Genomic DNA, 72089 nt, shown 5'->3' on the forward strand with positions numbered 1-72089 from the left:
TAGGGGCTTGGGTACTGTGGTATCAGCAGACCTTCCTAGATCCTAGAGACTGAGATTAGCTATGTGGACAGTCAGCTACACCTATGCAAGGAAACCCCAACAAAACCCTGAACACCGAGGCTTTGGTGAGCGCCCCTGGTTGGCAGTGCTCCATGGTATGTCATCACTCATCGAAGCTGTCTTGGCTCTGTGGGAAGAGGACGAGAAAAGCTCTCATTTGGAGCTCTCCTGGACCACATCCCATAAAGCTCTTCCCTTGGCTGATTCCAATCTGTATCCTTTCTCTGTAATAAACCATAAGTGTGAGTTTTACAGCCTTTAGTGAGTTCTGTGTGGCCTTCTAGAGAATTATCAAATATGATAGTGTTTTGGGAAATTCCCCAAATTTATAATTAATGTCAGAAGTAAGGATTGTCTTGTGGACTGTCCCCTCTAACTTTAGGTTAATTTCTAACAGTGAATATGATGGATGCTGTTCTGCATGGGGCTGGCGGTTCAGTGGAGACACTGACCACTGGGGCCACATTTCCCGGACTGGGTCCAGATGACGGCCATGGAGACAATGTTCTGAGATCAGATAAACAGGCAAAATTGCTACATTCTCCTTCTCTCACTTGTAGAATCACACTGAGATTTTCAGCCAAAGCCTCAGGGAAAACATGTGGTAGAGAAGATTATTTATTTTTGTAGAGAATTCTCAACTATTTAATGTCTTTCTTTTTCTTATCTAACTTTGTGTATCTAACACCTAATAACTTACTGGGGAACAATGTGTTTTACGGTTACAGGAGAGGTCGCCAGCACCGTGTACAGGAGAGGTCGCCAGCACCGTGTACAGGAGAGGTCGCCAGCACCGTGTACAGGAGAGGTCGCCAGCACCGTGTACAGGAGAGGTCGCCAGCACCGTGTACTGGAGAGGTCGCCAGCACCGTGTACAGAAGAGGTCGCCAGCACCGTGTACAGGAGAGGTCGCCAGCACCGTGTACAGGAGAGGTCGCCAGCACCGTGTACTGGAACATGCACCGTGTGCTGGGGGCTTTATAGCCATTGTTGTGTCTCTCTAGAGCCCTGCAAGCAGGTATTATCTCTCTATGAAAATGAGGAAGCAGATCCCGCAAAAGGAAGTATGTTGCAGAGCTGCAGCTGCTGAAAAAAAGGCCGTGTGAGAATGTAAGCTCAGGTCTGTCTGCCTCCGAAATTGTTCCTTTTATAGAGAGAGGAATGTTCAGGGCATCCAAGAAACTCGTGTGTGTGTGAGTGTGAGTGTGTGTGTGAGTGTGTGTGTATGTGTGTGTGAGTATTTGTGTGAATCTGAGTGTGTGTATGTGTGTGTGAGTGTGGGTGTGAATCTGTGTGTGTGAGGATGTATGTGTGTTTGTGTGAGAATGTGTGTGTGAATCTGTGTGTGTGAATCTGTGTGTGAGAATGTATGTGTGTGTAAATCTGTGTGTGAGAATGTACGTGTGTGTTTGTGTGTGTGTGAATCTGTGTGTGTGAGAATGTGTGTGTTTGTGTGTGAGAGAATGTATGTTTGTGTGTGTGAGAATGTATCTGTGTTTGTGAGTGTGTGTGTGAGAATGTATGTTTGTGTGTGAGAAAATGTATGTGTTTGTGAGAATGTGTGTGAGAATGTATGTGTGTTTGTGTGTGTGAGAGAATGTATGTGTGTGTGTGAGAATGAATGTGTGTTTGTGTGTGTGAGAGAATGTATGTTTGTGTGTGTGAGAATGTATGTGTGTGTTTGTGTGTGTGAATGTATGTTTGTGTGTATGAGAATGTGTGTGAGAATGTGTGTGAGTGTGTGTGTGAATGTATGTGTGTTTGCGTGTGTGAGAGAATGTGTGTGAGAATGTATGTGTGTGTGAGAATGTGTGTTTGTGTGTGTGTGAGAATGTATGTTTGTGTGTGTGAGAGAATGTATGTTTGTGTGTGTGAGAATGTATGTGTGTGTGTTTGTGTGTGTGAATGTATGTGTTTGTGTATGAGAATGTGTGTGAGAATGTATGTGTGTGAGTGTGTGTGTGAATGTATGTGTGTTTGCGTGTGTGAGAGAATGTGTGTGAGAATGTATGTGTGTGTGAGAATGTGTGTGTGTGAGAGAATGTATGTGTGTGTGTGTGTGTGTGAGACTGTGTGTGTGTTTGTGTGTATGTGTGTGCATTTCTCTAGGCAGAGGACCTGTAGCTTTCATTAGATTCTCAGAGAGGTCTATGACTCCAACAATGTTACGGAACATGGATTTATGTAGACATCTTAAGGAACCCTTCCAAGTATTTTGTAAGGTGGAAAGCTAAAGCCCTCAGGATCTGGTGCACCCTTCTTTACACATCAAAACCTAAGTGAATATTTGCAGGGGGCAGGTGACAGGGCACAACTTTTCCTATTAATAGGATTCTTCCTTTTCAATGACACGAATACACATCAAACACCTGTACTCTCACCTTAGATGAGCTCCTAAACAGAGCATAACTTTTTCTTCCCTGTATGCCCCAAAGCATGTGGCAGAAAGAGAAAATGGTCACCCCCAGGGCTAAGTGGCATGAAGCAGGCAGTGAGCTCCTGAGGATGGAGGTCAGTGATTGGAGTGGACGGATCAGCACGAGCTCAGGAAGGAGCTTGGGGAGCAATGCAGGTAGCATCTGCTCACGTGAGAAGGTGAAACAGCTTTGAGAATGGCTGAATTTTCCACATACTCACTTCACACAGAGCTTCTGGTAACTCAATTATTTGTAACCAGAGGAGCCCACTCCGGTGGTGAGACCCACTGGGCCCTGCACACCCACCGTCATCACCATATGTGCCAACCCCTTGTGGTGGACACAGCACTGTGCCAACTGCTTCCTGCTCATTTTTCCCTAAGTTCTTCTCTTGATCACCTAATAAAGAATATTTTACAGACGAAGAGCTGAATCTTAGAGAGGTTAAGTCACTTGCTCCAGGTCACCCAGAGAGTAAGCGGTGGCTCTAGGATGGGAACTAGGCTGCCTTCGACCTGCTGATTAACAATTTGAAGGCCCTGGGCCCCAGGAGGGTCAGCGTCCACCCCAGTCTCCCTGGAGTTCGGTTCTAATTTTTGTTTTCCCATCTGCTGGCTCCAGCAGCTTGGACCAGATGGTGACGTCACCTCCCACGCAGGTTCATTTTCTTCTCGGGAAGGGGTGCTAAGAAGCCAGTTTTCACAAATCACAGAAGCAAAGCAGAGGGGACACCTGGCGCTCTGGGGGATGGGGTTGGAGGTTCCCAGAAAGGTGCGGCGGGGAGAGCGCCACGGACTGGCAGTGTGCCCTTGGCAAAACACAGCATTCCAAAAAAGGAAAACAGAACAGATCAGTTTAGAGGCCTCTAGAATCATGGGGCTAATTGGGATTGTGACAGGATTAGGAGTAGGAACCCAAGCTCACAAAGCTTTCATCCAGCCCTCTCTTTACTCTACATGGATGCTGTCTGGGGTCACCAAGACACAGAAAACCCTGATTCACTTCGCACCTGTCTAGGACGAAACTGGCCCCACCTGCAAGGGCCAGCCTGCATGCTTCCCGCTGTGCAGACCCGGCAGCTGAGGGCTAAGTCAACACCTTCCTCCCGCCTGCATGTCTCATGCCGTCCAAGTCCACCTTCTGGGACTCTCGGGCTGGGAATCCAAGAGTCTGGGATACACTTACTTGGAAAATGGCTGTATTTTTATGATTGGTTTGAGCCTTATAAAATTGCCATTGTGCGGGTCAAAATGGTTGCATTTTGTAGTAAAAATTTCACTCGAATTCATAAGAATCTTCATTCTGGTAGGAGTGCCTTGAGACATGAGCTGGCCGATGGAGAGCGAGAAGGCAGCATGGGTCAGTGGCTTGCTGGTCTCAGCAGGGTTGAGGAATGGTGGCTTGAGGCCCTGGGGCCAGCAGGCAGGCAGCAGGGAAAGGGGTCGGAGCCTCGGAAGCGGCTGCTCAGATTCAGAGCGGGACAGGAGATCCAGGGCTGGCTTGAGAGCTGGTGGCGGCGGGGATGCTGACAACGCGTGCACCGGAACACTCTCAGCGCTCGCTTCTTAGGGAAGAGACCTTGCGGATCTCAGAACAGGCCTGAAGCAATACCATTAATGCTCTCATTTTCCTGAGCCCGAGGAAGCAGGTTTGTGGAGGTTAAGAAACTTGTCTACGCCTCACAGCAGGTTGGTGGCCAAATCTAGACTTTAAATCAGGTCCATCTGCCTCGAAAACGCATGCTCTTTCCTCTGTGCTGTGCTGGGTGGAGAGTGATGTGAATGTCAGTACAAAGATACACGGATTTTATGTGAAACTGTTGTCTAGATGTTATTTAACCTGTCTACATTCTGCATGTCCTTCAGCATCCGGCTCTGCTCCCCTCAGTAGGGATCCCCTGATGGTTAAGTGTGAATTTCTGTGCCCACCTGAACAGGAATTTCTGGTTGTCAACCTCAATGTCTCTATTGGGCCCCGAATACACTGGCATCTTCCCCCTCACATTTCCAGCGAGGCTCGGGATGGGGCTGAGCTACTGCTGAGCATTGTGTTTGGTTAAGAAGTCGGTGGAGGGAAAACCGGGAGCCAAGCTTGAGGGAGAGGACGGAGCCCCATCGGGAGAGCAGGGAGTGTTGCCCAGGTCTCTGGGGATCAGTAGAGGAAGGCAGGAAGGGGGAAGCAACCACCTCAGCACAGTCGGGGGTCCCAGGAGGAGTGGAGTCCATCTGTGCTGTGGCTGGGCTCACGTGTCTGCACAGGAGAGAGGCACTGACCGTGAGAAAGGCTCCGAGATCTTTGCGGGACAACTGTGGGCTCAGGGATGCAACCTCCTCTCTAACTCCCAGCCTCAGGCAGGGGAGGAGACAGAGTGGGTTTGGCTCATTCTATGTGGCAAATAAGAAAAACGTGGTGCAGGAAGCGGCAGTGTGAACTGGCGTACCCCTCTGTAAAGGCGAGTGTCGAACTGTGTTTTGGTTGTGGGCGTCCTCCTGGTTTCCGCAGTTACTCTGGGACATCCCTGAAGGACGCCTGTGCCAAGTAAAACTCATCTGCTCACCAGTGTTCTTGTGTGACGGTGCCCAGACTGCCAGGTAGGCATTTCTGAGAACCACAGAGTCTGGCTTTCCTGTTCCCAGGTATAATTTCCCACACGTCACTTGTCCCTCCCAGGACCCTCTGTCCTCCCTTACAAGCCCAAGGGCTGGACTTGACCATGCCACCCTCTCCCACCTGCTGCAGCCCACGTCACTCCTGTGCCACCGCTGTGCAGGTCCACCCAGGCTCAACCGGGCCTATCTGCAGACAGGTTCCTGCGCTCCTTCCCTGGAGACCTTCCCTTCTGTCTGATGCCTTCCTCTGTTTTGTCGTGAAGTCTTGTTTGAACCGTCACGCCGCTGGTACCACCACAGCACAGCTCAACAGTGAATGACAGCCGAGGAGTTGTGCAAAACCAAAAACCACTTTCTTTCTGACCCTTTACGGGAGGGCAGGCTTGCTAATGCTGCTCAGGGCTCCCCCAGCCTCCACGTTTGTGTGGCATCCACTTCTGATCCTCCAACCCTCTTAAGAGCTGGACAAAGCCCACACTGCAGAACATGCTGGCAAAACGCACTTGCATCTCACAGCAAAAGCGACAGCAAAAATGTAAACGATTTCTTTCGTTGTCCTTCTTCCTTCTCACGATGACCTGGAGATCCAATTAGTGAGTTCCTCCTGGGAATCTATTTCTACCAGATTCCATTTTTACACATCTCATAATTTTACAACTCCTTCCAAACTCTACAGAACATGGCCAGAATTTCAGGAAAGCAGCCTTTGCCGGCTGAGTTATTTGTGTGTGAGTTCTAGGTCGGGGCCAGGTGGGACCCGGCTGCCCGGTCAGCTGGCTGACTTCTTCCCTACACTCAAATGTTGCTTTTAAAGCTCCACCTCATTTATGTATTGTTTTTCTCAAGAATGCATTGCTTAATTTTTCTCTTTTCAAAAGAGTGGCTATGGTGACTTGACCACTGACCTGTTGTTTTGTTATCTCAGCATTTAGAAAAAATTTACAGAGATATCTAATGCTGTCACCTGCGATGGTGGCTTTCCTCTTTGGGACACTTGGTGAAGTCACCACTTGGGGCACGCCATGGATCTCCTCTTACCTGGTCAATTCATGTGGCAGCCGGGGCTGCGCCGTCTCCTCTCCTTGGGATTTACTCACCTTTTCCTGGGAGCGACTTGCCATTTCTCGTGCCGTTTATTTCCTGCTTAAACAAATGGAAAGAAATAGGTATCTATGTCTTATGAATTGGCGTATATGCAATGAAGAGAGTATGCATATAAATAGGTGTGCTTTACCCCTAAAATCAAAACAAAGTGAGTGTGTCCTGTCACACACACCCTGCAGTAGCACCCCATTCCCTTACTCCACACCTCCTGTCACACACACCCTGCAGTTACACCCCATTCCCTTACTCCCCGCCTCCTGTCACACACACCCTGCAGTAACACCCCATTCCCTTACTTCCCGCCTCCTGTCACACACACCCTGCAGTAACACCCCATTCCCTTACGCCGTGCCTCCTGTCACACACACCCTGCAGTAACACCCCATTCCCTTCCTCTGTACCTCCTGTCACACACAGCCTGCAGTAACACCCCATTCCCTTACTTCCCGCCTCCTGTCACACACAGCCTGCAGTAACACCCCATTCCCTTACTCCACACCTCCTGTCACACACACCCTGCAGTAACACCCCATTCCCTTACTCCGCCCCTCCTGTCACACACACCCTGCAGTAACACCCCATTCCCTTACTCCGCGCCTCCTGTCACACACACCCTGCAGTAACACCCCATTCCCTTACTCCGCCCCTCCTGTCACACACACCCTGCAGTAACACCCCATTCCCTTACTCCACGCCTCCTGTCACACACACCCTGCAGTAACACCCCATTCCCTTACTCCCCGCCTCCTGTCACACACACCCTGCAGTAACACCCCATTCCCTTACTCCGCCCCTCCTGTCACACACACCCTGCAGTAACACCCCATTCCCTTACTCCACGCCTCCTGTCACACACACCCTGCAGTAACACCCCATTCCCTTACTCCACACCTCCTGTCACACACACCCTGCAGTAACACCCCATTCCCTTACTCCGCCCCTCCTGTCACACACACCCTGCAGTAACACCCCATTCCCTTACTCCGCGCCTCCTGTCACACACACCCTGCAGTAACACCCCATTCCCTTACTCCACACCTCCTGTCACACACACCCTGCAGTAACACCCCATTCCCTTACTCCGCCCCTCCTGTCACACACACCCTGCAGTAACACCCCATTCCCTTACTCCGCGCCTCCTGTCACACACACCCTGCAGTAACACCCCATTCCCTTACTCCGCCCCTCCTGTCACACACACCCTGCAGTAACACCCCATTCCCTTACTCCCCACCTCCTGTCACACACACCCTGCAGTAACACCCCATTCCCTTACTCCACACCTCCTGTCACACACACCCTGCAGTAACACCCCATTCCCTTACTCCCCGCCTCCTGTCACACACACCCTGCAGTAACACCCCATTCCCTTACTCCGCCCCTCCTGTCACACACACCCTGCAGTAACACCCCATTCCCTTACTCCCCACCTCTTGTCACACACACCCTGCAGTAACACCCCATTCCCTTACTTCCTGCCACCTGTCACATACAGCCTGCAGTAACACCCCATTCCCTTACTCCATGCCTCCTGTCACACACACCCTGCAGTAACACCCCATTCCCTTACTCCACACCTCCTGTCACACACAGCCTGCAGTAACACCCCATTCCCTTACTCCCCGCCTCCTGTCACATACAGCCTGCAGTAACACCCCATTCCCTTACTCCCCACCTCCTGTCACACACACCCTGCAGTAACACCCCATTCCCTTACTTCCTGCCACCTGTCACATACAGCCTGCAGTAACACCCCATTCCCTTACTCCATGCCTCCTGTCACACACACCCTGCAGTAACACCCCATTCCCTTACTCCACGCCTCCTGTCACACACAGCCTGCAGTAACACCCCATTCCCTTACTCCCCGCCTCCTGTCACATACAGCCTGCAGTAACACCCCATTCCCTTACTCCCCACCTCCTGTCACACACACCCTGCAGTAACACCCCATTCCCTTACTCCGCCCCTCCTGTCACACACACCCTGCAGTAGCACCCCATTCCCTTACTCCACGCCTCCTGTCACACACACCCTGCAGTAACACCCCATTCCCTTACTCCACGCCTCCTGTCACACACACCCTGCAGTAGCACCCCATTCCCTTACTCCACGCCTCCTGTCACACACACCCTGCAGTAGCACCCCATTCCCTTACTCCACGCCTCCTGTCACACACACCCTGCAGTAGCACCCCATTCCCTTACTCCACGCCTCCTGTCACACACACCCTGCAGTAGCACCCCATTCCCTTACTCCACGCCTCCTGTCACACACACCCTGCAGTAGCACCCCATTCCCTTACTCCACGCCTCCTGTCACACACACCCTGCAGTAGCACCCCATTCCCTTACTCCCCGCCTCCTGTCACACACACCCTGCAGTAACACCCCATTCCCTTACTCCCCACCTCCTGTCACACACACCCTGCAGTAGCACCCCATTCTCTTACTCCCTCCACTTTGACTTTACTTTTCGGTCATCTAAGTCACTGATGTTTGCGTTTTTTTGTTGTCTTGTTTGTGTCTGACCCCCCAGGACCAGACAGAAGACCCCCCAGGGCAAGGAGCCCGATCAACGTGCCCCTGCATCCCGACACCATGGATGGGGACTGGTACCACAGTGGGTTCAGTGCCTCTTAAGTCAGTCAGTGAGTAGGAAATCTGGGTAGTGACCCAGAGAAGTCCCGACCTGTTCTGGGGTTCATATGGAGAGGCGCCAGCCCCTGACTTCCAGAGGTGCTAGAGCTGGGCAGGGAGGAGAAGGTGGAGGACCCGTGGAGAGGCCCCATGTGGGTTCCTCGTGTCCCCCCATGCAGTCTGGTGTCCTGGCTGCCTGGGTGCCAGACCAGGCCCCACAGGCAGAGCACACAGAGTGCCCTGAGACAGCCTTGAGAGGGACCGACATTCGAGGCAAAGCGTCAGGTTGGCAAGGGCCTGCTCCACCCACACACAAATCCTCTCTTTGTCTGAGCAGATCAGGGTGTCAGAGGAGCCCATCAGCCTAACTCTGTGTTTGCAGCTGGACATCAGGGAAATGTACACGAACTCCCAGCCCCTGCGGGCGTGTGGGCAATGTGTGTAGTGAAACGGGGCACCGCTTGTTCCTGTTTCCTGGGCCCTGCCCCCGCTGCCTTTGAGCTGGAGCAGCCCCAGGCCCTGGCAGATCCCCGGGACCCCGGCCTGGATGCTGCTGGTGTCTGTGTTACCTGGTTCAGGTGGCCCTGCCCAGGTCTCTGGAGCTGGCACCTGGAAACCCGCCTCTCCTGTCGCCTCGCGGACTCAGCCTTCACCTCCTCTGTGACATGCCTCTGGGTATTTAGTGGGCACCTCTGGCTGTGATCAGTCACCTTCATTATCGAGGGCTTCTACCTGTGCCGGCGACAGGGCCTCAGGATGTGCAGTGCAGAAAGAACAGGGAAATAAGAGGCATCTCTTGGGGGAGGGTGAGTCCAGACAAGGCTTGGAACATCCATCACCTGCTCTGTGTCACCATGCAAGGCCCCTGGAAATGGGCACAGTCACCGTGCATTAGATTATAACCTGCAGGGATTTAGGGGCAGTTCAGAGAGATGCACCACAGATGACACTTGGTCTAATCAATTCTTTTAGTTTATGTTATTTCAAATTGGGCTCTGGTTCCAAATCTTGGTGTGACCCAAGGGCAGGAATAACAGCTCTCCGCCCCTTCACAGCAGCAGGGCCCGCCGTCGACACATAATTGCTGGCCTTTTCCCCATTATTTCCGATAATAAATTGAGGGCCCGTGGCTCTCCAGCCTAGACAGTCTGACGATGTCAGGGGCGCCTGGGAATTGATGACTTAATTTTCTCAGAAACTGCAACATCGTCTGTCACTGCCCAAGAAGATGAAAATCACAGCTCTCTACCCAGCAGGGCAGTCACTTCTGATTTGGGGCAGGCTGGTGAGGAGGTCAGTCCAGATCAGCGTGAGTGCAGGAGGAGACCAGACAGCGGTTCAGGCCACTGGGAGCCGTCTGACGTCCTGGTTAAAATTCTCCTCATAGGGATGTAATGGAAACATCTGCAGTAGCCACCTCGAGGGGATTGGGGAGTATTGCTGGGCCAGCTGGTACAGAGAATGATGGCTATTTAATGTCCATTTTGCTCACTGGAGTATGCTCTTCAAGAGGGCAGGGACCATGGAAGGCTTGGGAAGAGGAAAACAGGCACAGGACAGGCAGCAGCACGGGGGTGAGAGTCCTCTCTGGGGTCCTCCTAGCCTCGGAAGCAGGAAGAGGAAGTCCCAGCTGAGATGTGGGCTGGGGACAGGACTGGGGCTGAGTCCAGGTGAGCTGCTGGGTGGGCTTCCAGTGGCTGCAAGGATCTGACTCCTTCCTCGGGGGCAGGGGACCACCGTCCTTCGTGAGCCAGGATGCTGTGGGAAGATGGGCTGGCTTCGGACAGGGTGAAGGGGTGAGTGCAGCTCAGGATGCCCTGGGAGTCTACGAGGGACATGAGGTGGCTCTGGACATCCCGGGAGCCAACGGGGGGACAACGCGAGACCGCTCTCCATGGCTGGGTTGACCTTTCATCTATATCAATGACATCCAGATGCAAGTCTCCTACAAGGTTGGATTGTGTGTCTATTGAAGCATCTTCCTTCTGACTCATGGGTTCAAATGCTTTAGGTTACAGCTGATACAAAATGAACTCAGGCTAACATATGGCTCACACCCCTGGGAGGCCCACGCAGGGCTGCATCAGCAGGTGAGGACATGTGGGCTGATCCATGACCCTCCCGTGTCAGCTTCATCCCTGGCAGACGTGCTCCACAGGGCATTCGGACGCTGGGACTCGGGCAAGGAGCGGGTCTGGGGCTGAAGAATGGCCTGGAGTAGAAATCGAAACGATTTAGAAGAGAAGCAGCACTTGTCTACGGCGTTGAGCTACACAGCTTATTAATTATCTTCATTTGAGTTAATTTTAAGAAAGGGATGTTATGGGAATACCCATAGGCCACTGTCGAAGAAAAAATAAAGACGGCGCCCAGAAGCTTAACACCGAGTAACAAAATCTCCTGTCCCCAGGAGCCTGGCGCCACAGTCTGGGGAGCTCTCCAGGGCAGGGTTCAGGGAGTGAATCTGGGTGGGCTTTTAGAAACGCAGTGCCCGTGCAGCAGTGCTTCGTCCTCTGCTGGGAGAGCACCCTCTCTGCCAGTGCGCTGGGCTGGGGCCTGGGCTGCTCCGCTTCTGCAGCACTGGCAGGTTAGGCTGTAGGTGCCTGTGACGGTCAGGCCTGCGCTGGAGCCACCGGCAGTGGTACAGGGCGGGGTGGGGTTCAGAAGGAGGAGTGTGGCAGGGTGGGGTTCAGGGGCAGGGGCAGTGTGGGGTTCAGAAGGAGGTGCGGGGCGAGGCCTCTGCAGAGGGGTCTACCGTTTCACCAGTCTTTCCTGTCTCGGAAGGCACTGGCAGTTTTCATGCCATGCAAGGCACAGGCGTAAGAGCCGTCCACATCCACGTCTGAAAGACAGGGCTGGTAGGCCTAGCCCTCACCCTCTAGGAAAGGCCTGAAAAAATCGGCCCTGCTCAAACGTGCAGAGCACGACACCCTGTGCGGGATGCAGGCAGCGCGGCCAGAATGCGGCTATGCGTGCCCTGCAGGCTCTCGGCCCTCGGTGCCTGGCATTCCTCCCTTATTTCTCCTTCTTCCTTATTTCCTGGTGTTAAAGGCAGTAAAAATCTCAAGTCCCAGACAAGACAGTTTTCTGTTTGACACCCTAGGTCAGTTTCACTACAATGACAGCATAAGACATCAAGGCAGAGCCATTCAGAATTTTCCATCCCTGCCAAAGCACTCCTCCCCTTTTTTAGAGAGAGACAGGATCTTGTCATGTCATCCAGGCTGTGGGCACACCACACAGTGCCCAACCTCCAAGGCCTTTATAGCAGCAAAAGTAATCAGATGCCTCAGGCCCCTTTCAGTGGGAAATTGGCGCTGGCTGTTTGGGCGGTTGGCAGCTAGTCATTCTCTCCTGAAACAGGATTAGGTTTCCTTACAACCCCCTCGCAGGGCGTGTGGCAGGGGTGTGGCTCGCTTTTTCGGTGCCCTGAAGCTCAAACCCCTAAAGGTAGATGCAGACCGCAGGTCGTGTGGAGCATGGGAGACCCCACGGCAGCATCTAGGGTTGAGTGTTCACAGCTCCCGAAGCCCCAGTGGGTGTGTGTTACACGGTTCTCTTTCAGCTTAGCCGTCTGCAGGTGGCAGGTGCTCATCAGCTCACTAGACCCTCTGCCTTATCACAAGGACAGAGGGCTTTCTGTATCCCAGGTTCTTGCCCTAGTGCACTGGAAAAATCAGATCACACGTGGGCTTGGAGAATGAGGGAAAGGTTTTATTGAGTGGAGGTAGCTCTCAACAGATGGGTGGGGAGCCATAAGGGAGATGGAGTGGGAAGGTGGTCTTCCCCTGGAGTCAGGCTACTCAGAGCCCAGGCTCGCCTCCGTCTGGCTCGCGCTGAATTTCCCTCAGTGTCCACACTGTCCACCATTGATGGCCTGTCGGCGTGTGTGTGTTTTCTTCTGCTGGTGTTTTTCTCTAGAAATCCAGCCGCTGTGTATGTGCCCGATAGGGTCTCAGGGCTTTTACAGGCACAGGATGGGGTGTGGCAGGCCAGGGTAGTCTTGAAAATGCAACACTGGGGTGTGAAAACAGGAGTGCCTGTCTTCACCTAGGTCCATGGGCACAGGCCTGAGGGTGGAACCCTCAGCAGGGACCCTGCCTTCCTCTACCCAGCACTTCCCCGCCCCCCTCCCATATTACCAGGCCTGAGGATGGAAGCCTCAGCAGGGACCCTGCCTTCCACTACCCAGCACTTCCCTGCACCCCTCCCATATTACCAGGCCTGAGGGTGGAACCCTTAGCAGGGACCCTGCCTTCCTCTACCCAGCACTTCCCTGTCCCCCTCCCATATTACCAGGCCTGAGGGTGGAACCCTCAGCAGGGACCCTGCCTTCCTCTACCCAGCACTTCCCTGCCCTCCTCCCATATTACCAGGCCTGAGGGTGGAAGCCTCAGCAGGGACCCTGCCTTCCTCTACCCAGCACTTCCCTGTCCCCCTCCCATATTACCAGGCCTGAGGGTGTAACCCTCAGCAGGGACCCTGCCTTCCTCTACCTAGCACTTCCCTGCCCTCCTCCCATATTACCAGGCCTGAGGGTGGAAGCCTCAGCAGGGACCCTGCCTTCCTCTACCCAGCACTTCCCTGCCCCCCTCCCATATTACCAGGCCTGAGGGTGTAACCCTTAGCAGGGACCCTGCCTTCCTCTATCCAGCACTTCCCTGTCCTCCTCCCATATTACCAGGCTTGAGGGTGGAAGCCTCAGCAGGGACCCTGCCTTCCTCTACCCAGCACTTCCCTGTCCTCCTCCCATATTACCAGGCTTGAGGGTGGAAGCCTCAGCAGGGACCCTGCCTTCCTCTACCCAGCACTTCCCTGCACCCCTCCCATATTACCAGGCCTGAGGGTGGAACCTGTTTGGAAAACTCTGCCCCTCCCGCGAAAGCTCTCTCTCTCTCTTTCCCTCCCCCACAAAGAGGCTCCCTTATCTCTCACTTTACATACTGGCCCTAGCCCTCTCGCCGCCCAGCTTCCCGCCCAGCAGTTCAAACTGACCAACAGTTGCCCACCACCTCGGCTTTTGGCTTCCCCACTCCCCAGTCCTTCAGCCCCCTATAAAACAATCCTGCCCCTCTGAGCAGCGCGGCCATTCTCCTCTTCCTCCCGGCTGGTCCGCCTGGAAGCTCTTTCCTCTCAATAAAGCCTGAACTTAAGGAATTTCCTCTAGCCTGCGGTCCGGTTTCTTTCCCAATGAGCCCAGTCTTCCCGCAGAGGGTAGGTCGGACAAATGGTGCCGGAAACCCGGGACAGGAGGGACTGTTGGCCCAGCCACGGCCCCCCTCCCCGACCTACCCAACACTGGCCCTGCCACCTTCACGCTCCGATTAAGGTAAGCCAAGTTTTTCTTGCTTTGACTTCCCCCGCTTCCCGTCTCCTCTTCCTACGGCATGGTGCAGTTGCTCCCTCTCCGGCGCTCCGCACGGACTCCTTGCCTAGTCTCGGCCGAGCCAAGGTAGTCTTCTGTTCCGGCTCCAGGAGCCTTCTGAGGGACAGCCGCCAGACGGGGGACGCCCCTCTGACCGCTTCCCTTTCCGTACTTAATTGTACTCCGGGGAATTTGCAACGAACGGGGACACCTTTTCGTTGCATCTGCCCATCCGCGCCAGAGGGTCTGTAGCTGCGCCTGCCATGGGAAATTCGGAGTCCAAAATACCTCTGAGCACCCCCCTCGCGTGCTTGCTGTGAAATTTTACCAAATTGGGATATTCCCAAACCCTCAGAAAGAAAAAGCTTATTTTCCTGTCCCAGGTGGCTTGGTCCCAATACAAACTCGGTAACCAGTGACATTGGCCCCCGACTGGCACTTTTGATTTCAACACCCTTCGAGATCTCGACGATTTTTGTTGCCGCGCGGGCAAGGACAATGAAATTCCTTACGTCCAGGCTTTTTGGGACCTCCGTACCCACCCCGACCTATGTTCTTCCTGCTCCACCTACCAAATCCTCCTAGCTCGAATCCCTCGTAAATCTTCCTCCACTACCTCTCCCCCTCCCTACTCTTCACCAGAGGATCTGCCTGAACATCTGTCCTCTCCTGCCAATCTCAGCAACCAGTCGCCATCAGCGGCACGCCCTTCCCCCACTCCCTCTGCACCTCCTACCTCAGAGGCCATGCCTCGCTCTCCCTCTACTCCCTCCGAGCCCCCTCCCTCAGAGGCCGCACTTCCTCTTGCCTCTCCAGTGGCGGCCCACACCCGCTCCCACCAGCCAGCTATCCTGGCCCCACTCCGAGAAGTGGCAGGCGCAGAAGGTTTAATCAGGGTCCATGTTCCTTTCTCACTCCAAGACCTGTCCCAAATTGAGAAACGTTTAGGATCCTTCTCAGCCAACCCGTCCACCTATATTAAAGAATTCCAATACCGCACTCAAACATAGGAAGCCCTAGTCCAGTACACTCGACTAGATCCAGCCTCCCAAAACGGGGCCACTGTATTAGCCTCCCATTTTATCTCCCAATCAGCACCCGACATAAGAAAGAAACTAAAGAAAGCAGAAGAGGGGCCAGAGACTCCCATCCAAGACCTGGTAAAAATGGCCTTTAAAGTATTCAATGCCAGGGAAGATGCGGCTGAGGCTGCCCGCCAAACTCGCATGAAGCAGAAGGCTGCCCTCCAGACCCAAGCCCTAGTGGCGGCTCTAAGGCCGGCAGGGAACCAGAAGCCCAAGGCCAAAACCCATGCCCCTCCAGGGGCATGTTTCAAATGTGGAAAGGAAGGACACTGGTCCCGAGCCTGTCCACAACCACAGCCAACAACTAAGCCTTGCCCTATCTGTCGGCTCCCGGGACACTGGAAGTCAGACTGCCCCAGCTTCCCCAGGGTGCCGGTTCCTCAAAACAGACACACTGGCGTTACGCAGCCGGCAGTCACCCTCAGTAGGGAGGAGCCTGCTTGCCAGGAGCCGACCTCCGAGGGAACTCCATTCCCCAGTCTATTAGGGCTGCTAGACGACTAGCGGGGCCCTGGCTTACCGACTCCGGTTACCCTTGCCGAGCCTAGGGTCACAAGACACGGTGGCTACCTACTCCGCACTTCCTTCTCATTCTGGCCGTCTCACCCCTTCCCAGGTCTCGGTCATGGGAATCGATGGGACCCCGAGTATCCCCTACCAAACCCCACCACTCATGTGCTCATATAACTCCACTCCATTCACCCACTCCTTTTTAGTAATCCCCACCTGCCCAGTTCCCCTTCTGGGGCGAGACATCCTTTCAAAGCTGAAGGCTGTCATAACCTTCCCCATCGCCAGCCCACACAGCCTTTTTCTCCTAGCCCTCAATACTCTGCCTCGGAACTCCAGGCCCTCCAGTCTACCCCCAGGGTACGGTTCAAGGATGACTGGGCCTTCAAGCATAACCTCCTCATCCTCCCTGAAAAGCAAAGGTACCAGATAATCCAAGACATCCATAATTCACTCCACATTGGGCCTAAAGCCTTATACCGATTCCTCAACCCACTTTTTCACCCTCACCATCTCCTCAGTACCATACAGGAAGTCCAGTCCTCATGTACTGTCTGCGCAAAAACTAATTCCCAGGGTTCCTGTCATCCCCGGCGCCAGCTTCATCAGCTATGCGGGTTCCTACCTGGCCAAGACTGGCAAATTGATTTCACCCATATGCCAAAGCACAAACAGTACCGGTATCTGCTAACTATTGTTGACACTTTTTCAGGCTGGATTGAAGCTTACCCCACAGCCTCTGAGTCTGCCGGGACAGTAGTCACTCATCTCATTCAAGACATCATCCCACGCTTTGGACTCCCAGCCACCATACAGTCAGACAACGGCCCAGCCTTTATCTCCAAAGTCACTAATGCTGTTTCTACCTCTCTAGGAATTCAGTGGAAGCTACACACCGCCTACCATCCTCAGTCCTCTGGTAAGGTGGAACGGGCCAATGGCCTAATAAAGGAGCATCTGACTAAGCTCATGCTTGAGCTCCACCAATCCTGGGTAACCTTGCTTCCTATTGCCCTCACCAGGTTGAGAGCAAGCCCCCGGGGCCCATCACAGCTTAGCCCGTTTGAGCTGCTGTATGGTCGCCCCTTCCTACTTTCAACTCCCCCACCACCAGAGACCACTCCTCTAGACAGCTACCTCCCCTACTTTACTCTCCTTCGCAGCCTTCTTCAAGAACACGCCAATGCTTCTCTTCCCCAGCCCACCCAGCCATCTGAAAATACACAGCTCCAGTTCCTACAGCGGCGCTTTCAAGAACTGACTCGAGTCACCATCCACCAGATGCTGCTCCAATCCTACCCTGAACGAGTGCTAGAAGCAGACCTCTCCCTGAACATCCAGGCTCCTTAAGAAAAGAGACCTCTTCAGAACCCCCCCCGTCGACCCTTGTCAGCAGGAAGTAGCCAGAGAGACAACTGACGCCCCTGACCCCCTCTTTTTCTTTTCTTTAAGGAGTTGGGAATGTTTGGAAAACTCTGCCCCTACTGCGAAAGCTCTCTCTCTCTCTCTCTTTCCCTCCCCCACAAAGAGGCTCCCTTATCTCTCACTTTACATACCGGCCCTAGCCCTCCCGCCGCCCAGCTTCCCGCCCAGCAGTTCAAACTGACCAACAGTTGCCCACCACCTCGGCTTTTGGCTTCCCCACTCCCCAGCCCTTCAGCCCCCTATAAAACAACCCTGCCCCTCTAAGCAGCGCAGCCATTCTCCTCTTCCTCCCGGCTGGTCCGCCCGGAGGCTCTTTCCTCTCAATAAAGCCTGAACTTAAGGAATTTCCTCTAGCCTGCGGTCCGGTTTCTTTCCCAATGAGCCCAGTCTTCCCGCAGAGGGTAGGTCGGACAGAACCCTCAGCAGGGACCCTGCCTTCCTCTACCCAGCACTTCCCTGCCCCCCTCCCATATTACCAGGCCTGAGGGTGAAACCCTCAGCAGGGACCCTGCCTTCCTCTACCCAGCACTTCCCTGTTCCCCTCCCATATTACCAGGCCTGAGGGTAGAACCCTCAGCAGGGACCCTGCCTTCCTCTACCCAGCACTTCCCTGCCCCCCTCCCATATTACCAGACCTGAGGGTGGAACCCTTAGCAGGGACCCTGCCTTCCTCTACCCAGCACTTCCCTGTCCGCCTCCCATATTACCAGGCCTGAGGGTGGAACCCTCAGCAGGGACCCTGCCTTCCTCTACCCAGCACTTCCCTGCCCTGCTCCCATATTACCCCTATAAAAAATGAGTCTTTTGAGACAAGTACAAACAATTGTTAGATAACGTTGTGGTTGTCAAAATACAAACAGTGGAATGGAACCCCCGTTACAGCAGTTATGGAAGAGGATGGACCTACATGCACAATAATGACAGGGGGTATGGGCATGAGAAAGGACGGGTGAGAACCCTCCCAAACCTTTGCCTCGCTCCTTTCCTCTGCACTCAGAGAACACTCTAGAAAGGCAAGGAGGCCTCCCACGCCACCGGCTTTTAGGCAAAGGGAAATGCAGGCCCCAGAGCTCCCAAAGCACTCACTGGGCAGAGTGGGTTTTCCTCTGCTGGACAGGGCGGGAAGCCGGAGCCCGGAGACAACGCAAGTATGCAGAGAACTGCTGCTGCTGCAGGCATCCGCGTCGGCCACGTTTTCAAGAGGAAATGTGCACGCCATTGACTATCTAGCAATGCCGATGAGACAGAACCTGTCTGCGGTTTTCCTAGTGCTGTGCCAGAGTGAGACCAAAGGGGTTCCAAATTCCTGGGGCTCATCTATTTTTCAAAACTTTTCAGGCAGAGTTTAGCCCCACAGGGCTTCGTACTTATATCATCGTTTACCTAAAATTCAGTTTCTTGATGAAAAAGTCGATCTCTTTGGCCGGGCGCGGTGGCTCACGCCTGTAATCCCAACACTTTGGGAGGCTGAGGCGGGTGGATCACGAGGTCAAGAGATCGAGACCATCCTGGTCAACATGGTGAAACCCCGTCTCTACTAGAAACACAAAAAAATTAGCTGGGCATGGTGGTGTGTGCCTGTAATCCCAGCTACTCAGGAGGCTGAGGCAGGAGAATTGCCTGAACCCAGGAGGCGGAGGTTGCGGTGAGCCAAGATTGCACTTGTACTCCAGCCTGGGTAACAAGAGCGAAACTCTGTCTTAAAAAAAAAGAAAAGAAAAAGTCGATATCTTTAAAGAGAAAAAGTCAGTCAATAATTTTGCAAGCAGTTAGACACATGAAACTTTCTGTCTCATTGGCAGGAAGCATGCTTTTTGGGAATGACCAGAACATTTTATCACAGGATGATCGTTGCCAGGTGTGATGGAAAGCCGTGGGGAGCTCCAGTCATCCCTGCACCCTGGAACTCACACCGGGTGTAACACCACCTTCCTGGAGTGTGACTCAGACTTGCTTACTGGCTTTTAATGATGAGAATAAGGCATAGATGGTGGATGTCAGCTCCAATATAGGGCAGGGTTGGCCACTGGGCCACTCCACTGTGCTCATCCTTCCTTGCCAGGTGCGGTGGGGGCAGCCAGCGGCCAGGCCGTGAGGCATCCCCGTAGACACGGAAGTTAGAAGCCGATAGTTTGAGACCTGCCCTCAGCCTCAGCTATGCGAATGAGCCAACCCTGAGCCAGGAGTCAGGAGCCGCATAAGAGAGCGTGAGCTAGGCCCACCCGCCAAGCTACTCCCAGATTCTTGGCTGGCAGATGCTGTAAGCTAACATGTCTGCTGTTCTCACTCTTGCAGGGTGGGGTGGCTTGCGTGGCAATAGGTAACTCATATACCAGGCTTTGCCATTTACTCACCAGAGTCCCGTACACCTCTGAGTCTTTGTTTCCTTATTATTGTTACAAGGTTTGGTGGTAGCCTGAGCAGAGCAAGCAGGACCATGCCCTGCACCCCAGGAGCTCCAGAGAGACATCAGCTGGGTTATCCTGATTTGCATAATCATACTGCTGTATTATCATCACTTTACAGACGAGGAAGTCATTCTAAAGATGGACTGTGACTTCTTTCTTGGAATTGTATTGATTAACATAGAGGTAACTGGGGATTGGAGACCCATCACTGAAGGAGGCGCTGGGGAGCGGGTGATCTGTCAACTTCACCTTTGTTTCAGACACTGAGAGCAGGTGCCAATCTCTGCACCTGGCCTCACTCACAGCTACTGGCTCTGGTGGAGGTAGAAGGCTTGGGCCGGGGACGCGGGCCCGTGTTTGCATTCTGGCTGTGCCGCTTGCTAGCTGGGTGACCTTGGGCCCATTTTTTGACTTCTGTGAACATCAGCGTCCTCCTACACAAATGAGGAGAAGCTGGCTCGCAGCACTGTGATGAGGATGAAATTAGTGGAAACAACATAGGTGCCATGCCACCTTCACAGCAGTTCCACAATAAATATTCCTGCCCTCCTTCCCTCCTCCAGAGTCTGCCCAGTTAGAATTCCTCTGCCCTCGGGATCACACAAGTGGGAATAGGAGCATGTAAATAAAAACATGGTGCATCCTAGGACTTGACTGGCAATCCGCGTGTGGGCATTCAGTCACGCAAAAAGCCCCGAGGAAGGAAGATTCGCACTTACTAAAACAGTACTCAATACTGCGCAGTTCCTCCGTGGGGAAGAGTCTGCCAGGTTCTCAAATTCACTAACAGGAGCCGTGTCCCATGTTTAACCGGTCAGAGGGCTGAGCTGATATACCTGCCAGCCACTGCTAAATTAAACATTTGTAACTTGAGACTGAGTAAGTCAGTATGTGGACAGAAAAAGACATTTTAGCGCCTTTTATAGTTGAAGAAATTTTCAGATGACACAATAGAGAGCTGTATTACTTTAAAGAGGAGGAGAAAGCATTGACTAGCGGTTCTGTGATGCAGAGAGCTCATAGATGGACCTTTATAAAAGTGCGAAATAAAACCACAGTGATGGTGGCTGGAGCAGTGCCTCCTGCCTGGAATCTCAGTGGCTTGGAAGACCAAGGCTGGAAGATTGCTTGAGCCAAGAGTTCCAGACTAGCTTGGGCAACATAGCAAGACCCCACCTCTAGTTAATTTTTTTTTCTTTTCTTTTAGAGAGAGAAAGAGAAAGGGAGAAAGAGATAAAAGAGATCTCTAGTTAATTTTTTAAAAACTCACACTGACAGCTAACGGCAGAGCAATGCACAGGTCACAGATTCCTACGAACATTGGTAAGAATTTGGCCGTTATCTGTCATCTTCTGCAGAAACCATCACGGAAGGGAAACAATTATGGAATAGCAGGTTATTATTTTGGAAAAGAGAAAACACTTTAGTCAATTAACAGAAGAAAATTATATTTGAATATTCAAAATGATTAAAAACTATCAATAGTTTTGAATATTCAAATATAATTTTTGAATATTGAATTTTTAATTTTTACTATTGAATCTACTATTCAATAGCAAAAACGGTTACAATCCATATAAAACAGAAGGGAATATTCTATTCAATTATTCAATTTTTGCTCCTCTTAAAATTGTATTTGCAAGCCGAGCACCTTAGCCTCAGGAAAATAAGCTGATAGGTTGTTAAGTCACTTAAAAAAGTCTTAAAGCCAAAGTCATTTGAATAACCAAGAAGAACAGGAATGGATAGGAACCGTTTTACCATGTGGTCGGTGTTCTTCACACAGAATGGCTATTAGACCGTGACTGTTTGATGCAGTCCCAGCTTGCCGCGCTTTACTTACTAGAGGAGCTGTCAGCCGATTCGGAGTGCCTTCATTAGTCATTAGTACTTCAAGCAAAGTAGATGACTCTCAAACAAACTGAGTTTGATTTTTCTGAGCAAAGGTGTGTGTGTATGTGTGTATGTGTGTGTGTATGTGGGTGTTTTATGTGTGTGTATTTGTGTGTGTATGTGGGTGTTTTATGTGTGTGTATGTGGGTGTGTATGTGGGTGTGTATGTGGGTGTTTTATGTGTGTGTATTTGTGTGTGTATGTGGGTGTTTTATGTGTGCGTATGTGTATGTGTGTGTATGTGGGTGTTTGTGTGTATGTGTGTGTGTGTGTATGTGGGTGTGTATGTGGGTGTTTATGTGTGCGTGTGTGTGTGTGTGTGTGTGTGTGTGTGTGTGCCTGCGTCTGAAGCCGTATGAAGTGGAAAAGGTGAGGACCCTGAGAATCCTGTTTTCACAGAAAACCTCTGAATTCCTTCTGATCTTTCTCTCTGAAGCTAGAAGTCTTTCCTTTGAGCTGGTACATGTTAGGCATTCAGAAAACATTGGAAGACCCTAGTCCGGCCATGAAAATGTAGACGAACCAGACTCCTTGTTATCAGAAAACATTAGCAGACCCTAAGCCGGCCACGAAAATGTAGACAAGCCACACTCTCCTGGTTAAGGCAAGGCATGAGCCCAAGGAGATTGCTTCCTTCTGTGATTTTTCAACTTCCTTCTGTGATTTTTCTTGCCACTTGTGTAAACACTGGCCATCAGCTTGAGTCAGGAGTGTTTTGTGGTCGTGGGATGTGGCCCAGGTGTCATCATAGGTCATTAAGATGAGACAATGACACGAGTTGTGCAGGATGTGATGAAAAAGTCTGTAGCACATGGGAGCTGTCTGGACCAGGTCTTCCTCCCCGAGTTCCTGCTTCTCCCTTGACATCTGTGATATATTTGACCATTGGAAGGAAAGTTGATGCAGCCTCACCCACAGTCAGCATTGACCCGTGCAGCCTTGATGTGCCACAGAGCAGTTTATTTCAAATGTGTTTGATATAACTGTAGGTGTCCATTTCAGTATCTTGTGGGATAGTAATATTTCTCCTGTATAACTGAGTCAGAATCATAAATTCTGAAGGAATGGGCATTAGTATACATTACTCTATCTGAGAGGCACTGGCTGATTCTTTTCTCCTTTTAAAGGTGTTCACACAAAGACAATCCCTTTGCATAAGCCGTTGCTAGGTTTTAGAAGCATGTGAATTTCTGCGTTAATAGTTCATCTTCACAGTAGAATTTTTTTCTATCCAACAGATGATCCCATTACATCTATTTATTACAAATGATAACAGTGGTCTAGAGACAGCCACTTTTAGGGATGATAGAACATATCTATGATAGTCTAGTGGTCGAAGGCTTCATTGATACTTCAGAAACGTTATTTATATAATACATCTCATTAAAATGGGAGTTTCTAAGTCCACAAGGAAGAGAGTGCCTAGAGACACAAGCAGACTGGAGTTCCATGCATGGAGAATGGCCAGGAAACCATTTTTGACCAATCTTAACTCTGAGACCCTGGTCATTTGCACTAATGCTGGTTGACTAAGTCCATGGGCACACAACAGGGATGGCTGCTTGGGCTGAGTCTGGTGAGTGTGTCTCTTATGGCTGCTTCCAGCTCTGAGATTTTATGGCCTGGGAACCAAGGGAGGGGGAGTTAGGAATAGATTAGATAGATAAACTCAATAAAAGAACCCAACAAAGACAGGAGATTTCCAAGATAAGCTAAAGGTGAGAATAGTCTCCTTAACAGATCAAGCAAAGAGCTGATGCTTTAAGACTGAAGTTCTTCAGTTTCAAACTAAGCTTTCCAGCAGAAAGCAAACAAGTAAAATCCTGCTCCAGGTACCTGTGTTGAGGGAAAAAAGTTGGTAGAATGAAAGGAGGGGACCCTGGGTTATCCTAGACAAATTTTGAATTAATACAAGAAAAATGATTGAAAGATCTAGTAATTCAGATGGTGAAAATTAAAATACAGGACATAGTTATCTATATTTTAACTATAAAATATAGTTTTATGCCTGTCAGATTGCATGAATAAAAATCACACTACTAAAAGTTGGTGGGATTGCAATGAAATTGGAACTCTTATATATGACTATTAATAGTATATACCAATACAATTTGGGGGCAAACTGTTTATTATAGAAAAGTCCACAAGATATTCAAATAATTCAAAATTGTAACCTTCCTCCTGGAAATGTAGACAAAAAAATAATTCAAAGTGATCATTACAATGCTGACTCTCTGACAGCACAATGTGGCACAGTCAATATCATTACGGAGACTTTCAAGACAAAACGTGCTCCTCACTGGCATAATGTACTCTTGCCTGTCTCTCGATGTGTGTGCTTTTTCCTTCTGCAATAACCAAATTATACCAGAACTGAGAGAGCGTCAGACATGCAGAGAGATAGATATCTCTATACATATATGTGTATATGTATGTGTGTGTATATACATATGTATACATATGTGTGTGTCCATATATATATAGAGAGAGACTATATGTTTTATTTATATCTTATCTTGCTGCCCTTAGTTACAAGAGAGCTTTGCTAGAGGTACTCTCTGCCTATTTTTAAGTTCCTTGTATTAGTCGTTAGTACTTCAAGCAAAGTAAATGAATCTCAGATAAACTGAGTTTGATTTCCTGAGCAAAGGGGTGTGTGTGTGTGTGTGTGTGTATGTGTATCTGTCATATATGCACATATGTCAGTGTGCATGTCTGTGTGTCAGAGGTTGTAAGAAGTCAGTAAAAGTAAAGACACTAAGAATAGATGTATACATAAATATATTATGTATACTATATAAAATGTATATATTTTATATATACATAAAATCAGGAATGAAAAAAGCAAAATACAAATTCCATTGTATGCTCCATATACAACTTGGTACGAGAGAATGTATGAGTAGCTTTAACTTACTAATATGAAGAATGATAGTGATGTATTTCCTAAAGTTGAACATTCCTCTGCTTAGAATAAATCTCACTTAAACATGATGTGTGTGCCCCCAGAATTCACAGGTTGAACTTCAAACCCACAATGTGACAGTATTGGAGATGGGGCCTTTTAGGAGATGATTAAGGTTAATTGAGGTCATAAGGGTGAGACCCTGACCCAAAAGGACTGGTGTCCTTACAAGAAGAGGCAAAGACCTCCAGGCTGCACGTGCGCACAGGAAAGATTGTACGAAAACACTGTGAGAAGGTGACTGTTTGCAAAACAGAGAGGCCTCAGGAGAAAGGAGCCCTGCTGGCATCTCGATCTTGGACTGTTTGCCTCCAGAACTGCGGGAAAATAATCTCTGTTGTGTAAGCCACTCCATCTGTGGTATTTTGTCCTGGCAGCCTGCTGTGGTTTAAATGTGTTCCCCAAGTCTCATGTGTTGGAATCTTAATCCTCAGATTTATATGATGATGGCATTTGGAAGTGGGGCCTGGGAGGTACTAGGATTAGATGAGGTCATCTGGGTGGCCCATGTAGTTGGACTGGTGGCCTCATAAAGGGGAAAAGAGACCTGAGCTGTCGTGCTCTTGCCCTTCTGCCATGTGATACAGCAGGAAGGTCCACGCCAGGTGCCAGCACCATGTTCCTGGACTTCTCAGCCTCTAGAACCATGAGCTAAATAAATACCTTTTCTTTTTTTTGAAAATAGGCAATGTATGTACTTTAGTGTTTTCAATTAATACATATTTAACATCATATGGATTAATCATTTTTAAATTTATATATATATTTTTTATTATACTTTAATTTCTGGGGTACATGTGCAGATCTTGCAGAATTATTACATAGGTATAGGGTTCACTGCCTCCATCCGCCCCATCCCCTACATTAGGTATTTCCCCCAATGTTATCCCTTCCCAATCTCCGCATTGTGTGATGATAAATAACCTAGTCTGTGGTATTCTGTTACAATAACAAATAAGCAGATTAAGGTAAGACACAGCCTGGGCAGACTAATTCAGTGTGTTGTTTTTTAATGTAGTACTGGGTATTCCATTCAGGGCTCTGTCCCCTTGTTACCAAGCAAGATTAATTAATAGTATTTCTGTTTTCAAAATCTTGGTATTATTTTAGCATTAATATTTAGGCTTCCAAAAATAAATTAATATTTATTTCCCATCTCTTTCTATTCTCTGTAACAGTTTGAAAGGGGAAAGAGTTCTCTGTTCTTCAAAGATTTGGAATAATTTACCCATTACATGACAGGGGCTGCTGCTTCTCAGAGGAATGCATTCACTGGGCAATGCATCAGGGGACAGTTCCCCACCCATCACTTGCTGGCAGGCAATACTGCAGGGGCAGTTTTCTCCCTATTAATCCATTTTTCTGTAAGCCTTAAGATAGTTCAGGGAAAATGGTATTTAAGGCAGGTGACTAAAATATAAACCCTTTAAAAAATAGTTTTAGCTTTTTAAAAATAATATTTTGTTTTATTTTCTGTGAGTATGAATGAACACAGGGAAAGCAAGCTAAAGCAGTCCCTTTGCACCACGGCCCAGAGCAGCCTCTATGGATGGAATGTGGCGCCCTGTCCGGGATGCTGAGGGACTCACCGGCTTGCCCAGGGCTCAGTGCAGCAGCCCGACTCGCTCGGAAGCCACTCTGGGCCATCTTCTGACAGTGCTTATAAATGTTCAGTCTCCCAAAGTCAGCTGTTCTTTGTAGACAACACAATACTGCACCGGTGTTATTGCCACTGGAGATTCTAAAGCCAAAATGTCATCCTCAGTGGAACGATATACTCTTGTCTGCCTCTGAATATGTGTGCTTTTTCCTTCAGCAATAATTATAGAAGAACTGAACAAATGAATTTGAGCCCTGGGCATGAAATACAAACAACTGAATGAAAATAAGAGCTTTCTTGGAGGTCGAAGAGGGAAACAAGGGGATCAGAGTTCCCTGGACTGAAAGCTTTCATTCAGTTCCCCGCCACCACTGGCTCCTCGCCAGGGTGCACATCAGGGCTGACCGTTGCATTAGCTGACACAGAGGATCCTGCAGATGTGGACACTAAATCATCTATGTCTTCTTCCTGTTTCCAACCACCTTTCAACTTCCGCAGCAATCTTCTGGGGTAACATGACCCAAGATGGGCATACGTCTGAGATGTTCTACCCTATCTGTTGTTCACTCGTTTTTGTTTTAATGAATATTTATTGGAGCCGTTTATGTCACAGCTCATGCTAGAAACGGAGTATTGAAGATAATTAAGACATTGCTTGTGCTTTCACATGGACACAGACAAATAGACAATTACGAACACTGGGAAATGGCTCTGTACCTGAGTACAGGGTACTGGGCACACCCAAAGGAAATGTGTGTGTGAGCGAATATGCGAGTGTGTGTGTGTGTGTGTGTGTGTGCACTTGTACGTGAAAGATGAAAGCCTACTCCAAGGAAACTATGTCTGTGCCGACTTCTCCAGGAGAAGTGGGAACTACAAGCATGGGAAGGGTATCCCCAGCACAGGCAGGAGGGCTGTGAAGACTTGACGAGATGAAAGGAAGAATATTTTGGAGAACCATCTGGAGCTAAACGTTCAAGGAGTGGATGGAAAAAGGCATGATCAGGCACACTTCCCACACCTCTTTTCCTGACTTAGTGGATGGTGCCCCCTTCATCTAGTCTTTCAAGCCCCAAGCCCAGACATCCCCTTTGTGCCCCACCTGACTTTCCTCGTGCTCCCCCGTGGACTCACCAGGGAATCGTTTTATGCTTCCGTCCAGTCTCTCTGGAATCGCGCTCTTCATCCATGCACACTGCCTCCGCCTTGGTTCTGTCCGTCACCATCTTCTCCCTGGGCTGCTGCAATGGTCTCCTGGCCCACTCTTGGCCTATTCCTGGTAACCTCCTCTAGCTGGGGTTCGCATGAGCTTCATGGAACAAAAGCGGGATTCCACCGCGCCCTGGAGAAGGCTCTCAGCGGTTCTCGTACCTCAGGGCAATCCAGCCCCTTTATCGTGATGCTCTTGAGACATTGAACAAAGAATTGAACAAACTGCACAAACGAAGCAACAAAAGAACAAAGAAATGAGAGAAGAAAGAAGCAACGAAAGCACAGATGTAAAGTAAACCTACACTCCATGGAGCGGGAGCCAGTGGGAGCCAGCCGGGGCCAGCAGCTCATGGCCCCCAGTCACAGCGTTCTTTAGGGTTTTTATTCAGGAAAGAATTTGGTAACACCTCTGGGTGCCCTTTACAGGCCTCCAGTTGGCTATTGGTCTGTGACCAATCAGAGGCTGAAGTGAAGACTTGCCCTATGGCTAATCAGAAGCTAAAGTGTAAACTTCTGTCTGTTCTCACAGGGGTGAGGGTGTGGCCCGCCCAGCCTTGCCTGGAATTGGCTGTGCCTGCTGTTGTTTCCCTTGTGCCTTAACCCTTGGTTACCCTAATTCCCTATTCCGCCTCACTCTGATGTGGGAAAAGATGGGTTCCATTTGATTTACAAATAAAATGTTACGAACCATTTAAAAAGAGCCACTTATATTGGAATGGAATCCTTCGCTGCAGTGTGACCTCACTGTAACTTGCTCTGTCTGCAAGGACCCTGCTTCGAAATGAGGTCACTTTCTGGGGTACTGGGGTTAGGACTTACACATATGCATTCTGAGGGTCATAATTAAACCCGTAACAACACCCATGCTCTTCCTACAGCAATGGTTCCTGCCCTGGAAGAGCCGAGCGGGCCAGGAGAGGATCTGTAACGATAATGAAAGGATTTAGGCCGACAGAGAACGAAGCTCAATGTTTTGCCAGGTGAACTGTACCATCGGCAGATGTCGCAGGGGAGGGGAAGAAAGAAGGCGTCAGACCAGCGCGGCAGGAATTCTCAGAGGGGTCGGCTCTGAAGCAAGACTTGGAAAAATTAACAGGGGCCCTGAAAAGCAGGGTGGTCCTCACAGCAACATCTGGTTCTAACTAACGTGGGGCTTAATTGGTGTGTGATGTGAAACTGCTCTGCTTCACCTGAGGGCTTTGGACCATGGCGACCAAGACGGTGTTTCAGACCAGAAGGCACCATCCTTCTGCGGGAATGACAAGAGCAGAGCAAGGACATTTGAAAACGTGTGCTTAGAACTGTGAGAAAACAAAATGCTGTAACTTTGATGAGCCCCGAGCCCTTGGATCTGCCTAAAGATGCCACATCCGGCTTCTTGTACCATTTCATTATTGTCGTGGGTGGGCTGTCTCTTCCACAAGCAAAAATTGTTTACTGATGGAGATGTTCATCGTCTTAATTGTGGGGGCGATGTCACAGGTGCATAAATATACATCAAAACCCATCAAAGGTGCAGCTTAACCGTGCGCACTTTACCATACACCAACTACCCTTCGATAAAGCTGTGCAGAAATATTTACTGAGGCCCTACTCCGTGTAAAGGCATGTAGGTGGAACAAAAGTCTCAAGTGGCAATCACATAGAACTTATCATCTCAGCAGGGGATCAAGGGGTAAATGCACAACAAAGATACGGAGAGCACAAGCCCCAAAGGAGTGGTACCCAGGAGGAATGGTGCCTGGGCTCCTCCCGGCCTTGCCTCTGGCCATCCTGGAGGTGTCCATCAATTGTACCCGTTTTTCTCAGTAGTAACACTAAGGGCAAGGCCAGACGTCTATGTATCCTTCAGGTGCTAAGATTTTACAAGGTCTGTGAATTCAAAACTAGACTGTTCACAGGATATAGTAACATTTTTACTGGACCTTTATAGATGAATAAGATTGATAAGTGGAGAGGCAGAATGGATTGATCTGACTGGAAGAGACTGTGAAGAGCTTTTCACTAAGGCCACAGATTTGTGTAGACACCATTTATTTATTCAAATACAAGTTAATTTCCTTTTTATTCACACTAGAGTAGTTTCCATGTGCACTTCTCATCTTGTCAAATGAATCTGTTTGCAAATGAAGCTCAGAAGGAGATCTCTGTGCACATAGTAAGGGCTTAATAAATACTTATTTAATTGAATTCCAGTCAGTGCCCTGAACATAGTTGAGCATCAACAGATTGGTATGTTTCAAACTTCCAACATTTGGGTGGAAATAGTCAGTTTTCCTGGTGTGACCAGGGATAGTCCATGATACAGGCTGGAGTTGATAACAGGTCATGATATGTTGTTTTGTCTTGACCATGTGTGAAAATGAAATGAGAATGTGAAACACGGATTAAGTGAAAGGCGACATTAATTAATTATGACGTGCACGTTAGGGGTGTAAGATACTTGCTTCAGGCACAGATGACTGAGGCGGAAGAGGCTACTTTGAATAAATGGTCTGCAAGGGCAAAACAAGCTCTGCATAGGAAAGGTCTCGTTGTTCAGTTGGTTGAGGATGGTATAAGAATCTCCTCCTGGAGGGACTGACTTCTACTTTTGATGCAGTGGCAGAGAGCCCTGGTTATGCTTGGATGGCTGCGCTGGTTTTCAGACTGTTGTCTCTGGATCTGCTATGATATGCTGGGACTGCAGACATGCTCGCTTTGCCACTGGCCCCTTGGAATGCTCTGCTAGGCAGGGGAAGATGGCCGCCTTCCTCCTGTTCCCTGCGAGTGCTTCCCAGCAATGCTTCTTTACTCTGCCAGCACCGCTGCCACATCTGACTCTGTTTGGCATTTGTCTGCTGTTCTATCCAGCATCTTCCTGCACCCAACCACAGTCACCGGCATCCATTGGGCAGTGCCTCCCCCTCAAACTCTGGGGTCCAGCCCCACAGCACTCCTTCTACAGGCCTAGAGTGACTTCCCTCCTTCCCTCCCTGACTGTGATACCTGGGTGCCTTCTTTTGGTCTTTTAAAAAATCTAAAGTACTTGGCCAATAATCTTTATGTTAATTTTTTTCTAAAGAAAAAAGTGATGTTTTCTGTCTCCTGATTGGACACTGGCTGATTCAATAGCTTTTCCTGTTTCCCAATACCATCAAAATGGTCTTAAGTCGGATGTAGATACTACATTATGAAAACATGAAACAATGTGAAAATAAGTACTTATAACAACTAATTCAAGTGAATTAAACTAGAATACTACATTATGCTTAGTTATCATTAGGTAAATGTCAAAGATCCACATAGGTCAAGGGTTGAATGGAACCTGAACAAAGGAAGCAGTAATTGTTCACTGGGAGAATTAAAGGAGATTTTTGCTGTTTTCTTTTGGATTTGTAGTAAATGTGTTAGGTCATGTTTACATCGCTATAAAGAGATTCCTGAGACTGGTACTTTATAGAACGAAGAGTTTTAATTGGCTCACAGTTCCACAGGCTGTACAGGAAGCATGATACTGACATCGACTCCACTTCTGGAGAGGCCTCAGGAAACTTACTAACATGGTGGAAGGCAGAGGGGGAGCCAGCACTTCACACGGCCAGTGGAGGAGGAAAGAGAGTGGGGAAGTGCTGCAGACTTTTAAACAATCAGATCTCATGAGCACTCACTTACAGTACCAATGGGAGATGGTGCTAAATCATCCATAAGAACTCCACTCCCATGAAGCAGTCACCTCCCTCCAGGTCACCTCCAACTTTAGGGATTACAATTCAACATGAGATTTGGGTGGGGACACAGGTAACAAACCATATTATTCTGTCCCTGGGCCCTTCCAAATCTCATGTCCTCACATTTCACAATACAAGTGTGCCTTCCCAACAGTCCCCCAAAGTCTTCATTCATTCATTCATTCATTCTAGCACTAACTCAAAAGTCCAAAGTCTCATCTGAGAAAAGCTCAGTCCCTTCTGTCCAAGAGCCTGTAAAATCAAAAACAAGTTAGTTGCTCGCAAGATGCAATGAGGGTACAGGCGCTGGGTAAATACTCCTGCTCAGTCCTGCAGGGCAGCCTGGACTCGCTGTTGTGCTATTGAGGCCAGCACAGTCCTGCACCCTGGCTCAGAAGGGACTTTGTAGCTGCAGGCTGGGGGCCTTCAAAGTGTTATTGCTAACAGTGTCTTGTTTCATCGATTGGAAGTGCTTCATACCCAGACCTTGAAAGTGTGATCTGGCCCTTCTAACTGCTGAGAACAAGGACAAGACCGGCTGCAACTGCCTCTCACTCCACAGGCGATTCTTTTCTTCCAAGGCATGGCCTGCCTTCCAGCACAGAAACTTAAAACACACCTATTCCCATTCCCGTCTTCCTTGTGGTTGGGGTGTAGGCATGTGACCAGGCTCTGCCATTGCTGCACCTGATCCAAACTCTGAATCCAAATCCTGGATGGAAAAACTGCCATATTCTTGGATTCAGAGGTGCTGGGACTGAGGATGTTGGAGTTGAGGGGCGCTGGGGCTCAGGAATGCAGGAGGTCAGGGATGCAGGAGCTGAGGAATGCTGGCACTCAGGGATACTTGGACTCATACTGAGGCTGAGAGATGCTGGCACTAAGGGCTGCTGGGGCTCAGAGATGCTGAAGCTCAGGAATGTAGGGGTTCAGGGATGCGGGGGGTCAGGGATGTAGGGGTTCAGGAATGTAGGGGTTCAGGAATGTAGGGGTTCAGAGATGCAGGGGTTCAGGAATGTAGGGGTTCAGGAATGCAGGGGTCAGGGATGCAGGGGGTCAGGAATGTAGGGATTCAGGAATGTAGGGGTTCAGGGATGCAGGGGGTCAGGAATGTAGGGGTTCAGGGATGCAGGGGGTCAGGGGATGTTTGGACACGGATATTTTCATTCAGGGATGCTTTAACTCAGGGATCCTGGCTCAGGGATGCTGGGACTCAAGGGTGCTTGGATTCTGGGATACTGGGATTTAGGGATGATTGAATCAAATTCTGGGGCTCAGGAATGTTTGGACTCGGGGATTCTGGGGCCTACAGGTGCCAAAACTCAGAGGGACTATGGCTGAGGGATGCTGAGTTTCAAGAATACTTGGATTCAGTAATGCTGGGGTTCAGGCGTGTTGGAACTCAGGGATGCTTGGACTCAGGAATGCTTGAACTCAGAGATGCTGGGGCTCAGAGGTGCTTGAACTCAGAAATGCCAGGACTCAGAGGTGCTTGAACTCAGAAATGCTGGGACTCAGGGATGCTGGCATTCGGGGAAGCTAGATTGATGAATCCTGGTGTTGAGGGATGCTAGGACTTGAGGATGTTGGGGCTGAAGTATGCCTGGGCTCAGTGTGACTCACAGTGCTTGAGAGAGCTGAGTGCCAGCCACTCCCCACACCTTGCATCTTGGTGCTGAAGACAGCAAGACTCACACAAAATTCTGGCACATGTGTCAAACGTGTATTAGTAAGTAAAAACAAAAAAATCATGGATGAAAATGCAGCTCTGTCCTTTCACAAATTTCCACCAGCATCTCTGGGACCCTTAGGGATACTCAGACCCCAGAAGAAATGTGGAAAGTGGTGGGAGCTGAGTAAGGTACAAGATTGTGCCTGCTGGCTGATCTCACGCCTCCCTCTCTCTTCCCAGAAGTCTTTCATCTCGGTGCTCAAGGGAGCACGCTTTGCCTTCAGGCTGGCCAGTGGCACCATTGGAACAGAAATAAAATACAAATGACATAACCTCCAGGGGTCCCCCACTGCTCACACTCCTTTATCCCACATTCTTTCACCAAAACTAGGATTTGTCATTTTTTTAATTGCTTGCAAAAGTCGTTAAACTTCCTACACAGCATGTGAAGATATTTGTTGTCGCTGTTGGGATAAATATTTTGGGTACATTTAGGGAACAAGTATTATTTTCATCTATCACACCGAGCACTGACAGGTATCCGTTAAAGCTACAGAGGCCACCTCTCTCCTCCTTCACTCTCACCGGAAGAACCTGAGCTGTGGGGCTGTGACCTGCCCTCAGTGGGGTTGCTGGTGATAGTGCAGAATGAGAACCCAGCGTTCCAACTCTTCCTCTCCGTGTTGTGTTATTCCACAAGGACCGCTGGTGAAATCACTGCAGTTAATCAGAAGCCCTGAGTCCTTATGGTTTAATTTTTTTATGAATATCTTTGAGAAGATTCAGGGTAAAGCCGTTGAAGCATAGCTCCGAGTGTATTTGTTTAAAAGTCTCCAAGGATATTTCTTTACCGTGACAACATAACTCTATCTCAACCCCAAACCCAGCACCATGTTTAATGTAAAATGCTCAGTTCCTATTCACAGAAGAAGACAGAAAAAAAAAAAAAACCCACAATCACTGCAATTATATCCTCGTATTCTACTGGGATTAGCCAAAATAGTTATGAAAGAGACACATATTAGAAATATAAAACTGTTTTTTATTTGTAGGTGAGATGATTGTATAACTGGAAAATCTAAGATCACAATACAAATCTAAAACGAGCAACAGGAGAATATGGTAACAGCCAGAGTGTAAAGTTATATTGCAGCAATCAATAGCTTTCATGGACCAAATACAACCAACAGTTGGAAGAAATGACCCTATTTATACTAGCAACATAAAACTTAAAATTATTAGAAATAATCCTAACAATAAATGTTTAAGATCTGTACAAGAAGTGCTTTAAAATACTCTCAAGGCCCAGAATTTTGGAAGGGTGGGCAGATGGCCTGAGGTCAGGAGTTCAAGACCAGCCTGGCCAACATGGTGAAACCCTGTCTCTACTAAAAGTACAAAAATTACCTGGTCATGGTGGTTCATGCCTGTAATCCCAGCTATTTGCTGAAGCAGGAGAATCGTTCGAACCCAGGAGACCCAGGTTGCAGTAAGCTGAGATTACACCACTGCACTCCAGCCTGGGCAACAGAGCGAGACTCCATCTCTAAATAAATAAATAAATAAAATATTCCCAAGGGATACAAAAGACACGTCAAATGCAAAGTTGTACAGTAGTCTTGGACCGAAAGACTCGACATCTGCCCATGCACTGCCCAGATGCACCCTGAGGACCAGGGCACTTGGTCCCAAAGCGGCTGGGAGTGTTGGCTGCTGCTCCTGCCTCAGAAACTGCTCCTGTCATAAGGGGGATGCCTCACCCAAGATGAGCTCTATCCCCAAGGGCAGCCCCTCTCCCATGATTGACCAATAAGGGGGTACACAGACCTGCCTTCCTGCCTCAGTGGTTCTATGAAGGACCATGCCAGCTTCAGAGCTCTTAATGAGGTCTCTGCTGGGCTGCACCACAGCTCAACCCCTCCTTCTGCCCAGTCCTGCTTTTCTCTGCCCTTCAAAGGTGTTGATCCCAGGAACACACCCTAATAAATATTCCACAGACAAATCTTCATCTCAGAGTCTGTTTCCTGGGGAACCTGGTCCACAACATCACAAGGTTTCATCTCTCTAATTTAATTTATAATCTTAAGATAACCACAAAGATCTAGCAGTAGAAGTACATTTGACCCAGCAATCCCATTACTGGGCATATAACTCCCAAAATATAAGTCATTCTGTTATAAAAATACATGTACGCATTATGTTCACTGCAGCACTATTCACAATAGCAAAGACATGGAATCAACCCAAATTCCCATCAGTGATAGACTGGATACAGAAAATGTGGTACATATACACCATGGAATACTATTCAGTCATTAAAAGGAATGAGATTATGTCCTTTGCAGGGACATGGATGGAACTGGAAGCCATTATCCTCAGCAAACTAACACAGGTGCAGAAAATCAAATACCACATGTTTTCACTTACAAGTGGGAGCTGAACAATGAGAACACATGGACCCAGGGAGGGAATCCACACATACTAGGGCCTGTCAGGGGAGTGGGAAGAGGGAGAGCATCAGGAAGAATAGCTAACGAATGCTGGACTTAATACCTACGTGATGGGTTGGTCTGTGCAGCAAACCACCATGGCACCTGTTTACCAATATAACAAACCTGCATACCCTGTACACATACCCCAGAACTCAAAAGTTTAAGAAAAAGAAGATAATCCTAACAATCACAGTGACATAATTTTTGAGATTAAATCAATGAAGGAAGGTAGGCAGAATTTACCGTGCCAGACATCAAAACACCTAATAAAGCTTTTATGTTTCAATCAAATCAATGGAGTAGAGAGATGCAACTAGATGGAACATAACGAATTCCAGCAAAGATCCAAATTTAAAGACCAGTTTTGTATAGCAAAAGTAGCATCTCAAATTAGTGGGAAAATGAATTGTTTAATAAATGGTTTTTGTGAAATATATAAGAAGTCATCCCAAATTTACCGTCTTGCAGCCACAATAAACATGTATTATTGTACATAGTTTCTGTGGGTCAGAAATTTACCAGTGACTTAGGTGGGTGACTCTGGCTCAGGGTCTCTTATGAAGTTCTGTGCTCCATGTGGTGATTTCAGCTGCCTGATGACCGGGGCTTCAGGATCTACTTCCAAGATGCTCACTTAACACATATGCTGAGTTCATGGCTGGTTATTGACAGAAGGCCTCAGTTCCTCACCACGGGACATCTCCACTAGGCTGCTTGAGTGTCCTTCCAACATGGCAGCTGGCTTCCCCTAGAGTAATGATCCAAGAGAGATCCAATCCCTTGCATTACCTGTTCTCAGAAGTCACACATCATCACTTCCGTCACATTCTGTTCATTAGTGAGTGATGAAGTCTGACCTGCAGACTTAATGAATTAGCCTTTACCTTGTGAAGGAGGTAATATCAAACAATGTGTGGCAATCTATTTTCTAATTTTGCAACCTATTTTGTTTAATCAAAAAATCACTATTTTATATGTAATCAATGTAAGACTGTTAATGTACTTTACACTATTTTTAAAGTCTTTTTTAAGAGCAGTTTTAGACTCACAGCAAACTTTAGAGGAATGTACAGAGGTTTCCCATGTATGCCCTGCATGGTCTCCCCCATTATCAACATCCACACCAGAGGGTACACTTGCTAAAACTGATGAATATACAGTGACACATCATTGCCACCCAGAGTCCAGTTTACATTCGGGTTCCCTTCTAGTTGTGTACATCTTACGGATTTAAACAAAAGTATAATAACATGTACCTATCACTATAGCATACAGAATGGTTTCACTGCCCTAAAACATCCCATCCTCTGTACTCCATGTGGTGATTTGTTTGTTTGTTTGAGATGAAGTCTTGCTCTATCACCCAGGCTGGAGTGCAGTGATGTGATCTTGGCTCACTGCAACCTCTGCCTCCCAGATTCAAGCAATTCTCCCACCTTAGCTTCCTAAGGAGCTGGGATAACAAATGTGAGCCACTGTGCCTGGCTCACATGGTGATATATCTATATATTTTGTGTGTGTGTGATGGAGTTTCGCTCTTGTTGCCTGGGCTGGAATGCAATAGTGTGATCTCAGCTCACCACAACCTCTGCCTCCTGGGTTCAAGTGATTTTCCTGCCTCAGCTTCCCAAGTAGCTCGGATTACAGGAGTGTAAGGTACAAAAGCCACCACACCCAGCTAATTTTGTATTTTTAGCAGAGATGGGATTTCTCCATGTTGGTTAGGCTGGTCTCGATCTCCTGATCTCAGGTGATCTGTCCACCTCAGCCTCTCAAAGTGCTGGGATTATAGGCATGAGCCACCATGCCCAGTCTTCACATGGTAATATTTTAAAGCAACCACAGAGGACAAATGGTAGGCACCTGTAAAACAGTTACATTGGATTTGTAGCTCATATCTGATTCCAGGATAAAGTCCAAATGGATTTAAAACCTAAATGCAAACATATAACCCTTGAGTAATAAAAGAATCAGTGGGAGACTTATAGCCTGGAGCTATAAGACAAAACATAAAACTCAGAAGGCACAAAATTAAAGATTAATAAATGTGACTGTGTGTGGTGCTTTTGCCAGGCAGAAATTTGTTTCTCTGCATATAGTCAAAAGATAAAGTCAGAAAAACACTTGCTAGTAATACCCCAGCTAAAGGGTTAAATTTCCTAATAAATATAGAGTACCACAAGTTCATACAAAGATATGTAACTCAGTGGAAAAATGAGAAAAGAATGAGAAAAATTCACCAAAAAGGAAATTGGAAAGGCACTTGAGAGTGAAAAAGATGTTCAACTTGATTTATAATAAGAAATGCAAATAAAACCATTCTGAGATTTCATTTTCTACCACTCAATTTCACAGAGATCTGAAAGTTCAACAACTCTTTTATTTATTTATTGTATTTATTTTTGACTCAGAGTCTCACTCTGTCACCCAGGCTAGAGTGCAGTGATGCAATCTTGTCTCACTGCAACCTCTGCCTCCTGGGTTCAAGAGACTCTCGTGCCTCAGCCTCTGGAGTAGCTGGGATTACAGGTCACCCCTGGCTAACTTTTGTATTTTAGTATAGACGGAGTTTCACCATGTCGGCCAGGCTGGTTTCGAACGCTTGACCTCAGGTGATCTGCTTGCCTTAGCCTCCCAAAGTACCGAGATTACAGGTGTGAGTCTCTGCACTTGACCACAACTCTTTTAAGTCCCATACCTGGTCCATTGGCTAAAGTGGAGAAAGCAGCACTCTATCTGCTGGCTTACTGTATGCTTGTCCAAGTAGGCAGCTCTTGTAGGATAAGCCAGCAATGCTTATTACAATTATAAATCATACTCTCTGACCTAAGAATGCGACTTCTGAGAGATGCAGATTATTTATTGTGTTACTGGTTGTAACTGCAAAGGATTAGAAACAATATAAATATCCATCAACAGAATGAATAACCTAATAGGACAGAATACCCCACTGATCCCCACCCCCAACATGCTCACACTCAGATGAAATTCTTTTTGAGACGGAGTTTCGCTCTTGTTACCCAGGCTGGAGTGCAATGGCACGATCTCGGCTCACCGCAACCTCCGCCTCCTGGGTTCAGGCAATTCTCCTGCCTCAGCCTCCTGAGTAGCTGGGATTACAGGCACGTGCCACCATGCCCAGCTAATTTTTTGTATTTTTAGCAGAGATGGGGTTTCACCATGTTGACCAGGATGGTCTCAATCTCTTGACCTCGTGATCCACCCACCTCGGCCTCCCAAAGTGCTGGGATTACAGGCAGATGAAATTCTTATATGCTGATGCGGAAACAGCGCCACAATATATTACTTAAAAAGAAAAGCAGGGCTGGGCGCAGTGGCTCACGCCTGTAATCTCAGCACTTTGGGAGGCCAAGGCGGGTGGATCACAAGGTCAAGAGATCGAGACCATCCTGGTCAACATGGTGAAACCCCGTCTCTACTAAAAAAAAATACAAAAAATTAGCTGGGCGTGGTGGCGCGTGCCTGTAATCCCAGCTACTCAGGAGGCTGAGGCAGGAGAATTGTCTGAACCCAGGAGGCAGAGGTTGTGCTGAGCTGAGATCGCGCCATTGCACTCCAGCCTGGGCAAAACTCCGTCTCAAAAAAAAAAGAAAACTATAGCCAGGCATGATGACGCACACCTGTAGTCCCAGCTAGTTGGGCGGCTGAGGCAGGAGATCTCTTGAACCTGGAAGGTGGAGGTTGCAGTGAGTCTAGATGGAGGCACTGCACTCCAGCCCGGGCAACAGAAAGAGACTCCATCTCAAAAAAAAAAAGCTCCCATGAGTAATGTGTTCAGCTTACATAGTCTCAGCTAGCTTTGCTTTGCCCTTTGAGGTGAGGTAACCCCACGGTTATGGCTTCCTTGCCTTCTGGTGGTTTTTGGCAACTTTCCGTTAGCATTCCTAGTCTCACCATGCAGACCCAGTTTCTCAAATTCTTTTTCAACCAGCTTTATTGACTCTGCTTGTTCACTCATTAATGAGTTAAATAAAAGTTGGGCATGTGCTTATTTCATGTAATGCAACAGTCTGCATTACTTGTGGATTCTATATGGGCAAAAAAAAGTTTTTTTGGAGACAGTCTTGCTCTGTCACCCAGGCTGGAGTGCAATGGTGCAATCTCGGCTCACTGCAACCTCCTCCTCCTGGGTTCAAGTGATTCTCCTGCCTCACCCTCTCAGTAGCTGGTATTACAGGCATGCCACCACGCCCAGCGAATTTTTGTATTTTTAGTAGAGATGGGGTTTCACCATGTTGGCCAGGCTGGTCTCGAACTGCCAACCTCAGGTGATCCTCCAGTCTTGGCCTCCCAAAATGCTGGGATTACAGGCATGAGCCACCACGCCTGGCTTAATATGTGTAAATTTATTTATAATGCCCAATCACTACTCATGGCATTTCCATGATCACTGGAGAACATGCGCAGAGTGATGAAGAGTTTCAGATACAGTATAATAAGCAATTCTCTGCTGTGGTCAAAAGAGCAGTGCTCTGCCTTCCTGTTCCAGCTCATGCTGTAAGTGCGGGTCTTCCTCCTGGTCTACTCTGTGCCGTGCTTTTCACATCTTGGTGCATTTTTGTAGTAATACAGCAGTTTAAGGTAGTCCCAAGCACAGGCTGACGTGCTGTCTGTGTTCCTAAGCCCAGTAGGGCTATGGGTAATGTGCCTCACAGTGCTGAAGGCTGTGAGTTCTGAGCTGACACATCAACAGTACACACATGCAGAAAAGAGAGAGCCAAGGTGCCCATCTGCACAGGAGGTCATGCCAGAAGGTGGTAGAGTAATATCTACAGTATGTGATGATGCTATGGGAAAAATGCAACATTGGCTAAATTTGTGGATTCATGAGATGACGACTCATTTTGCAGAGTACAGCGGATAGTAATATTGTGAGGCTGAAATGTACAGAAATGTATGACCATGGTACCAGGGTCAGGAAAACGTTAAACCCTTCTTGGCTAGTGCTGGAAGCTTACACATTTCAAAAGGCGATACAGCGTGAACAGTGTTAAACTTGCAGGTGAGATGCGTTCTACAGATTGGGAGGCTGTGGAAGAATTTTTTAAATACCTATCCCAGCACTTTGGGAGGCCGAGGCGGGTGGATCACAAGGTCAAGGGATCGAGACCATCCTGGTCAACATGGTGAAACCCCGTCTCTATTAAAGAGACAAAAAATTAGCGGGCAGGTGGCGTGTGCCTGTAATCCCAGCTACTCAGGAGGCTGAGGCAGGAGAATTGCCTGAACCCAGGAGGTGGAGGTTGTGGTGAGCCGAGATTGCGCCATTGCACTCCAGCCTGGGTAACAAGCGCGAAACTCCGTCTCAAAAAAAAAAAAATACCTAAGTGTTGTACACTTAGGAAAGGGATTGTATGGAAGAGCAGGTTTCAACACTGAGGCTTGTTCTTCTTTACAAAGACATTGGCAAGTGAACCTGTATCACACAAATGGTACTTCAGCAACCAAACATGCCAGGACCAGGACTCACAGGAAGCTACGCTATCTTTGCACAGGATCGATAGTTCAGGGTTTGCTAATTCAGTGTTCACAGTGACTTTCTAGAACCTATCACAAATAACAAGGACTGGCTGTATGTTTTTTCAAATGATTTAAGAATTATGCCTTATAGTCTGGTTACCTTGAACTGTGGAATCTTACAATAGCTAATTAACATCAGCAAGAAGCTTCTCTTTACCCAACCTGAGGATATATCCAGTTCTTACCATGCTAAAATACTCTGCAAAATTATTTCTAATTTCATCCCATTATTTCCAACACAGAAAAGATGCCAATTTTTGGCCAAGTATGGTGGGTCTTGCCTGTAATCCAAGCACTTTGGGAGGCTGAGGTGGTGGATCACTTGAGATCAGGAGTTCGAGACCAGCCTGACCAACATGGTGAAACCTTATCTCTACTAAAAATACAAAAATTAGCCAAGCATGATGGTGGGTGCTTGTAATTTCAGCTACTTGGGAGGCTAAAGTGGGGGGGGGATCACTTGAAACTAAGAGGCAGAGGCTGCAGTGAGCCAAGATTACATCAGTGCAAAGCAGAGCAAGACTCCATCTCAAACAAAGACAAAAGAGAAAGGAGGCCAGTTTTTAACAGTTCCATACAAAGGAGATTTTAAATCAGTTAATTGACAAGGGAACAGCCATATCAAATTGAAATATTTTTATCTTTACTGCAGCCCCTTTTCCTGGTAGCTTTCCTGCTGTGTTCAGGGACCACTTTTGCTCACCTGAGGAGTAGCCAAGCCCAGAGGCAGCAAGAGAATTGTTGACTGCCCATGGATGCCTGCTTCCTTCCTACTAACAGGCCCCACAGCCAGACCAGGAATCTGGCTCCCACCTCAGGAGCAGCTCACCTCACCTGCAGGGAGGCTGATTAGTCTCAACCTCTTCAGGCTAACGACTGGTTCAGAGACAGCCATCTGATAGAATTGAGGTCAGTAAAGAGGAATGATGGGTTTGCAGAGGTCTTCGAGTTCAGAGAAATTCATTCTTCTCTCTTTTCTAAGAAACCCTCTGGAAATTCTTCTTTCCATTAGAAACTACTGTAGTTGAAAAGGCAAAAAGAAAAAAAAAAAGACAGATAGAAAGAAAGAAAGAAAGAAAAAGAAAGAAAGAAAGAAAGAAAGAAAGAGAGAAAGAAAGAAAGTTATTTCTACATTGTACACAAAAGACAGATTCTAAAATCACATTATTATTGAATTTACCCTGTGCTTGTATTAGCTGCATCATACAGAAAAGTTAACACGCTGTCCCATAATGTCCAGACATTAGCTTCAACACAACTCTTGACAATGTCCAGGTCTGCACAGGAGTAACTTCAAGTATTACAGGATCTCCATGTCCATATGCCTGCTGCACAGTAACAGCCAATACACCAAGACAGTACTGTTTGCAGCAGAGAAAGAGTTTAGTGACTGCAGGGTGGCCAAGTGAGGAGATGGGAGGAGACCCTCAAATCTGTCTGCCTGAGGAGTTCTGGCTTGGGTTTTTTAAAGGGTGTCATGGAAGGCAAGGAGTTGGAAAAGTGGGTTTGCTGATCGGTCAGGGTAGGGGGATGAAGCCATCAGGATGTGGAAGTTGCATTCTTTGATGAGTCAGCTCCTTGTGGAGTCCTTCACAGCAGCTGGTGTCAGCAGTTTCACTGGTACACAGGACCTGAAAGAATATCTCAAAGGCAAACCTTAATGTTTTATAATTTCAAGTTGTTACGCACAGAGCATTTAAGGGGAACTATAATCTGCATCAGGGTCTATGTGATTCTGGAGCAATAGGCACCAAACAGCTATGAGGATGGGGCCAGAGAGCCAGCTGACTTCATGGTGAATGCTGAGTGTGCCGCAAGCTTGGCTTATTTTCATCTCTTTCCCTTCCTTCTTGTCTGATTAATTTTGTAGAGTTTATAGGGGTGGTTTCACAAGTTGAACAGTGTAAATATGTAAAGGAGGCCAGAGTCGTCAGATAATAGCCACATGGAAAGCCCTAAATACTGCTGTACACATTCACCTGGTGCAGGCACTTCACCGCTTCCTTTTCTCCCAGGAACAACACCCGTTAGGTGAAATTACTGCATTTGAAAAGAAAAGAAACATGTATTTACACAAACAGTCTACAGCTTTTGAAGAATAAGATGCATTTGTGGCCACTCCCGAGTTCCAACCTGCCCACATTTGTAGCAGATGGTGTTTTAAACCACAGGTTCACAAATAGAATGGAAAGGCTGCTTTTCACCCTTTCCTTCCTCTGGAATGAGGTCTTCTGGTGCACTGCCATTCTCACTGTACAACCCGTGAGCAGCCGTGGCTCGGCACCGCGGTGGGCTCTGCAGTGATCACTGTTGGTGACAGCCAGCCGCCCCTCTGTTAGTTGGGGCATCCCTGTGTCTACTGTGAACTCCAGTTGCTGGAAGCCCCTCCTTTCTGTCACTGCTGGTCTTAAGTCTACATCGCAGCCCCTACACAGCCAGGTCCCAGCAACAGCCCCAAGTCCTCAGCACTTCTGGTTGTCCCAAGTCTCACAGCTGCTACTGCAGGAGGACAAGTGAGGCCAGTCGCGTTGGTGCTCATCTGACTCCTAGGGCCCTGCTGGGCTCTTTCTGGAGGGTCCGATTCTCCATCCCCAAGGGAAGGGTCTCCACCAGAGGGTACCACAGCCCAGGAGCACAGGTGAGGACTGCCCGTGCCAGCAGCTACACTGAATTCTTCATATTCGTGATCTTCAGATTCATCATGAATTCCAATGACCTGCGGCTACAGTGAGAAATGACTGCCTGCGGCCAGCAGGTCCATGCCCGGCCCATGTCTCCCAAAGCCTGCCCTCCACATCACTGCACAAACCATCTCCTAAACACATTCGTATAATAATCTCTGGGACGAGCCTCTAGCAGAAGGGTTTGAAAAGGGACAGATAGTAACTATTTAAGGCTTTGTGGGCCAGGAGGGAAAACTGAGTCTATTGGGTAATTCCCTATGGAACCATTTAAAATTCAAACATTTCCAAATGTAAAAACCATACTCAGCTCACAGCTCATTCCTGGCCCTGATGACAACTGCCCGGCTTGCTAACTTCTAGGCCCCGTGGCCGGAAAGTGGAGGCAGCAGGTCTAATAACTGTCTCCAGTCCCTCTCCAACCCTTGCTCTGAGGATTGATGGAAGCACAAAGGTGATGAGAAGCTGAAACTCTTTTTTGGGTTTTAAAAATTTAAGTATCAGTGTACATGATTCAAAAGTCAAATAGAGAGTTGCTTTTGATAAAAATCTATGCTCCTCCACTTCTCCCCAACTGCAGTTTTATGGCCCAGAAATAACCATTATGAGATGCTAGCTGTCCCCCCCACAAACCCTGTGAGTATCTTATCTTCATCTTTATGGTCCTGGCTTTTATTATTTCTCCATTGCTCCATTTCACATACACAGACTTCCTTCTCATCAAGGATGAGAACTCGGTTCCCCGTCGGCTCCTCATTGGATGCCTAACTTTTAGGTCACTATGGATGACATCTCTTGCGTCCCTTGTACAGAAGCATGAGGGGCATCCTACTCTGCCTGCCCATCTTCCTCCCCTCTTCCTTACCCTTGGGTTCAAGTTGGCAGGCCACCTTCAATGCTGCAGCCATCATGGTCTTCTCTGTGCTGCCCATCTTCCTCCCCTCTTCCTTACCCTTGGGTTCAAGTTGGCAGGCCACCTTCAATGCTGCAGCCATCACGGTCCTCTCTGTGCTGCCCATCTTCCTCCCCTCTTCCTTACCCTTGGGTTCAAGTTGGCCACCTTCAATGCTGCAGCCATCATGGTCTTCTCTGTGCTGCCCGTTAGTTGATTCTAAACACTGAAAATCAGTAACTTGAGTTTGCAACCTGAGTACAAGAAAATATCGTTCCACGCCAGATGAAATGGTAAACTGTGATTATATTACCTTACAGTTTTATTTTTCCTGGAGTCTGGTGGCTTTTCCCCTTCCATCGTGTTCATTTAATCTCATCTTTAAACCCTTCCGACCTGCTCAGGATCCGGCTAAATCTGTATATCCCTCCCTCTCTTCCTGTTAGAAACCTGAGGTCACACTGTTTCCACCTGGACTTACTCCTTCCTCATCACTCTCCATGCAAGTTATCCTGCAACTTCCCTTCATGGCTTCCTTTTAGATTGGATCCGCCCTTTATTCCAATAAAGGAGTTCTCATTTTTCCTTGTTTCGTTAGACAGATAGCCTCCCAAGGTATTTGCATACAAAGGAAATAAACTTTGATTTTGTTTCAAGATTATTTCTTCTGTTTTTACATTTAGCTTTCTTATGTAGCCAAACTGCCATTTCAGATCAAAACAGATTCTCCTAAAGATATAAGAAATTGCTTCACAGTTTTCCAAGATTCAGTGGTGTGACTGAGAAATTGAATGACAGCCCAATGTTTGTTCCCAGTGTTTGTTTCTGAAATGTTATTTCTGCTCTGGAAAACGCTGGGACCTTTCTTATGTTTGCGGCTCTAATTTTATGAGGATTATGCTTGTATAACTCAATATTGATGTATTTTTGGCCCTCCTTGGCCCTTTCGTTCTAGAGGTTGGGCTAGTTAAACTCTGGAAATTTCTTTGTCATTTCTGATGGTTTACTGCTGTTTTCAGTTCCTACTTCCTGGAGCACAAATTCATTGGTTCACCATCTATAAAGCTTTCTTTCATTTTCCTTCTTTCTGCTCTCCTTCCTGGGAGATTTGACTTCATTTTCCATTCCTTTTCATTTCTTTTTCTTTTTTTTTTTTCTTTGAGATGAAGTCTCTCTCTGCCATAAGGCTGGAGTGCAGTGGCGCGATCTTGGCTCACTGCAACCTCTGCCTCCCGGGTTCAAGCAATTCTCCCACCTCAGCCTCTGAGCAACTGGGATTACAGGCATGTGCCATCATGGTCAGCTAATTTTTTTGTAGTTTTAGTAGAGACGGGGTTTCACCATGTTGGCCAGGATGGTCTCCATCTCCTGACCACGTGATCTACCCACCTCAGCCTCCCAAAGGGATTACCGGTGTGAGCCACTGTGCCCATCCTAAGAATCTTAATTTTAAGAGGTCTTTCTTGTGCCAGCTGTCCTTTCTCAGTTTACCATTCTTATTGCATAGATGCAATATTTTTACGCAAGTGTGAGGATATGAATTAAAATTTTGAGTTTTGTTTTTGAAAGACACCTTCTATTCTTGGAATTACTTCTCCTCTAATATCTTTGTGCTTGTCTATCTCAGGCTCACTGTCTCGCCACCATCTCTGAGTGCCTGATGATCCTCAGTTGTCTGCAAGGCTGTGTGGTGCTGGCAGCGTCTCTGTGTAAGCGTATGGGACCTCTTGGCAGGACAGTTGCACTTTTGGGTGAACAGGTGAGGATCTGGCCAACCGATGGGGACACGCTTGAATGTTAGAATGTGGAGAATGTGGTTTCCAAAATGGATTTACATACAGTACAGGCTGGAGAATCATCTGAGGCCAGGAATTTGACACCAGCCTGGGCAACTTAGTAAGACCCTGTCTCTCTCTATTTTTTTAAGTTAAGAGTAAGTGAAAACTAAAAGCAAGAGCTGGCTTTACTGTTGACACAGTTTGGCTGTGTCCCCACCCAAGTCTTTTCTTGAATTACAGCTCCCATAATTCCCACATGTTGTGGGAAGATATTTAAATCATGGGGGCAGTTCCCCCATACTGTTCTCGTGGTAGTGGGTAAGTGTCATGACATCTGATCATGAAGTCTGATGCTTTCACTTGGTTCTCATTCTCTTGCCTGCCACCATGCGAGATGTGCTTTTCACTTTCCCCCATGACTGTGAGGCCTCCACAGCCATGTAGAACTGTGAGTCCATGAAACCTCTTTTTCTTATAAATTACCGAGTCTCAGGTATGTCTTTATCAGCAGTGTAAAAATGGACAAATACAGATGTGCTAATGCAATAGATGGAATATTAATTTATACACTTCTGAGTAGTGTCTTCAGTGCACAAATGCTACCCTTGAGAGTGCCCTGAAAGTCACATTTAAATTATATGTTGTTATTAACTCCGTTCTACAAGTGGGATGGCAGGCTAGGCAGGTACCTTAGTTGGAGATCGAGTACCTGGGAAGTGGTGGAGCCAGGATGCAAACCCACACCTGGGCTCTGCAAGGCTGTGCTGTGCTGGGTTGCTGCTGGGGGCCCTGGAGATCTGTGGAAGCCATAAAATCAACAAAACCCACCCTCCATGTAAACAAGTAAAACACTAATAAAAGCCTGCTGGAAATATTCCCCAAATGCAGACCTCCCTTCCTTGCACTTGAGCCTGTTTTTCCCATCCTGTTTTGATTTTTCTAAAAGCTTCCCAGTAGGCACACTACAACAGAAAGAGAGGAAAGCTAGAGCCACTATGAAGAAAAGTGGCCAGGCATGGCAGCTCACACCTGTAATCCCAGCAATCTGCATGCTGAGGTGGGAGGGTCGCTTGAGCCCAGGAGTTAGAGTCCAGCCTTGGCAACACTGGGAGACTTCATTTCTTTAAATTAAAAAAAAAAGAAGGGAAGAAAGAAAGAAAAAATAAAAATATTGATTGAGGACGCTTTTTATAAGTGAGTGGAATAATACACCAAGTATATTGTAAAATAGAAAATGGACAATAAGGGAGGGGAAGTACCTGTGTTCCTATTTGCTAGGAAATGTATAAAATATCTCTAGGTAAATATGAGCATCTTATTTGAGGTTAGGGGCTCGAGACCAGCCTGGTCAACATGGTGAAACCCCATACCTACTAAAACTACAAAAATTAGCTAGGCATGGTGGCAGGCACCCGTAGTCCCGAGGAAGGAGACCCAGGCATCTGGGATCACCTCCCCCTTGACTTCCACAATGCATTTCAATAGAAGAAAAAGCAGGCCAGCTGGCGCCTCCTGAATCACCTTCCTGTAAATAACATGCTTGGTATTGGGGAAACTCTTTGGAAGACACTGTTTTTACTTAAAACAAGATCTGATGACGAGAATCTACAAAGAACTAAAACAAATTTACAAGAAAAAAACAAGCCCATTCAAAAGTGGGCAAAGGATATGAACAGACACTTTACAAAAGAAGACATACATGAGGCCAACAAACATATGAAAAAATGTTCATCATCACTGGTCATTAGAGAAATGCAAATCAAAACTACATTGAGATACTATCTCACACCATTTAGAATGGCGATCATTAAAAAATCTGAAGAGAACAGTTCCTAGAGAGGATGTGGAGAAATAGGAACACTGTTACACTGTTGGTGGGAGTGTGAATTAGTTCAACCATTGTGGAAGACAGTGTGGAGATTCCTCAAGGACCTAGAAATAGAAATTCCATTTGACCCAGCAATCCCATTACGGGGTATATATCCAAAGGATTATAACTCATTTTTCTATAAGGACACATGCACACGAATGTTCATTGCAGCACTGTTCACAATAGCAAGGACCTGGAACCAACCCAAATGGCCATCGATGATAGACTGGACAGGGAAAATGTGGCACATACACACCATGGAATATTATGCAGCAATCAAAAACGATGAGTTCGTAACCTTTGTAGGGACATGGATGAACCTGGAAACCATCATTCTCAGCAAACTGACACAAGAACAGAAAATCAAACACCACATGCTCTCACTTCATAGGCGGGTGCTGAACAATGAGAACACATGGACACAGGGAGGGGAGCATCACACACTGGGGTCTGTCGGGAGGAAATAGGGGAGGGACAGCAGGGGGTGGGGAGTTGGGGAGAGATAGCATGGGGAGAAATGCCAGATATAGGTGATGGAGAGGAAGGCAGCAAATCACACTGCCATGTGTGTACCTATGCAACTATATTGCATGTTCTTCACATGTACCCCAAAACCTAAAATGCAATAAAACAAAACAAAACAAAAAACAACAAAATCAAACACCCACCCCATTCTTCCATCTGGAGACCAGAGCCTTTTCACTTGTGATTTCTAAAACTGTAAACCTGAAACCCTTTCATATGTGATTTCTAAAGCTGTAAACCCATAAACCTTTTCACTTGTGATTCCTAAAGCTCTAAACGTGAGATTCTTCCAGGTGTCATACCTAGAGTGTAAGCCTATATAAAGGCAGAACCTTCCTTTGTTAGACAAGCTGGGTTTGGACAACTCATCCCCAGGCTCCCAGCCATAATAAACCTCTCCCTTCCCCATTCAATGTTCAAGAGAGCTCTGTTTCTCTCAGTTGCTCCTGCTGCAGTCCCAGCTACTCAGGAGGCTGAGGCAGCAGAATCATTTGCGCCTGGGAGACTGACTTGCAGTGAGCCAAGATCCTGCCACTGCACTCCAGCCTGGGAGACAGAGCGAGACTCCATCTCAAAAAAAAAAAAGCAACTTTACATTTGATCCCTCTGGGAAGAGGAACTGGGTGGCTGGGGAATTTTTAAAAATCAGAGACTTTTTTAGATCCTGCTAATTCTAAACCACTCAAAGGTGTTCGCTATTCTAATAAAAATAAGTGAATTTAAAAGCTATAAGTCAGAGATGAGGAAAGTGAGACAAAAAGACAGATCTGAGAGCCCTGACAGCCTCTGGGCACAGGAAAATCAGGAGCAGGGGACACACAGAGCCTGGTGCTGGAGATGAACTCCTCCCAGCTGGAGACCCCCAGTTCTGCACAGAGGAAGGGCAGGGGCAGAGGCAGCTGCCCTTCAGGACTGTCAGCACCATGACAAAGGGGACCCACTGTTTGAAGGACAGGCGGCCTCTCCAGGGACAGATATGCAGAGCAGAGAGCAGAGGAGACAAGCAGAAAGATGAATGCATACATAAAGCCTTCCTACTCATTCCTCTGATAATTTTAGACCTGATTTCAACTTGCCAGGAGAGAAATCGCTATGGACAAGAGACTTCCTGGAAAATGAACTGGTCATCGGGGTCCCAGTTCAGCCTGAGCGGCTGCTAGATCCTCTCACTGTCCCTCCTCCTCAGGTTGGTGAGCTCTGTCACAGTGCAGGGTTCTGCCAAGCCAGCCTCAGAGGGGGCCCCTGCACACAGTCCAGACAGACACCTGTGGCTTTCTCTGCACACACCCATGGCTGGGGTCAGACCAGTGGTTTCTAGGACTGTAGGGTTTTTTCCACTAATACGCACAGCATAGTCATGTAATTTTACACAGAAAAGGGGTCAACATAGCTGGCTGGCATTTTAGTCTCTAGGTTCTATTCCGTAAAATGTGTGACTGTGTTTTCTTGTTTGTTTTTTGAGGTAGGATCTCACTCTGTCACCTAGGCTGGAGTGCAGTGGCACAATCTCATCTCACTGCAACCTCCACCTCCCAGGTTCAAGCAATTCTCCTGCCTCAGCCTCCCAAGTAGCTGGGACTATAGGTGTGCACCACACCCTGCTAATTCTGACCTCAGGTGATCGGGTCAACTCAGCCTCCCGAAGTGCTGGGATTTCAGGCAGAAGCCACTGTGCCCGGCCTGTGTTTTCAACATATCTTCAATAACACCTTAGTCATACAACACCCCAGGTAGTCAGTTCTCCTAAAGGGAATGTGGGTCTCCATCCAGACTTTCATAAGCAGAATGAGATCCAATTAATAATATCTAAGAGTGCTGGAGGAAAAAAGTCTTTAACTTCTTATGTCTAATCACTAGAAAAGGCATACCACTCCCATGCACCCTCTGCGTGTGTTATGACGATGACCTTCAAGCTCCCCTTCAGGGGTGAGGCTCCCTGGTCAGGAGGGCAGGGTGCTGCTGTCGACAACATCACCCATAGCATCATTTAGGGAAAGAGGAAAAGCTACACTCAGAAGGACCTGAAGCCAATGCCCCCACTCCTCGCACCAACCCCTGCGTCCTGGGTGAGAGTTTCTGACAGCGTGCCCCAGTTAGGATCAACAGCCCCTGCCTGAACACTGGGAGGGCTCCGTCCTTCCACTGTCTGCACTTTTTAGGACAGTGCTCTTGACCTGAGGGAGACGGCTTCCCAGCCATTTCCCCGCCTCTCCTGGGGGCTGTGGTAGACTCCCTGGCCTGGCTGCCACAGAGACATCCAGGTATGGGGGCTTGCTGTCTGCCCTCCTTGGGCGCTGGGGCCTCTACCTCCAGTCTTGTATGTGAGACCCTCATTGCCACAGTCTCTTTTCCTCACGCTTTGCTGATGGCCACCCAGAGCTCTACCCGGAACACAGCAAGATTCACTACTGTACATGACACGAGAAACAAAAAAGGAAAGAAGGAAAGAAAAGTATCGGGCATAATTGGCTTGTGCCATATGACGTAGTGAGCTGATGAAAATTTAATATTTGGTCATTTGGTTTTCTGTCATTAATAAGCCACAGGGAGAAATCAGTGAGGCAGTTTGGCCGCTGCCTTTCTTTTTTTTTTTGAGACGGAGTTTCACTCTTGCTGCCAAAGTGCAATGTTGTGATCCTGGCTCACTGCCACCTCCAACCCTGGATTCAAGCAATTCTCCTGCCTCAGCCTCCCAAGTAGCTGGGATTACAGGCATGAGCCACCACACACGGCTGATTTTTTTTCATATTTAGTAAAGATGGCATTTCACCACATTGGTCAGGTTGGTCTCAAATTCCTGACCTCAGGTGATCCACCTGCCCCGGCCTCCCAAAGTGCTGGGATTATAGGCATGCACCACAGTGCCTGGCCCCTGCCTTTAAACATCTAGTTCTATAAAAGAACTTTCACTTTGGTAACTTATGATAATATTCATTAGCATGTTTTTCCCCTAGACTTTAAAAGTATGTGAAAACATCACCCAGTGAACAGTACAGAGATCATTAACTGTACATGAATTCCAGTTTAAATTTTTTTCTTTGCCTTCAAAACCAGTCGACTGAGAACAGATTAAAAAGCTTAAAAAGGAAGATAGATCAAAAAGATTTAAAGTAAAGGCTTCATTTTCAAGTGAATTGTTTAGCATAAACCCACCCTATGGGAATGCCCCCAGAGACACTTGGGATGCCTGGAGAAAAGTGTTGGGGAAACAGTCGCTTCTTTAGAATCTTATCATCGTTTTCTATTTCTGTGCTTAACTGGCTTCAAAATTACCTGCAATAGAAATATAGTGTCAGGACACTATGATCTACTATTTATATTCATTAATTCAGGACAGCCCATAGGACAGGTTTAGTCTTGTACAGCAAAGTCCTATTCACCCTTTTTTTCTTTTCTTAAGAATATTTGTGTTTTAAAAAGTATTAGGCAAAGATAATGTTTGCAAGCAACTAGAGCTAAATATTTATTCTCTGCTGTCTTTTTTTTTTTTTTTTTTTTTGAGACGGAGTTTCGCTCTTGTTACCCAGGCTGGAGTGCAATGGCACGAACTCGGCTCACCACAACCTCCGCCTCCTGGGTTCAGGCAATTCTCCTGCCTCAGCCTCCTGAGTAGCTGGGATTACAGGCACATGCCACCATGCCCAGCTAATTTTTTTTGTATTTTTAGTAGAGACGGGGTTTCACCATGTTGACCAGGATGGTCTCGATCTCTTGACCTCGTGATCCACCCACCTCGGCCTCCCAAAGTGCTGGGATCACAGGCATGAGCCACCACACCCGGCTATTCTCTGCTGTCTTTTCCCCTCATCCTATCTGTGGAGACTCCCCTGAGTATGTGTGTCTTTCACATACAGGTGCTGATTTGCAGGCTCACCTGTGTCTTCAGCTCTTCCTCCTCTCCTGATTAGGATATCTCACCCCTCCCTCACACTGGGTTGAGTAGCAATCTCACAGCCCTGTACAGGTCTGCAGCAACCTCAGTTCCTGACTCCTAAGAAGAAGGAGTTTGATGGAGGAGGCAGAAGGCAGGAGACCCACAGAGGCAAGTTTTAGAGCAGGAGTGAAAGTTTGTTAAAAAGTTTTAAAGGGCTGGGCGCAGTGGCTCATGCTTGTAATCCCAGCAATCTGGGAGGCCAAGGCAGCAGATCACGAGTCAGCAGTTCAAGACCAGCCTGGTCAACATGGTGAAACCCCGTCTCTACTAAAAATACAAAAATTAACCAGGTGTGGTAATGTGCACCTGTAATCCCAGCTACTCAGGAGGCTGAGGCAGGAGAATCGCTTGAACTCTAGAGGTGGAGGTTGCAGTGAGCCAAGATTGACCATTGCACTCCAACCTGGGAGACAAAGTGAGACTCCATCTCAAAAAAAAAAAAAAGCTTTAGCACAGGAAGGAAAGGACACTTGGAAGAAGACCAGGCAGGCGACCTGAGAGACAAGTGCATGGCTTGACCTCTTTTTGGCTTGGGGTTTTACTCACTGGCATACGTCCAGAGTCTGTGTTACTTCTCCCCACTCACCCAAGGTTTCACTTTTGAAACCTTCTCAGAAGCTGCTGATCAGTTTCAGGTGTTTTCTGTCTATGAGAAGACTGCCTTTCCCTGGTGCTGGCTGCAACCAGTTACTAGTTTAAAGAGACAGTTGACAACTGCCTGACCCTCATCTGGTGGTGGCCTAATGCCCTGGTGTATGGAAGGGAGCTCTCTCCTGCCCTGCTCACACCCAGCTAGCTACCTACTGTTACATTCTCTTCTTCCACTCTCTTCCACATACAGAACCCCTCCCCTTCCTCAAGTGCAGTCCCTCCCCTCCCAGAGGGTTTTGTTTTGAGGATATGGGCATTGATTTTTTAGCTCTTGTGTCCTGTAACCCATGAAACCTGCTTAACCATTGGTTAGGTTTCATTGGAGTTCATTGTTATGCCTTCTCCAAATCCTTCAGGGCTCAGAGCCCCACTGACATATTTGAAGGTGAACCCTGCACACCATGTGGGTGAGATAGAGAGGGCTCAGCTGTGTCTTTGGGAAAGCTCATGGTCGGAGGAGATGGTGCTACCGTAGGGGGTTGATGATGTTTCAGAAATACGGGGGAGGATCCCAGAGAGTAGCCTGCTGGTGAGAAAGTGATTCCTCCAGTGGTCTTGGGGAAAGGAGAATTACCCACGAAGACCCTTTACATATTTCACGCCAGCCCAGCGTGTTCTCATCCCCTTCAGAGCTGAGAGCAAAGGCAACGCTTCCCTGCGCATTGCAGGTCACCACTGAGATGCCTGTGGGGAGGGGCCGGGGTGGGGTGGAGGTCTTGTCCTCAGTACACTTAGGCCAGGGTTTCTCAGCCTCTGCACTGCTAACCTATAGGGCTGGGAGGTTCTTTGCTGTGGGGCTGTCCCGTGCACTGTACGATGGTCTTCGGTTTCCCTGGCTTCCACCCGATAGACATCAGTGAAGCACCCTCACCTCCCCTTCCAGTCACCACCCTCCACCTGCCCTCAATTTTGACAACAAAAAGTGTCTCCAGGCAGTCCAAGTCCCCTAGGGGCATTCCCTTAGGGTCTTCTTAGTGCTTTTTCGAGACTCACAGGTAAGTTTCTGTAGGTCTCAGAGACGTACGGAGGTCATTTTACTTGGTACCTCTTTCTGTTCACATAGTATCTATCAGTATTCTTGGAAGTTTGGGTTTTATGGAACATGCCTTGGAAAAGGCTGGTTTAGAAAACACTCCCTCTGGGGTTGGGGGTCCTGCTGGAGGGTCCCAGGCTGAGGAACAGGATTGTGTGTGTTCCATGAGCAGTTCTTTTTCCATGAGAAAGTCAGAGACTTCCTGAAGCAGGTGGGGCAGGGAGCACGTCTCTTCCACTCTGAGGGCACTCCTTGCTCACTCTGTTTCTTTGGTCACCTGCTTCTGAAGGTGAGTGCTGGAAGCAGAAATACGCCCTGGAGATGGAGACATTGACGTCTGCATAGGTTTTAATCTTCCTGGGGTAGAAAACATAAGAGGAACTGGTCCTGCCAAAGTCCTGGTGGGTCCCAACACCCACCCCCCGGCCCCCGCTCTGCACTGGATGCTCTCCTCTACCCGAAAACCCCTTAGCAGTGCTTCTGTCTCCTTTGTCCTCTTCTAAGCCTTCAAACGGTGTTCTGAAATGCTGTATTTCTCTCGGAAAAAATGTGGGGAGATTCTCCTCCCCTAAGTCCTAGCCCACAGCCTCACATCTGCTAAGGAAACACGGAGACATTGGCAGCTCTCAGGGTCTCTTCCAGGCAGAACCCCACACACTCCCCACACACAGGGCGTCCCAGCTGGACTTTGACGTGCAGTGTCAGAAGATGATTTTTTTTCTCCCTGTAGTGCTTGGGTCTAGACAAGCAAGAGATTTGGGGCTGACAAGTTGTTCTACTCGGTAAACATGTACTTTTTCTGCCTTACACGAGGCATCGGGGAAACCAGATGTATCCCTTTGCATATTTATGGCCTCACAGCTTCTTCTGTTAATCACTCATCACCCACAGTAGTGTCTACCCATCAGCAAGGACTATACAGGCAAAGAGAAGCAACAGAGAGAGTCCCCTCCTCCCCTCACCCTGGAAGTCCCTGAACCCTAACCGGACAGATGGGGAGCCGCATGTCTTGCTGGGATCACCCAGTGAAAGATAATAAAACACACTTTGTTGGAATTTTCCATGACAAGCCTTTATTACTTTAATAAATCACGGGGGGGAAATCAACAGGAAAAAGCATTGCTTTTCCAGCCAAATGCCTCCGAGGAACATTAGGCTCCTTTTGTCATTATGGGGCCAACTGCTGTTGCTAGATTAGTCTATTTGAAATACGTAAAGAAGCTTCTGGTGCCTCATCCAAGTTAGCTTTGTCTTCAGCTCACAGATCTTTCAGAATTATAAACGCCTTTGTTTCTGATGATGTTATATTCACGTCAGAATGACAGGCAATATTAAAGAGCACAGAAGAAGTCACCTGGAATCTTAACACATAGAGAGAAGCTTTGTCACCTTCATGCCTTGCTTTGCAACTGAGGACTGGCGAGCCTGCCTGTGTAAATATGTACTGCAAAGCAAAAGTGGTCCCATGCTCTAAGTTCTTGTTCTATGAATTGCTTTTGGTACAAATATATTGTAGTCCTCATTTCCTGTAACACATACACACAACTCGATGCCTTCATGGCATTTCATTGTACTTATTATTATTACTAATTTAGACATAGTCTTACTCTGTCACCAGGCTGGAGTGCAGTGGCATGATCTCAGCTCACTGCAACTTCCACCTCTCGGGTTCAAGTGATCTCCTGCCTCAGCCCCCCAAGTAGCTGGGACTACAGGCGCACACCACCACGCCCAGTTAATTTTTGTATTTTTAGTAGAGACGGGGTTTCACCATGTTGGCCAGGATGGTCTTGATCTCTCAACCTCGTGATCCACCCAGACTCTAAAAGTGCTGGGATTACAGGCGTGAGTGCATGGCCCCATTGTACATATTATTCTGTGACCTCTCACCTAATTCTCTACTTGTGAATACTGAAGTTGCTTCTACCTTTTTCCTATATTTAAAACAAATGCTGTGATGAGCATTCTTGTGACTAATTTCCTTTCCCTCTCCTCCCTCCGTCCTGTCCTGCCAGGAGAAGGTCTGTGCCCTCACATCTCTCCTTGTCGCACTTCCTCGCTCCAGTCAGCGTGGAGCAGCAGGTGATAGAGTCTTCAGCATTCTGCAGATACTTAAAGCTTTTCCTTCTCTGCTCATACAGCATCAGGAGCCGTCAGAATGGACCACAGGAGAGCCGTGCCCAGACTGATCCCTGCGGGGTTGTCTCCTGCTCAAAGAAACATTGGCAAATTAGTCAGAGAATCAACCTGCAGGGACCCAAAGCCTCTGTGAGGGACGTTACTGCACTGGAGATTTGAGAGTTCAAAAGCTTAGTGCATAAACATTGGATTTTGATGTTATAGCAAAATAAGCATGGGGTTTTTCCAGGTTCGAGGCTCTCCAGGTTGTTTTCTTGGGGACCTGTCACAAGGGGAGTGCCAAAGCATTCGGCAGCAGAGGCACGCCACACAGCAGGGTCACACCAGCCCAAGGAAGCACTGTACACACAGGTGGCTGCTCCTGCCCTCCTGAACCACACTCCCCACTGTGGCATCTGTTACCCCCAGGGACACTGGGCCGGCCCTGTTTCTTCCAGTCACAGTCAACCGGCTCTAGCAAGCTCTGTGGGGTTTCTTCTTATAAGGACACTAATCATACCTCAATGATGTCATTACTTCTCCTAACCCTAGTCACCCCCAAAGACCCCTCTCCAGCTACCATCACATGGGGGTCACAGTGTCAGTGTATGAATTCTGAGAGGAGCACAGCCCCTAACAGTGGGGTTTGTACCTTAGGAGAAATGTTTGGAATCGATGGTCACACAGACTGGAGGATCTGCATTCAGACGAGATGAAGGAAAGGCTGTATTTGGGTAAAATCTGACTCTGCCTTTCCTTGGAACCAGCTCTAATGACCTCTAACACAAAACAGTTTTCAATTTGTTGTCGAATATCACAGCACTTCAGGTTTTTTTCCTTTTCCTTTTTAAAAAATGTCAGCTTTTACTGACCTAAAGACCCCTGTGCAGATGTGATTAGTTCAAAAACAACAAGCCCAGCATTGAAAAAACAAAGATTCAATGTGTTACATTCTCTGATTCATTGAGAGGTCCTTTAGCTCTGCAAACCCTGCGAGCCAGGCCACTAGCAAGCTGTTTGTTTGAACAATAGGTCTGTAAGGCATGCCCTAATCTCTAATTAGGGCCTCAGCCAGCAGGAATGTTCTCAGCTTTTGGAGAACATTCTCTCAGGTTGGGTGCCTGGGGCATCAACAGCACCTGCCACCATGTTGGTTTGCTGCCCTCCTGCAGGAGGAAACTCAGAAAATAGAAGACATTTAGCTCCCAAGCAGAAACAAACCAAGCAACCAAGGAGTAGGAGTCAGCAACTTTTCCCATGCCAGGAGTGAACACAGGCTTCCCATGCTCATGAGGAATACAAAATTATATTTCTCATTTTAGACCAAAATGGGTTTCCTGGAGTTAGGCACCCCGACGTGGGCGTGGCCTGAGCACCACACCTCTGCATGGTGGGCAGTAGCGGTAACAGCCCCTCAGCCCAGCGCAGGCTCTTGCAGTTCACAGGGTCTGCGTACACTCCCTGCCCTTATTTCCTTTGTACTTAGCATGAGGAGGAGTTACCAGGCTTCTGGGAACTTGGGAAAAGAAGTAACCATGGTAGTGAGCTGAAAAAAATAATTGTGTTTTCAGAAAACACAATTATTCCTACCAGGCATTCTGATAAGTCTCCTGAAGCGTGTACGGGTTTTATTACAACAATTATTTTACTGTCTTGTTTTCTGAGGAGCTGCCTCAATGTCTTCCAAGGACCAAGGAGGGAACCAAACTTTCTTTTGAACTTCGTTTCGAGTGCAGAGGCACAGCTAGGGTGGAAGTGGTGAGTGAAATACGTTTATTATTTTTTAAAGCAGGCAGTCTGCAGCAGCAGGAAAATACCAGTCGAGCCCAGTTCTCCCCTTCTGGAAGCATTTCTGTAGAAAGCTGTGTTGTGTTGTAGGTCCAGAGGAGCTATACAGCTCTCAGGGCCTCACCACCTCAGAAAAGTCCCCATTGGGATTTTGCCGCATGGAGGAGAGGATAAATTCAATATTGATGAGGCGGTCGCTCACAGGAGCCAGCACGCTTTAGAGGTCCTTGTTACCCAGCTCTGCCTCTGAGCCCCACGCCCATCACTGCTGGGCTCTGCCCCGACGTCCTCTAGAGAAGGCATGCACTGATGAAAGGCTCTGTTACTGAAAGGAGTCAAACTCTGTAAAATATTTGGAGAGATTTATTCGGAGCCCAATATAAGTGACCATGGCCCCTGACACAGCTCTTGGGAGGTCCTGAGAGCAAGCATGTGCCCAAAGTGGTCGGGGTGCGGCTTGGTTTTATAGATTTTAGAGCGGCATGAGACATCAATGAATGATCTGGTTCATTGATTCTGAATTCTCTGATTCAGACTTCAGGAAAACTGTGGGCTGGGGTCTGTGAGTGGAATAAAATCTTCTCCTACACACACGCTTCACCTCCTGCCCTCTTCAGGTCCACTAATAGTTGACTTCGGGTGAAATACATTTAAAAAATACATATCTTTGCCCTACTTTTTAAGTCAAAGTTTGCATGTTAGTATTTGTGGTCAAAAGCACTGTTTAGTGAAGTGGCAGCTTTCATAATTCCTGATACACAGTAGAACTCCAGATTTCTCATGCAATGATTTGTTTTCCTTTTACAAAACATGTAAAAGGATGTTTTGCATGAATTCTACTTCTTTTGCCATGAACGTTTCCAGCTACAGTAGGGTAGGCCCTAGAGGAAGTGGGATTTGCCACATTGAGGAAACGAACAAGCCCAGCCCCCGCAGTAGAAGGTGGAATTGCGCAGGTGCCCTCCTGACGGGTCTTCTGTCAGGAACTCAGCAGAGCAGAGAGATCTCACAAGGGTCTCATTTTTGCCTATTCCTAAGGGGCATTTTGATGTCTCAGTCAGCACCCAAGTTCCATAGGAGCTCAATCCCTTACTGTGGCATATGCAGCTGCAGAATCCACTTCAAGAGGGACTGACTGCCCACTGCAAGGGGTGCCAGCATCAGGCAAGCCCAGGGTCTTCCCAGCTGTGGAGTCCTCAGCCTGAAGTTCTGGCTGAGGTCATGGCTATCCCTGGGTAGCCTCTATTTGCTGGCTAGGTCAGCTGGGGGGACAACGGCTGAGCCACATTGACCCAGCGCTGCGCACTTTCAAAGGGGCAGCTCATCCCTTCATGCAAACTGAGCTGTTACCAGGAGGATGCTGGTTGTGTCTTCAAACATGCCCTCCCCTTATGACCAGCAAGGACTACTGGGCAATATCCTTGCCAGAGACCAAGTTCAAGTTGACCTACCCACCAGCCTTGGCATAATAGTTGCATTAGCCCAAGAGTCACAAGGATTCATGCATCAGATGTTCAGCTTTAACAAGAGCTCAGTAGCAGGCTAATGACTGACCCCACTTTTAAAGAGGGGTGCACTTAGTAGCTATGTCAGGAAGTCAATGAATCCAAAGTGTCAATGCGTGCCTCTGAGTGGAGGCTGCCTCCCTTCCCCAGAAAATTCTATCAGCAAGACCAGCAGTCACGCAAACTTGTAGCTCACTAAAGAGGACACTAGGGTTGTATAGACCCACAGGTACGGAAGGGTGCCACAGCTCACTGGGCAGCTTCCTATGCCACTCACTGGATTGCACACCACTTAGAGGTACGGGTTTGAGTTAGCCAACATAAAGAACCAAGTAGAATGCCCAAGAGAGGCATATTTCTATCTCCAATTCAAAGAACCGCCACCCCGCCAACACACACAAAGCACGGGGCTTCCTTTTTGGAGGTGGTTGTGAGAGACACACAAGCTTTTCTTAAGGGCTGGTAGACTCAAAAGCTGTGAATACGCACACACAGTCCTGGGAAACTACATTTAGGTAATTAGCAGCCACCCCTATTGGTAGAGGTATGACAACATCACAACTGGGTCCTTTGAGAAGGAGCTTCTGTCTCTTGACCTGCAGAGCAGCATCTGTACGATGGGAAGTGTGGACACTAGAGGGCAGGGAGGCTCCTGCTGGACCCCAATGCCTTCCCCGGCCCCTAGGGGCAAGTGGCAGGGCAGCTGGTTCCGCTCACAGCCTTCCACCTGGAGTTCCTCCCCAGCTAGGAGGATTGGTTCTGGCACTGTAGGGATGGGGATGTTCAAGCATATGCCGCAATGATTTCTGCCTCCTCCTCCTCCTCCTCCTCCTCCTCCTCCTCCCTTCTCCCCTTTCTCTTCCTCCTCCTCCTCCCTTCTCCCTCTTCTCCTCCTTCTTCTCCTTCTTTATCTCCTCCTCCTTCTTTTTCTTCCTCCTCTTCCTCCTTCTTCCTCCTCTTCTTTCTTCTTCTTCTCCTTCTCCTCCTTCTCCTTCCTCTTCCTCCTCCTCCTCTGCTGCTTCTCCTTCTCCTCCTTCTCCTTCTCCTCCTTCTCCTTCTCCTTCTCCTTCTCCTTCTCCTTCTCCTTCTCCTTCTCCTTCTCCTTCTCCTTCTCCTTCTCCTTCTCCTTCTCCTTCTCCTTCTCCTTCTCCTTCTCCTTCTCCTTCTCCTTCTCCTTCTTCTTCTTCTTCTTCTTCTTCTTCTTCTTCTTCTTCTTCTTCTTCTTCTCCTCCCTCTTCTTGGTCTCACCGTTTTGCCCAGGCTGTTGTGCAGTGGCACCATCATGGCTCACTGTAGTCTTGACCTTTCGGGTTTGATAAATCCTCCCACTTCAGCCTCCCAAGTAGCTGGGACTACAGGCACACACCACCCCACCTGCCAAGTGTGTGTGTGTGTCTGTGTGTGTGTGTGTTGTAGAGTTTTGCCACATTGCCCAGGCTGGTCTGGAACTCCTGGGCTCAAGCAATCCTCCTACCTTGGCCTTACCACTTCAATTTCTACTGTAGATTTGGGTCTAGCAGCAACAGCAGTGGTACATTGAATTGGCCCAAGAGGTCCCACTCACAGGTGCCTTTAGCTTCCCTTCCTACAAAGAGTTCTGGCCAGGCCCATTTCCTCCTGTGGGAACACGGGCAGAGGAGTTTAACACACACACTTGGGTTGTGTCAACAGTCACAAGGGACCCGGAGCTCAGGGAGTGAAGCTGCCAGCCCATGGGGCTGCTATGGTGAGGTGGGGGAGGCTGCTTTTCTTTGGCTTCTCACTCGAGGGTGGGCATCGCCCCATCTCCCACATCTCTCATAAGGCAACCCCAGCATCTGGTGAGTCCATAAGCTCAGGGTGGACACCTCCTGGCTCCACAGTCACTTAGCCTTTGTTTGGGACCTTGAGGCTTACTGCTCGTGGATACAAATAGCATATATTTCTCCTCCCTCCAGAAGAGCGAACAACCCCTGAGCACCATTCGGGCAGCTTATCGTGATCCTAGTTCCCCCTGCTCAGTCTCAGTCTCTAACAGGCAGGCAGTGGAGGACCCCCATCATCCCCAACCTAGCCCATCATTTGCTACCACAACCCAGAGAGTCTTCTCTCATCCCCTAACCCATGCCGCAATGGCCCTTGTTCCCTCTCTTCAGAAAGCCACATCTGTATCCTCACTGTATACAATGTATCCTCACCTCCCATCCCCACTGCCCAAACTATCAACAACTGGAAAGGGTCTCCTTATACCCCAAGAAGGTAGCCGGGGACTGTTTCTCAATGCTGACAAAAGACTTGAGACTTGTGTGTCAGATAAAGGGCGTTTTTCAAATTTTTTTATTTTAAAAAAAGAAGAAATCAGTGTGGTATATAGCAAAAGTAGCAGCAGAATTTTATGTTTCTGTCCTTTTCTGCTGTTTGATACATTCCTAACATAAACTTACTAGCTTAAAGAATGAATATCTGGCAGCTCTTACATGTCCCATAAGTAGGGTGATGATAATTTTCAGTGTTTTGCGGTGTTTAATATAAATCGCACTGGCTTACATTTTACAACAGGGGCTGTCTAGTAGTAAGGAGATATTATCTTAAATGTGTTTTAGGTTTTCTACAGTCGTCTTTGAACTATTGCCATGGTTGACTGTGTCCTGTAAGCTCAGGTGTTGCCAAGGTGATGATATTAAGAGGTGGGGCTTTTGAGAGGGAATTAAGCCATGATGGGTTCTTCCTCCTAAATAAGATTAAGGCCCTTGTAAAAGAGGCCTTATGCAACTTTCATCCCAGAAGCCACCATCTTGGAAGCAGAGAGCAGACCATAAACCCACCGGCGCCTTGATCTTGAATTTCCCAGCCTCCAGAACCATGAGCAATAGAGTTCTGTTCTTTATAAATTAACCAGTCTGTGGCATTTTGTTATAGCAGCACAAGCCAAGACAACCACTAATGTAGCTAATTTATGTAAATATTTTACAGTCAATATTATTTAAATTTACATGTTAGGGTGTGTCTTAAAGCAGGTATAGTATTTGCTTTTCAGATACATTTCCTTCCTTAGTGTGGTAAATTCTATTGTGACTCAGAAGCTGTAAAGTTCTTGCTGCTCTGTAAAAATGAACACTACACTAGCAGCATGACAAAACAATTTGCATGTGTCCTATCAATAAAATTGTATCAAATGGATAGTATGATATTTTTAATTTGCATTATCTAGAAAAGTTTGAAAGTTATATTAATTTACAGATTAACATAGATTCAAATGTGTAATTTATATGCATTCAGCCAAAAAGATTTAAAAAATGGGTAACAGATTGTTTTAAAGTTTCATGGGAGCAACAGGTGAGCTTGGGTGGATGCCGCCCATGCCGGAGGCTGGGTTAGAGGAGAGGATTTTTGAGCTGGGACTGGAAGTGGAAGTGGAAGCAAGCCTGCTGCTTGTCTGGGCATCAGTGTTACCTTTTCTCTTAAGGTTGGTCACTTGAGAAATGAGTGTAAAGAGTGTAAGAATGAAAGAAAGAGGAAAGAAAAACCAAAAGTTGCTCAACAGGTCAAGACAGATTTATTTCAGAGAATAAACCCGAGAGGGGCTTCTGGCCAATCTCGGTCAGGAGCTTTCTCTCTGACAGACTAAGGATATATTTAAGGGTTTTGGACGCGGGGAGCTTATCATAGGTTCAGAATGTTCCCATGTGAGGGACAGTCTAGTGTGGGATTGGAATGTCTCTACTACCTTGGGATTGGCATGCTTCTGGTCAGAGAGGGGTTTATCTTAGGGTTGGAATGTTTCTGTCATGCTGACATTAGCCATTAGGCTGAAGTTTGGGGGCTGAATTTAGGCAGTTCTTTAATGAAGGGGAACTTAGAAGGGTGGTTTTTTTCCGAGATGGTGATGCTCCTGTTCTGTGGAAGAGAAAGAAGGGTCCTGCATTCTTGGCATGGTCAGCAAGCATGTGCAGGTGTACCCAGGGACCATGGCACATTGCCTTGCTCCACAGGCAGTAAAACACAGGATAAAACTGGTACAGGAGTGGCTAAGGGAACAGTGGAGGAACAGGGCCCCGCAGAAGAGGCTCCTGCAGGTGACCTGCAGATTGGGGGAGAGGTTGTGCCACCATCACGAGGTGAGATGGCAGCCTCTGATTCTCAGGATGGAGAATCCCAGCCCCTGCCTCCCCAGTGGGCACATGAAAAAGGTGGCCAAAACAGGAGCAACCTAGGCCAGGATGCTGTGCTCCAGGGGGAGCACTCGGATGGCTCCAAAGACCAGCCATGGAACTAGATACCATATTTGGGGTTAAGTTTCATTCTGTGCCTACAGTCCACAGGGAAGCTTGCTGTGTAGGAAGTCTACCTGGTTTAATGTAGTAAATGTTACCAGCATTGCACTGATCTCAATGCAATCTCCCACCCCACATCTGTAAAAGTTTCAAGATCACCAGATGGCATGATAACAACATGTGAGTGTGCTCCCAGAATCTTAGACTCATCTTTCAGAACGTGGTCACCATGGGGATGTCGTTGATCTGAGGCCACAGTACTTTGGGTAGCTCTCATATAACTACTCGCATCATTAAAAGCGGTGGGGGGTGGAAGAAGAAAGTCCTTGGTGTTCCATAGTACATAGTCCTTGGATAAGATGATCCAAAAGATTACGCTTTGAGGGCCGGGCGCAGTGGCTCACGCCTGTAATCCCAGCACTTTGGGAGGCCGAGGCGGGTGGATCACGAGGTCGAGAGATCGAGACCATCCTGGTCAACATGGTGAAACCCCGTCTCTACTAAAAATAAAAAAAATTAGCTGGGCATGGTGGCGCGTGCCTGTAATCCCAGCTACTTGGGAGGCTGAGGCAGGAGAATTGCCTGAACCCGGGAGGCGGAGGTTGCCGTGAGCCAAGATCGCGCCATTGCACTCCAGCCTGGGTAACAAGAGCTAAACTCCGTCTCAAAAAAAAAGATTACACATTGATCGGAACACACAGAGTAGCAGCCAGACAGCACTGAGACCTTGGGAGCCTCAGTCCTCTTCAAACGGCTCAGTGCAAAGAACACTGCTCAGAACCACTACAGCTCCCTAATGCAGAGAGAAGCGAACCTCAGGATTACAGAGCAAACACCTTGCCCAATCTGTAAAAACAATGACTGTTTGCCTCTTGATGATATGATAGGATGCAGGATGTACCAGAAGGCCGCCCACTACCTCTTTTAATTTCCTGTGGCTGCTTAGATAAACTACCACAAACTGGGCAGAGAAATTCATTCTCTTCCAACTACATAGAATTTGTGTCTCTGACTTTTTAGGGCAAAAACAACAATTTCTACAGTGGATTTTTGGAGCAAAAAGCCTTGCAGAGAGCCCAGAGTTCATCTTACATGGTTGTCATCCTAGGAAACCCTGAACCAGCGTACAATTCTATGACGCAGCTCCCTCAAGCTGTAAGGGAGAATCCCAATGACACTCACCCAGGCTGGAAAGTGCTGAGCATAGAAAAACAAACTCTGAGTGAAAAGAGACAGGGTCTCACTCTGTCACCCAGGCTGGAGTGCAGTAGTGAGATCACAGCTTGCTGCAGCCTCCACCTCCTGGGCTCAAGCAATCCTCCTGCCTGAGCCTCCCAGGTAACGGGCTACAGGCAAGAGGAGAAAAGTTTCTTTAGAAATGGTTCCTGCTTTGACAGCTGCCTGTGACAGGGGACTTCACTGGCTCTCGGGCTCTTCTAAGCAAGGCGGGCCAGGGTGGCACCCAGCTGCATTCAGTCTTAGATTCCATTTCTTCTTAGGCTTCTACTAGGAAAGATTTAAAGTAAGAGAACCCAGTATGAGGTGGAAACCTGTGTTCATTGAGAAGCCTTTGTTCTAGGAAAGAGATGCTTGCTGGAGAATTTGACCTGAACTCTGTAGTTAGAACTCTCTCTTCTCCTAAACCACAAGACATGTGAGTAGCCTGACTGCACATCTGAGACCCTTGACTCATTTTGCACAGGCAGCTGAGACAAGATAAGCTGGGTCAGGGAGTGATAAAGAATGAGTGTATTAAAATCTAATAAAATACAGCCCTGGCTCTTGGATAAGGTGATCCAAAAGATTACAGTTTGATTCAGGCATGGAGGTATTAATACAATCCCAGTAAAAATGCCAACAATGTTTCATCTGCAGCTAGAAGAGTTGATAATGTTTAATTGGAAAATAGGATTTAACATATGAGAAAAGCCATGCCATGAAGAACAATGAGAATAATTGTATGATACTGAGATGCTTAATTTTCTGTGTCAACCTGACTGGGCCACGGGATGCCCACATGTCAGGTTAGCCATCATTCTGGGTGTGCCCGTGAAGGTGTTTTGATGAAATTAACCTTTAATTTGTTGATGCATGAAGGAGGTCACCCTCCCCGATGTGAGTGGGCCTCGTCCAGTCTGTCGAGGGCCTCAGTAGAACAAGAAGGTGAAATAAAAAAGAGTTGTCTCCTCTGCCTGACTGTCTTCAAGCTGGGACTTCGGTCATCTCATTACTTCAGTCTCAGATCAAGACACAGCTTACACTATCAGCTCTCTAAGTTCCAGTTTATCACCTGAACCTTTTAGTCTCTGTAATTTCTTAAGCCAATCCCTTATAATGAATCTCACAGATAGATACATACATATATACACACATATAGACGCATGCATATATACATATATACACACATATAGATACGTGCATACATATATATACACACATATAGATACATATATACATATATATACACACATATAGATACATGCATACATATATATACACATATAGATACATGCATACATACATATATACACACATATAGATACACACATACATATATACACATATAGATACATATATACACACATATAGATACACAGATACATATATACACACATATAGATACATGCATACATACATATATACACACATATAGATACACACATACATATATACACATATAGATACATATATACACACATATAGATACACAGATACATATATACACACATATAGATACATGCATACATATATACACATAGAGATACATGCATACATACATATATACACACATATAGATACACACATACATATATACACATATAGATACATATATACACACATATAGATACACACATACATCTATACACATATGGATATATACATATATACACATAGGTAGATAATATAGCTATAGATATAGATATATTGACATAAATATTAATATTATATATATATAAAATATTGGTTCCATTTCTCTGGAGAACACTGATGTCTTACCTATTCCTGCTGCTATAACAAATCTCAGACTGGATAATACACAAGGAATAGAAGTCTGTTTCTCACTTATAGAGAGGCTGAGAAGTCCAAGATCAAGGTGCCAGCAAATTCAGCATCTGGTGAGAGCTGCTCTTGGCTTCCAAGATGGTGCCTTGAACGCTCTGTTCTCACATGGCAGAAGGCAAAGGGCAAAAGAGACAAATGTGGTGGTAGAAGAGATGGAAAGGCAAAAAGGCCTGGCAGAAGCCTGTATTATCAGGACACAAATCTCACTCATGAGGGCTGTGCCCTCGTGACCTCATCCCCCAGAGACCCCTACTTCCTAGCAATATAGCTTGGGTTATTAGCTTTCAACAGATAAATTTTGGAGGGACCCAAATATTCAAACAATAACACCTGACTAATGCAAAGACCTACTACGTATCATAACAAACTCGAAAGCCTCTGTTGTTATTTATTGTAAGTGGTGCATGAATAGACCAACAGCCAAGTGGAGGGAGATACAGAAATCCAGAAAAAGAGAGAATGTTATTGTGGGAAATAGAAAAGTTCCTTTTTAAAGTTTCCTTTAAAGATGAAGAAAGGGAACTTCTTTCTTTTAGAAACTGAGGCAGAACAACAAAGCCAAAACATGTTTAAAAAGGAAAATTATAAAGTAAAAGAGGAAGGAATTGTGGGAAGTAGAAAAGTTCCTTTTAAAAGTTTCCTTTCTTGTTAAAGAATAAATCATAAGTGTACTAATAACTCTTTTGTGAAGCCCCATCCTATGTAGCTGTTAGACATGCCATGCTTACAGGCACATAGTACATTCTATGTCCTTGTACTTTAACCAAGGATATCTGTGCTGGATGTGCTCACAGGCATGTCCCAACTCTCCATTGCTTTCACCTGTTTAGAAAAGTTTTAAGTTGTTAGCCAATCAGGTTTTAGCATAGATTATAAGGTCTGGCTCCAGCCAATGGAGATCAGACACGGCAGTAAGGACGACCCCAAATGCATAAGGAATAAATGTGTCCGTTTTCCTTTGCTCATTGTACTCTTGTGGCAAGATGGCTAGTGAGAGAGCCCTTCCTGCAGTCCAGGAAATAAAAATTGCTAAAAAAAAAAAAAATCCTTCAGATGCTGGAGAGGATGTGGAGAAAAAGAAACACTTTTACACTGTTGGTGGGAGTGTAAATTAGTTCAACCATCGTGGAAGACAGTGTGGCGATTCTTCAAGGCCTTAGAAATAGAAATTCCATTTGACCCAGCAATCCCATTACTGGGTATATATCCAAAGGACTATAAATCGTTCTACTATAAGGACACATGCACACGAATGTTCATTGCAGCACTGTTTACAATAGCAAAGACCTGGAATCAACCCAAATGCCCATTGATGATAGACTGGATTGAAAAAATGTGGCACATATACACCATGGAATATTATGCAGCAATCAGAAATGATGAGTTCGTGTTGTTTGTAGGGACATGGATGAATCTGGAGAACATCATTCTCAGCAAACTGACACAGGAACAAAAAATGAAACACTGCATATTCTCACTCATAGGTGGGTGATGAACAATGAGAACACATGGACACAGGGAGGGGAGTACTAAACACTGGGGTCTATTGGGGGGAAAAGGGGAGGGCCAGTGGGAGGGGGAGGTGGGGAGGGATAGCCTGGGGAGAAATGCCAAATGTGGGTGAAGGAGAGAAGGAAAGCAAAGCACACTGCCATGTGTGTACCTACGCAACTGTCTTGCATGTTCTGCTCATGTACCCCAAAACCTAAAATGCAATAAAATATTTTTAAAAAATCCTTTGTCTTGGTGCTAACTTTTCTTTGTGGCACTGAGTATCTATTTTCCAACAAGTATGATGTTAGTGGCCATAAGCTGATGATGTAGCATGACTGGGGCTGAAGCTACTATGCTGTAATGAGAGCTCCTGTGTATTCCACTCTTTCGTTTATTTATCCCAATGTATTTTTTGAGATAGAGTTTCTCTCTCTCTCCCAGGCTGGAGTGCAGTGGCACAATCTCAGCTCACTGCAACCTCTGCCTCCCAGGTTCAAGCAATTCTCCCACCTCAGCTTCCTGAGTAGCTGGGATTACACGTGTCCACCATCATGCCCAGCTGATTTTTATATTTTTAGTAGAGACGGGATTTCACTATGTTGGCCAGGCTGGTCTTGAACTCTTCACCTCAGGTGATCTGCCTGTCTTGGCCTCCCAAAGTGCTGGGATTAGTGGTGTGAGCCACAGTGCCCAGCCCTACTTTTTGGTTCATTTTAAATTCACAGAGTCTAGGGTTCACACACACACACACACACACACACACACACACACACACACACACAGTGATCTCCAAGCTGGTGTTCATTTTTATTTTTAGCATATTTTCTGTGACACTGAGAACCCATCAACCCAGTTCTCTCATATGCACCTGTTGGTCCTATTTAAATGTAGCAAAGAGCTGGTTATTCTTGTTCTATCAAATGTGACAGGCACTTTTCTCCAGCTGCACTTGAGAAGCATTACAGGACAAGCCGGAGTTATTCCCCCCGCCCTTCCCCTTTTCCAACGTCATTTAAACATAATTTGGACCTAGAATATACAAAAAAATTAAGTTCAACAAGATAAACTGAACCCTGTCAAAAAGGTTCTAAAAGACCATATTTGCTTACCTCAAAAGGCAATCTCTTTGGTTGTCAAATAATAAGGGAACCCACTGGTGTCAATGGTGTGGTTTATCACTGTTGCCAGGTTGGGGAGTCATTTTAAATTGTGTTTGTGTGTTTTGCCTGTCTTTCTTTTCCTGTAGGCCAATTGTAGGAATAAGTTTATCAAGGGGAGAAAAGTCCAACTCTCTTAAGGAGCAGGAAGAATGAGGAAAGCAAAGTGAGAGGCAGCCCCTTTGAGGGAGCTCATTCCCACCATGGTCTTCACTCCTAGAGCAAGGTCTCATTGCACCCTAACGGTGCCCGGACAGGACAGAGGCTCCCTTGGTGAGGCGACAGTGAGCCTGTTGGAGACCCAACAGGAAGCTAGGGACTCATCTGTCTTTGTAAATCAGCCCACCTCCTCTTTCAGCTACTTGGAAACTCCGACTTGTGGCATGTTAGGAGGCAGCCAACCTACAGGTCACCGACTGTCTTCCCTTCTAAGCCGCCACGTCCAGTTTCCACCTGAGCTGAAGGTGGAGATGGGATCCCTGGAGCAGCGGTGGCTATAAATGGCACCAGTCTCAAAGTCTGTCCACCTGCGCAGAGGACTCGATATTCTTCCTCCCTGTTAACAGAAGCCTTTGGTTTGCAGCCTGAGGTGGTAGCTCTGTGCACAAAATATGACTCACTAAGTGAGTTGTGGGGGAGGAGACCTCAAATTAGGCAGCTTTCCGGGGTCTCAGCAGCTGTGGACAGGGCCCTTTGCATTCGGTGATGTGTAAAAGGCCTTGTAATGAGTCGTACCTTCTACTCCTGAGTCAGGAAACTCCCGCTGTGCTGTAGGCTGATACACGCGGGCTGCACCACTTAGGCCTCATGTTGATGACGACACCTGGCCGATTTGTGTGCAGCTTGGTTACTACTGAATGTTTGATTAATGGAAATCTTTTTTTTTTTTTTTTTTTTTTTTTGAGACAGAGTCTTACTCTCTCACCCAGTCTGGAGTGCAGTGGCACAAACTCAGCTCACTGCAACCTCCATCTCCCGGGTTCAAGTGATTCTTCTGCCTCAGCCTCCTGAGTAGCTGGTATTACAGGCACACGGCACCATGCTCAGCTAATTTTTGTATTTTTAGTAGAGATGGGGTTTCACTATGTTGGTCAGGCTGGTCTCAAACTCCTGACTGCATGCTCTGCCCGCCTCAGCCTCCCAAAGTGCTAGGATTACAGGCATGAGCCACCATGCCTGGCCTGATTGATGGAAATCTTATATGTGCATACATACATATGTGTATATGTGTATGTACATGCATATACACACACACTCTCTTCCTGCTAACCTGGGAGACACACCCAGGTTAGTGGCACCAAATAGTGGAGCAGGAAGGAGTGTGAGAAGCAGTCTGTGTCCACGTGGCCACTAATGCTGTGTGTCTGTGCTCCAGGCAGCAGCCTGATCCAGGCTGGGCAGCCAAGGGCTGAGTCTTCCCCCACTTTGCCTGCCCACCCATCACATGTATCCCAAAATTCTCAGCAAATAGAGTTTCAAGTGCTCTGCAGATACATGAATTGAGTTTTTATAAACAGAAGTCTATTTTAAATCTGCTACCATAATATAAAAGTGATGCCTTATAATTTGATGAATTACATTTGTGTATTAAATTAAATTAACCAAATATGTGTAAACCCATATCAAGTTTGCATGAAACAGAATACAGCAAAATGGAATACTAATTTTATCCTTTCTTTCCAGTCTTAGATTCCAGTTCCTTATTTTGTTTGTTTCAGGTTAAAACAACAATCATCCTTCTGTGGTTCAGAAATTTGGGAGTGGTTTAGTTGGGTTCTGCTTCAGGGTCTCTCATGTAGTCAAGACACTGGCTGGGGCTGTCGTCATCTGCAGGTTTGACTGAGGCCGGAAGACCCACTTCCAAGATGGTGCACCCAGTGGCTGGCGAGTTACAGACTCACTTCAATTTGTTGCCATATTTCTCCTCAGCTCAAAATCCCCTTCTCATCCTTTTTTTCTCATGCAAAGCCCCATTCCCCTTCAGTCTACTCTTACCACATAGATGTTGTTCTCAATACCCAGGATGACCCCAGGAAGACATCTTTTTGTTGTGAAAATTCTTAATATTTTAATTTGAAGTATTTCCATTTAAGGTTCTGAGTACAAGAACCAAGAGAGGTTTCTTGATTTAAATCTTCACAACTATGGGGCTTGCCAAATGTCAAATTCTGTCACCAAATTCCAGCTCCCACCTCTAGAGGTAAAGGCCCTGGTAAATTAACTTTACCAGAGTAAAGTTAATTACAGTTACGTTGGTCACTTAAAAATGGCTTCCCCTCATCTTCAGAGAGTATTTCTATACTGAGCAACAGCAGGAGCACCAGGGCCCAGGCACAAACCCCCGAAGCCCAGGTCCCGCAGGTCCCACCCCGCATGAGCACCAGGACCCAGGCACAAATCCCCGAAGCCCAGGTCCCGCAGGTCCCACCCCGAACGAGCACCAGGACCCAAGCACAAATCCCCGAAGCCCAGGTCCCACAGGTCCCACCCAGCATACAGGGTTCTTTCCGGCTCCAAAAGAGCAGGAGTGTCGCCCACACTGGGAAGATGATACGAAGAGAAATCAACTGGAGAACGCTGAGCCCTCCTGGAACAGCAGCCTGGCACCGCAGCCTTCCCTGTCCTTGGGGTGAATCTGGG

General features: G+C 47.4%; 1 long non-coding RNA gene across 2 annotated transcripts; it reads left to right on the forward strand.

Annotated features, from left to right (window-relative positions):
• Positions 1–14015: 14015 nt before the first annotated feature.
• LOC144578282 (uncharacterized) lies at positions 14016–17620 on the forward strand. Of its 2 annotated transcripts, none has more exons than XR_013523759.1 (3): positions 14016–14158; positions 16502–16708; positions 16990–17620. It is a non-coding gene; the product is annotated as an uncharacterized LOC144578282 (long non-coding RNA). The 2 variants fall into 2 exon arrangements; XR_013523758.1 differs by having other exon boundaries at positions 16664–16708.
• The last annotated feature ends 54469 nt before the right edge of the window (positions 17621–72089 follow it).

This window comes from Callithrix jacchus, chromosome 11 (genome assembly GCF_049354715.1).
Source record: "Callithrix jacchus isolate 240 chromosome 11, calJac240_pri, whole genome shotgun sequence".
Classification (NCBI taxonomy): domain Eukaryota; kingdom Metazoa; phylum Chordata; class Mammalia; order Primates; family Cebidae; genus Callithrix; species Callithrix jacchus.